This window comes from Rhipicephalus sanguineus, chromosome 3, assembly GCF_013339695.2.
Source record: "Rhipicephalus sanguineus isolate Rsan-2018 chromosome 3, BIME_Rsan_1.4, whole genome shotgun sequence".
In the NCBI taxonomy this organism is placed as follows: Eukaryota; Metazoa; Arthropoda; class Arachnida; order Ixodida; family Ixodidae; genus Rhipicephalus; species Rhipicephalus sanguineus.
This window is the reverse complement of record NC_051178.1, coordinates 90,300,284-90,372,372: the sequence shown is the minus strand read 5'-3', so window position 1 is coordinate 90,372,372 and position 72,089 is coordinate 90,300,284. Positions and strand designations below refer to the sequence as shown.

Genomic DNA, 72,089 nt, shown 5'->3' with positions numbered 1-72,089 from the left:
TCGCTTACCAACGCCTATGTCTTAACGCTTTCGTGACGGCTCATCATCATCCTCTGCGATCATAATCAACGCTTTATCATCAGCAAAATCTGCTTATCACCAGTATCAACATCATCTCAACCATTCGCGGGGACTCTACTTGCTAATAGCTCTGCTTTAACACGTTCACCATCATCGTTTATTGCCGCCACCACAAACGCGTTTATCCTCACCATAAAAGTGCACACGTTTATCCTCACGTTCATGTTTATCCTCACGTTAAAAAATGCCAGAGTAATATGAAAGCTAGAATTCTTGCTTGTTTATAGCAGATCTGAGACATTTATTAGGATTTATATACAGTTCTGTGAAACGGAAATAGCAGCTATGCAATAAAAAATGAACTGCCAAGGAACGGCCATGTATGCTACGAAATGTCGATATAGAGAGTATTGCAGTAATCTCAGTTCTGCTTTCTTACTGACTACATTTACAGTTTTTTTGTACTTTGAGTGCTGAGACATAATGTTTTCATTTCTAGCGTACATGCCATGACATCTTACCCCAGAAACACCCAAACCGGGAAAATATGCGAAGGCAATCGTATGTCCTGGTGCTTCTCCAATTTCGCATGAATAGAAGCCATCACGCAAAGTACAAAAGCAAAGCAAGTTACATGGTTAGCGCAGTTGGCAGTTCTTGGGATGGTCATATCTGTTGTTTGGCCGTGAAGTTATGTTTCATCGTTATAGAGGCTGGAAGGCGTGAGAATGTAAATGAAAATGTTTTTGCAGACACATGAAGTGCCCGTATATACATGTTCTAAAGGTGTGTAGGCCCATCGAGAAAGCTATTTCCTGAATTCGTGCTATGCTTTGAAACTATATTCTGCAAACTCCCCGCCTCAGGCGTGCGACGTGAAGGCCCTCTACACAGTAAAAAATATTACACCCAAAAGGGTGTAAAAAGGGTGCTTTTACGTTTTAACACGCTTTGCAACACCCTTTACCACCATGTACCATGTGCGAGCGCCTCGTCTGGGACACTTGGCATGGAATGACCCATATTTACTCTGAGACCATCTGTACACTCTTTATGTTTATTGCGTGTAGACATTGCAATACAACAAAAGTGAAACAACATGAGAAATATCTGATATCAGTTTATACAAAGTATATACAACCTAAAGAAACGCCTTGTTCAAAAACGCCTTGTTCCAACGCCTTGTTCGAGGCAAAATATTTTGCCTCCTCTCAGCAGAAGAAGCAACAAATAAGCGATAAAAGTGAACAAATGTGTGAAAAATAGCAATGCAAAAAACCAGTTACATTGACAAATTACGTCAAGATAAAATACACACCTATACATGTAATGCATGAATACACAAATACATACATAGATGCATTCACGTAGATATACTTAAAAAATGGTAACATGCGTTGGTAGGTTAGGAGCACATGCTCTGAAAATAGGAGAGCTTCTGTAGTAAAGTGCAGGGATGCTGTGTTTAACGGGATTACAAGTGCTGCGCTACAAGCGTGTGATTGAAAATGACACTGAGTCAGAAAAGAAACATGCACGCCAATTGGCAACGAAGCAATCGACATTTGTAAACACTCGAATAAATATTTTAAAACAAGGCATGTCGAGTGCTTATAATGCTGCGTCCCATGTGTTTACGTATGTAAAGTGGCTCCATCACAAACTCTGAGAAGGATGTTAAGATTCTGTACTTGTCAGTCGTGCTAACAACAAACACATGGAAGTGTTCATCGAAGCAAACAGTTTCAAGTAGCTACAACACGATCAAAAGAACTTTGTTCACATAAAATAGTCCGCAAACATTCACAAACTCAGGCAAGCTGTCATCTGGAACGTTAAGGACGAGGCTGCATCCTACGCGGTATGACCTTCTGTCCATGGTGACACATTTCCCATTAAAGCAATTGTTGCATTCAAGGTCATCTTTGGAAATTAACTCTTTAACACAGCAAGGCAGATGCTCATATAAAACAGAGCGATAGCCACTTGTAACCGGCATGCTCTTGTCCTCACCAGAAATAAAATAAAAAGACTGACAGAACTGGTGTCTCATGGCAAGAGTGCGCGAAATGCGCTTCCAATTATGAACTTTACGCCAAATGTCTTTAAAGTACTGGTGCTTTGCCTCAAAACGGATTGCCCAGATGTCAACCAAAGGTCCAAATTTCTGAATACAAGATGGATAATGAATGAGGTAATGCATCTTGCAAGGAAATGAACATGACGGAAACAACGCCTTAAATTCTAGACAAAAAAGGTGTATCTTTCTTTGCAAGTACGCTATGTGCGAGACTGGGAATTTGTGGCTCATGATGATGTCCATGATTTTTCTAAGAAGTAAATAAAGCTGCCAGACTTGGTTGCCAACTGGAACACAGTTACCTACAAAAAGAGAAAGGTGGCGAAACAGTGCAAAAACTTGCGGTGCAGAACCCTTAATGGTAGCCTTTCCAGAAAGAAGGGATTAGAAACCTTCTCTGGCTTGTTCTTTGAATCTCATGGGTCATACTTCCATTCTACAATCAAGTTGTTGAGATGTTCGAGTGAGAAGAAACCTTCTGAATATGAAGATGAAATAATATACTTCAGTGTGAATGGTATGATGCCTTCGTGCAAGTCGTGCAATAAATCTGGAGGCAAGTGTTGGGTTGGATCAAATCCTTGAAGTGCAAGAAGTGGGCAAACCTCCTTGACGCCATACAGTGATTCAGTTGGCAGCCCTGCATTCAGCATGTTGAAATGATGCTGATGCCCTTCCGGCGTTCGCTGCACAGTCACTCACCAGATGTTTGTAGTTCACCTCGTGGCGCTGTGCCATACAGAATCTTCATATTCTTCCTTGATTGAATGAAGCCTTAAAATCCCGAATTCTGTGGCTTGAACGGTTGTCCCCAGTAAGTATGAAAACGGACCCTTTCATAACTTTTCGATTTGCAACTATGCCATCGTGTACTAATATGGTCACGTGTTCAAGCAAGGGTGCAAAAATCTTCTGAAAACCGTATGTGGCGGCATATTTGTCTTTCACTAGAATGAGCAAGTTGATGCCTGAAAGCGCCGAGCGATATTTACTGTTGAAGTTGAGCACAGAAAAGTAGACCGCCGTCAACTTGTGCTTTCCCCTTTTGCTCCCGAAAGGGTTGCACACCTCGAATTCATCTGTGTACAACTGCAAGCAAATCTTGCACTTGTCCCCAGCAAATAAAGAGTGATTCTTAAAAGCACTACCATCAAAAACTGAGCACATATGATCATGCATGTCAAGAAAACTATTGAAGTCCCCTGAGAGGGCAGGATGTTCCAAAATGCACTTGAGCACATCACGCAGTGGCACGTACTCCATAGTTTCACACTTTCCATTCACCTTTCCAAGCAATATAATTTTGGGCTCAAAAAGCGTGAAGTTACTCTTCCAGTGCGCCTTTCGGCCGCTTTCTGTCAAGAGCTTGCTCATCTGCGTTTTGTACGCCCTTTTTAGCTCTGCAGAATTTTCTTCATTCGACAGAAGTTTGTCATTGTCTAAGATAGAAGCAACGAATGGGATGTTATCATTTGCTATTTCATTCATCGTTGACTCTGGAAGGCGTCTTTCTCCCTTCCATTAAAAAACATGACGGACAGATGTCTTACGTAGTCACTTGGAACATCAGAGAACTCCCATCGGGACTCTTCTATGGGAATTGCTTCTTAATCCTCCTGACTACTGCCAGCACCAGGTTGTGTTTCTGTGCTGCTTGGTGTTCTTTCCGCCACAACATTTTGTTGAGGACGCCGGTTCACTCCTAATGCCTCATCATGATTGCGATACACATGTTTTCTGTATGAAGCGAAGACTCTGAATATCTGCATACATCCTTCAACGCCACAGATGCAGCTTGTCTCGTGGCCATGGGCTAGGTTCAAATGCCTGAAGAGCGACTTGAGTGAAAATCTATGGCTGCCGCACCGTGAGCAACGATAGTAACGAATCACTGGCATCTGTAAAAAGGACAAGACATGATTTACACAAAATGTCACTTTTTCATGGCGTATAAGGAAGGAAACAAAAGCATTTGTGTTTGTCACCTATCAGAAAGAGTGAGCTGCGATGAAATTGTTTATTAGAGGAAATTATTCTACAACAAGGCTCACGAAATAACAAGAACAGCAAATATGTAGCACTCAGTATACTTAGCGTACTCTTACCTTTCTAAGAGGACATACTGGGGACGACAAGATTCAGGACAGAGCTACATTCCGAGTCGAGATGGGAGCCTACCTGTTTGGTAAAAACGTACTCAAACAAAAAAGAACGCCATCTCTCAACTGAAGGTAGGTAAAAGGACCACACAACATCTTTCCAGATCCATATGAATGTTGACTAAAGAAAGCAGGACTGATATTACGCGTACCTAAGCAGTAAACTAAATCATGCAAGTGATTGTTGTTAACTTCCCGGACCATGTGCACACAATTTATTACCTTTTTCTGAAACCATGCATGCCTATGTTTAATTTAAGCGCGTACAAATGATACCACCGCGGACACGAGAAAGGCAACAGAGTCTCCGTAGCCAACGTTCATGGCGAACTCTCACTTGAGAAGCAAAGAGAAAGCGAAAACGCCAGAGCCTCTGGAAAACCACGTTCGCTAGCGTCGAAAATAGGGAGCCTTCGAATAGCGTACGCAAAGTTTAAGTTGGCTTATCGCGCAACTGCGCATGCGTCGTACGCTAACCGCTTGCGGGCTCCCGTTAAGGGACGGAAATAGCGGTCCGCACACGCTAACGTAGCGTACGCTATTCGAACACTGCCTAATGTTCACATTTCTTCTGCCCCTCTTGCATGCCGCCGCCGCCATCACCACTTCGAGAATTCATTCCATTTTGTTCGTTTTCTAAAAATTTAATTTCGTACCAAAATAAGTTATGCAACGAAAACACCGAAAAGAAATAGTTTTCATCTTTTCGAACCGTTGCTTCGGGAGATACCCGAGCCAAAACCACTAAAGCGGACGCTGCAGTACGGCGGCAGATTCGTCCGGCTGTCCGAGGTAGTACGTACCTCGCGGCACGCCTACGGTCCCTAGGCACGCCGACTCGCTGCTGCTTTAAATTCTTCTACTTCCGATGCTTCCAGACTTTTCAGCGATTTAATCCAGCTCTTGAGGAACGCGTCCTTGCAGAAGCCGCGCGGGCTGTCGTGCTACACGGGTACTGTCGAAAACTACGCCGATGCGAAGTACCACTGGTACCACCGCTGCCTGCTGCTGCCACCGCCTGCCTGCGCAAGCTCGCTCCCTACGAGGGCTGAGACGCATGCTGCGCCGCTATTGGCTGGGTGCGGTCACGTGATCTACGCACGTTTTTTGTATTTTTTGTTCGTTCTAAATTCCTACCGATAGCTGTGACGCACGCTGCGCCGCTATTGGCTGGAGGTAAACACGTGATCTACGCGCGCTTCGAAATTTGTTTGTTGTGGGAGACAGTCACGTGATCTATGCGCTTTTAGTTTTTTTAATGCAAGTAGGCGCTGCGCCCGCGCAACGTTGTGCTCTTCTCTCCGTTGCTCTTCCTTTGCGGGCTTCATTTTTAAAACTCTCGCCACTCCAGCGAAAAAGGCGGGACAACGGGAAGCCATTACAGCAATCACAGTTGCAGCCCTGCTAGAAGGCCTTTTGTTGTGCGAACGACTGTTTATTCTATACCGACGCTGGATTACGTGTCTACAGCAATCACAGTTGCAGCCCTGCTTGAAGGCGTTTTGTTGTGTGAACGACTGTTTCTTCTATCCGCGGTGCGCAGCACCTATAGGGGCGCCACTGAAAGCCGCGTAGCGGCGGCCGTTGGAACCGCTCGCGGGTCGCGTAGCAGACGCCTCATTTGCGCGCGTGCGATTCGCCGGTTGTGCGCGTCCCAGATAATTACTTTTGCGGCAACAGTGTGCGCAAAGGAGCCGCACTTTATAATAGTGGACATGTGTCCGATGTCACAGATGTGTGGGACGACAATGTCCCCATACGCGACAAGTGTTTGTCACAGACAATCGACAACAAGCTTCTCCTACGAAGGGGAGGTCATCGTAAGTACACCGCTTTCTTTATAACGTCCCGATCACTAACGCCTGCATGCGTTGACGCGTGAACCAATGTTTTTTCTCGACACAGTAGCTTCGTTTACGTGCCATGTGCTGATATAGTAGATTTTGAAGGAGCGCTGTCGCACCGGCGTATAGATTTCACAGGGTCGGCCACGTGAAGGGTCAGCGTTGGTAAAACTTTGAAACCAGCACGATAAACTTGTGAAAACATAAACGATAAGCTCGTCATCATCGGTGCAGAAGCGCACAGCGAACATTCTGCACCGATGATCACATTCCAGTGCCATCAATAGGTAGAATGCAGCCGATCTCGTACAGCACACGTGTGATTCCACGGCGCTTTTTTAAAGGAGCCGTCACCTGCCCTACATTCTCTCGCATTGCGGTTCGCGCCATTCGTTTTTCAAGTGAGCCAATGCATCGCGTCTTATCAGTAATAACAACCTCATGTGAATTGTAGTGTCTACAATGCAGGCGAGGCGACCAAGTGTAAACGTAGTAGCGTTCGCTGAAAACGTAGCGACAAAAAAGAAGAAATAAAAACACGGTAATCGTTCTAACACTGCCGTAAACAAAGCGCGATTGCTTAGCTTCTACGTCGTACAGCCGCAATCCACCGCCGCCGTCGCTTTCGCTCATGAAATAGCACCGGAAACCTGTAGATGTGCATTCCTGGCGATTTTTTGTGTGTGTTTGAGCAGCCGACAACGCAGCAGGTATTTTTCGACATCGCTGAGGCCCGCCAGAATCGTTAAATCACGATGAAAAACACATCCATCCGTGCACTCGCGTATAGACGCTCGCGGGAACACTGCTCGCCGGGCCCCGCGAGCGCTTCCGAGCCATGGCGGCAGATGGCGTCGTCGGCGCTTTGCGCATCGCGAATACCGACTCTGGATTACGTGTCTGCCACATTCGTCGACGGATTGCGTGCTCCGCTGTAGCGCAGTGATGTCGGCGCGGTGCCTTGTGAGCGTACCAGCAATACATGCGAAGCGCACGTACAATTTAGAAGAAGGCACCCTGAATGCATTGAAGGCCGCCACTTCCTCGCGCCCCATTTTCGGCGACAAGGTGGACCTTTCCACACAGGACATTCAAGGCAAGTGCCTGTTAATGTTGCCCTTTTATTTGCTTTTCATGCAAGGAAAATATCGCAATAGCACGTAACTTGGCATTATAGTAGCAAATAGACACGCACGTTTCTTTGCTTCCTTTTCCTTTTGTTTTTTACTTAACAGTGACAGCACACTGTCGGTGGCGACGTTTATTATTCCGCCATTATTTTTCATTCATGTACTCCTCTCAGTGGTTCAATAATTATATCGCATGGAGGCTGGCTCGTCTAGCGGCGTGCTGGTCGATTGCTAACCGGCCAAATTAAGTCATAAGCCGTCAGGAAGGCTCGCGCTTTCATCGGAGGTGAATGTATGAGCTCGCTGTCGGCAACGCTCTATATCTGCGTGAAGCGCCGCCAGCCGTGCGCTCCGAGTATCGTTCTGTGTTCACTGAGAACCATACACTGCTCTACACACAGAATCAGTGTTTTTACATTCAGCGAACCTTTTGTTTACATAAAAACACTGAAATAACCCAGTGTAAACAACATTTATGTGATAATAACCTTGAGAACGTCAGTCAGCAGATTGACTTTTTGGCTAGTGCCTGAGTGAGTTGCATAGTTTTGCTCGTTCTTTGCGCAGGTTAGAGCAACTCTAATTCGAACCTTTGTCAATGTTTAAGTGCGTACAAAGAAAGTTGTAATATTAAAATTTGTGGCTCAATATTTAGGCGTTACGCGTGTCATTTACAGATTTTTTAACCCAACTTTGACGAATATGTGGATCTTGCACCAAATGACGGCGTATTCGACTTAGCACGAGTAATGGTGCTCTCCGAAGACAGAATGATGCCAGCAGAAGCAAATCTCGTTTCATCTCAAGAGGTAAATAACTGCAATCCATGTTAGGCAAGCTTCGTTAGCGTTGGTTATGATCTGTGTGTTTGCTATGCATATATATATATATAATGTGCGCGTGTGTGCGTGGTACTGCTTCATAGCGTTTAACGTCCCACAGCTGTTCAGGCACTGAGACTACATGAGAGGCGGCTTAAGGAAGGGGCGGTGGATAATTTGGAACATTTGGGAATCGTTTACATGTATGTACTGACAACGCACAGTGCGCGGCCTATTCATTAGATGGAAAACAGCTGCACATACTCGTACCTCATCTTTGCATACAAACTCGCCGTTCTAGCTGATGAGGTACGCTATGGTGCTGCTACGCTCAAGGGCATTGGTTGTAACCGTGTCACACGGACAGCTTTAACTGCGGTTATGCTTAACGAGGGATTATAGTATTAACCGTAGTTAACAACAACGTGTGTTGCCGTTGATACATGTGCTTAGTTAGCTCAGTTGACCAACCAGGTGAAATCGCTTGCTGATCATGTGGTGAGCAATAAGTTTGGGGAAATCCTCGGCAAGTTTCGTAGTACGTGATAGGTGTTCTACACCTCCGCGACAGTGCGTTCGTTTGTTCCACCTACGACTACGTATCCGGTGTTTGCGCCATACACGAACGATACGAAAAATATTTTCTCTCGAAAAACGTGTAGCGACGCTCTCTCGATGATCTCCCTGGGGAAGGAATAATCATTGTTTCTAGCCGTTCCAGGGCGAACTTGTTTTCCACGCGGTTTGCTTGACTATACATGGGTTGCACCTGACGTCACAGACATTTTCTCCGCGCTTGTTCACAAACATGGCGGCCACCGTGACTTTTTTATCTCAATGGAGTGTCATTTCAGCCGAGGACACCCAGTCGTTCCCTCCCCGCGCGTTCTTTTGTGCTCTCCCCGCTTTCTCCTGTTCGCCAGCTGCGTCAAGGGGGAACACAAAGGATTGGAGGGGGCAGCAGAACTAATCTGATGGCACCGTTTCTTGCTCCGCGCGTTCGAACAAGCGTTCACCCTGCGTCTCAACCAGTTTGTTCACAAAGATGGCGGCCACGGTGACGTCATTGCAAGCTATGTATTGTTCGCCGACTGGAGTAGCAGTCCGTGAAAATCCTCAAACAACGCGAGGCTGCGAATTAACCTGCGCCGCTTCGCTGCTGGTGAGAAGCTTGTCGGCCATCTTGTCAGCTTCTCGGTTTGTGAGAGTCATACGTCACATACCGCGTCATCTTATGTTCCTAGATAATTTTTATTGGTATTCTCCTTGGAAACGGGTCGGCGATTCACACCTAATCAGGTTTTCCTACGTCGTCGCAAAGTAACATGTCTTGCCTGTCTCGCCTAGATATCTCGTTCTTCAATAAGACTGCAACTCCGGTTTCATCGGTCTCGCCGCAGATTTTTTTTTGCTATCGTTAGTTAGTACATCTATCGCCTATCTCAACTGCTGGCAACAGAAAGAAGCCACCAACGTTTTTAGAAGGCGGGCGGTAGTTTTTTACGTGTTCTGTATTTTTTAAAGGCGTTCAGCGGTCTTGCTTGATGGAAAAATGAATAAACGTGATACAGGTAGCGACATCTAGTGCCACTATTTGCTCCCACGAAGAAATGGCGACGTTTCCTCTCACAGAATTCATTTTAACGGCATGAATATTTCCAGCAGTACGATCACGTGGTCAAGAACCACCAATAACGATGACAGCTGGGAAGCTAGCCGTGCACGTTTCGCAAAAGCATCATCATTTTCAACTGGCTCAGTGTGTTTCGCCGGCGCTCGCATTTAACTGAACTGCTGCTTTCATGCCAAATGTGTTGTGCGCGTAAGCACGCTCTTGCAAGGCGCCATTGGGATAACCGTGCTTTTAATAGCGACGCAGGTTCGTATACGCCCTTTACATCAGCCCAAAACAATTTGCAGCGCCGTGCCGCAGGGATATTTCAGTCATTGTTTCTATGATTATCCCTACGCGCTCTTGTAGACCACCCCTTTGAAGAAAAAAAAAAGATTAGCAGAACCAACTTGAGACTTTAGTGAGGCTTCATGCGACGCAATAGGGAGCCGTATTTTCATTTTGTACTACATGCCCATAGCAGAAACCGACCAAGTGGCGATAAGTTATCGCAGAGCGAGCGCGAATGCAACCGCGTACGCGCGTCCATGCAAAACTTCCGCTGATTCTGGCCACACTGGTCCGGTAACTCATCTCTTGTGGTTCATCGACAGGTGTCGCTGGTGTGGGTGCCGGCGCTAGAAATGCTTGTGCATGTGGGGAAGATTTCTACAACCGCCTTACTGGAACCCCTAAATGTTAATATATCCAAAATCACTCCATAGATAAATCCATATTCAATGTAAAAATAGAATTCGACGACATATTTCCAGCAAGTGCCACACTCTTTCCTTCCAAGTATTTAATTGGCGTATTAGAAGATCACCTTTTACAATTACGAATTAATAATATTAATGCAACGGATGCATCCATGAATGATAAGAGAGCAGGTGTGGCCATCTTCTCCCAAACATTATCCTGGTCATATTCTTTACGCCTTCCAAATTGTACTCCTATATTTGAAGCGGAGTTAACGGCAGTTATTTTAGCCCTTCAAAAACTTCCAGCAAATCATTCGACAGCTGTTATATTGACTGATTCATTATTTGTCTGTTCATCCCTCACTTCAACTTCGGAGTCAGTTATTCTAAACACATTCAGATCATTAATCCCCCTAAACATTCGCCTAGTGAGGTTGATATGGGTTCCAGGTCATCGTGGTATATTTGTAAACGAGATGGCTGACTCACTCGCGAGAGTATCCCTTGAAGGCCCAGTTTTGTCAGTTATGCCTCTTGCAGCTTATATTACAGCGGCGAGGTTCAGAAAATTTTCACTTTTTGAAGATTCAGCAAAGATTACGATACCGAATTCCTAATATTCGCACTTGCAATTTGCGTGGTATTGGAAGTATCCATCACTGGTAATGAAAATTGGAAGTATCCATCACTAAAGTAAGATGTCGTATTCCACCGCTTAATTTCCACTTAAAGAGGTCTGGTCTGGTCGCATCCCCTTTGTGTCCCAACTGTAACGAACCCGAAAATATCGACCATTATTTACTAAGATGCCACCGTTTTAAAAATCAAAGGAAGAAATGCTTTGAAATTTTATTCAATAAATTAGGAATACCACTAATTACTCTAAATATCCTCTTCTTTGGGGCTGCTTCATTGGAATACAGTAAAAGGAACGTCTGCGGGGCCCTCTGCGAATTCCTGATTGACACAATAAAATTACCTTGCTAATCCGTTGTTTATCAATTTGTTTCTCATCCCCCCTTCCCCAAAACAAAGTCTTATTTATTTCTTTATTCTACTTGAAAAAAAAGCCACTTTTCCCTTTCCCTAATTTTTTTTTTAACCCAATGTCCCAATTGACTGTAACCGCCGGCTTCTTGGCCAATCCCCCGTTGTGGGTATGAGCCAAATGCAAGGAAAAAGCAAGCAAGCAAACCGCCTTTCCGCGAGGTGCAACATCGAGATTGGGGTACAATTCACGAACGATGGCTTTCTCAACAGTCGAGAGAGGTTCGCCAAACACCATGGACTACAGGATGTATTTTCGTAAGTCATTAGTTGCATGCAATTGCATCGTTTTATCCTTGGTGGGTATTTTGCCCGATTCGATAACGCTAGCGTCTGGCATGGCCGTGGACGATTACTTCGCTGTTGAATGGAGAAGTCCGAACTCCGCGAACTACAGCATGTATTTCCGTAAGTTATAACATTTGCATGTAGGCATTGTTCTTCCTCGTTCGTGGTGTCTGATGCGGGATTCCCGTGGTTGTGGCTTTTGGAGATGTTTCTGGAGCTTCTCCGGCTTGGTTTCTCGTCCTGCATGATTTGCGGCTTGTTGCGCTGCTGCTTAGCAAGAGAGAAGCAAGTGGAAAGGAGAATTTTCATTGTGTATATGTGTCACATTTGAACGTGCGGTCAAGAGGTGTCTCTGTGTGTGTGTGTGTGTGTGTGTGTGTGTGTGTGTGTGTGTGTGTGTGTGTGTGTGTGTGTGTGTGTGTGTGTGTGTGGCCGCGAGGGGAAGAAGACATTAATAATGAGATGAGCCATTTTAACCCGGTGAACGCGTATTCACTTGTGACTGGAGTTGCCCTATATATGACAACAGGTACCAGCGATACCGGTTTGCTCTAAACTGAATCGCGTTATGGCACATTTTTGCCCGCACTTGATTGCCTCGCAATAGCTTTCATCTCGCCTCCAGCATTGTTTTATCTTTTGGCTGGTGTAGTTATTGCATTCATCGCGTTTTGTGGCATGTTCATGTTATGTAGACTTGTTCTGTCGTTGCGTTATAATAATAATAATAATAATAATAATAATAATAATAATAATAATAATAATAATAATAATAATAATAATAATAATAATAATTATTATTATTATTATTATTATTATTATTATTATTATTATTATTTTCGTTAACTGTCTAGTTCCGGGAGGCGCTTGGGTTCAAGCTGTGCAAGAAATCTGCAATGTGTAGCACCTTATCGCATACATCTTGGTACTGTGTCTCTTTATCTGACAAGCCTCGAGTGTCTCGCGTTGTTTCAGATCAACCGGCAGGACAGTCATTCTGTCCCATAAAAGTGGCATGACGTAAGGCGTCATGCGGCGAAGCGCGATATTACATCGATGCTACCTAGCACCTCCAAAGCTTGAGCGTGCAACAAAAATAATAACACAGTTCTATTCTGGGGCTAACACCGTTCCACGAAGAATCAATGGTGCAGGGTCGAAAGATTTATTTCGGGATCTGTGGCGTAGCAACTGCTTTGCGTTGTGGGCAGCGATATAAGTCAGAGGGAAGTTGAGTTTATCAAGTATTTTTTATCACTTTAAAAATAGCTCTAAAGCAATGCTTGAGAACTTTGCTCATTTAACTGTATCCTGTTGTGCACTGAATCCTGCTAATTTTTTTTTCTTCGTTCAGCGAACTGGGAGCGCGGAAAAAAACACAAAGGACGAAGTTAGGAACCACATAAGACGCTTCGTCCTTCGCTGAACGAAGAAAATGGATTACCAACTGGCCCACCTTTCGATCCTCCTGCTAATTTTTCCTTTCGGATGACTTAGCAGATACAAACTTTTTATTTATTTGGTTGAGCTTACTGATATGTGCCCAGCGTGTGATGTACATCGTGCACATTGTACAGGTAATAGGTTACACAGCTCAGTTCAGTTTATTCCATCGAGTCATGTTTTTTTCTTTCTTTTTGTCCTATTTTGGTGTGTTTCAACATTCTGTATCTCGTTCTGCGGTTTGATCACAACATACAGGTGCTGTCTGCCATGTATTTCCTCAATGTACGGGTGCTGTCTGATCTGTGCACATGTTGCTCCTCCATTAAAAACAGTGAAATTAGCATCCTCTCTTTTGATTAGCGTCCGGTGTCTGGTGATAAGAACAACGAGTCCATGCTAAAAAAAAATCTTCAATTAAGAACTATATCCGTAGAGCAGCCCTGTAGCTTAATGAGTAATTAGTACCCTGGGAGAGCATAAGTGAGGCTTACAATGGAAAAACACGGTTTAGTTGAATTAACTAAACAATTTTAGTTCATTTTGCTGAACAGTGGTAGGGACCCTCAAAACTGCCATCATAGAATATGAACTTTGAGACTTCACAAGAAGAAATCATGTTTATAGAAGACCACATCTGTGAAATAACTGGTGTACTGGAAACAAGCCATACATGAGTGGTTAAAGTTGACCTTACCTTTGTGTATCACCTATGGCCTGCTTTTTTTACACATGCTACATATTTAATGAGAGGTTTAAAGACCTTCAAATTATTAGTCGTAGCATATTTGTTCTCCTGACCATGATATACCATTGGAAATCATCTGTTGTACTCGCCATGCCTCATTGCTTTTCGGTGTGCATAACTATAAAAGTATGCTAAATATGTGTGTGTGTGTCTCCGTTCAGTTACTTGCATTTGCACTATACTATATGCAAAAATCAAGTTATATTTGGTGTGAATCTTAAGCATAAGACCACAAGATGTGTGCGAAAATTGAGATATACGTGATGGGGACGAGGAGGTCTTTAAATTTTATTGAAGAAAGCAGTCCGAAATATTATCACTGAAAAACATTTTTTCCTTATAACTTCTAAAAAATAAAGGGTTCTTATATTGAAATAGTAGAGCACCAAGTTGTGCAAGTTGGAGGCAGTTCAGCCTGAAAAAGCTTATATTGACTGTATATATGTCATCTTTCACCCAATAAAATTCAGTTGCGAGTCTGTGTATGTCCTGTGTTCTTGTATTCTGTTGTCCATGTTTTTTAGCAAAGAAGATACCTTTTTGTATTCAAATAACAAGAATTTATTTTGATTCAATATGCCAAGGAAGCATAAGTCACCTAATAGTAGCTAGTTGTGTTACTGGAAATTTGGGAAATATTTCAATGAAATTTAAGAATACTGCATGTCCTCCAAGTGGGAGGCTGTAGCGATCTTTTTTTCCTTCTTTTTTTGTGGTATTTGTTTCTTGTTTTGCCTGTGATAGTTGCCATTATTACTATTTTAGTGCTTTTTTGGACAAACACCACAGTTTTAACAGTACTACTAGTGGCTAATACTTGTGTAACACTTTGTCGACAAATTTGTGTTATATCTTCTCTGTAGGAAAGGGAGACAAGTACATCTCACCCTTCCATGATATCCCCATGTTTGCGGATGAGGCCAACCGTGTTTACAACATGGTCGTGGAAGTGCCTCGCTGGACAAATGCAAAGATGGAGGTGTGTGTTTGACTGTAGTCTGTTTGCGTGGCCTCTGTGCTGGAAATTTCTGCACTCTGTTGTAGCATACTACATTAAAAACACCATATTCATGGTGGTAGCACCTTGATGCTCCTCATAACTCGTTTAATTGAAATTACTACCAAGTTAAACACGTGCAACATGAATGCTAGCGCAGGAGCCATATATCACTGCTGCATACTTTCGTAGTGTAAGCAAAGGTATGGTGACATTTTCACACTGTACCGACTGCATTAGTGTGAAAAATTTCCTTATGTATGACTAGTTACTGCCCAGTTAAACAGCACTAAGGCCAATATTTAAATTGCTTACAGGCACGAACATGCTTTATATCAATGTATATCATGATTTGATGTCATGTCAAACCAGACAAAATGTACTTGCTTTAATTCTAAATTCAGAACCATCCAGACACTAATGTAGCCAGCATTTTTTTTTCGGGGGAGGGGGGGGGGTCGATGTGGTGTTTGAACCCCTCAGACACCCACCAGGCTATGCCACTGCTTCCAGATAATACTTTGCTGGCTGGATGTTATTATTTAAGGTGGTATGGTAGGGTAGATCGACCAGAAAAGCGATTTTTTTATTTCATTACTAAAAAACAATCCACACTCTGAGGAGCAAAACCGTGCATTGGCGAGCGCGTAGGTGTGCTCCAAGCCGTTGAAAAATGGCACAAAAGACCGCGCTTCCTGACGGATGCATGGGCTCTTTTTCATCGTTGGTTCTGTGTGTATGCGCATTTTTATAATAACAATGACTAGATCGATTGAATATATTCACCTTCTACCATTTTCATACATTTTGATTGCAAATTTTCCCACCAAAATGCTTTTGTAGAGCAGTCGTTGCTGTACGTTGTGAGCACATTTCGCGCGTGTTTTGAAACATAAAAGCGTGTTTTTCTCACGAGCAGTTTCTTGAAAATTTTTCAAATTTGATGTGTTCAAACTTGAATTTGAAGTATAATTTGAAAAAATTTCAGCGCGATCTGTCAGATCGCGCTGAAATTTTTTCAGATTATACTTCAATCCCTTCCAAATAATCGGAACTCACAACTTTGAAAAACTGTTCAAGTTATGATTAAGAAAAAAAAAAGACTAGTTTGAAAGTCTCTCTCATGGCACGTGACAAGTGAGGACAAAAATTTTTTTTTGGTGATATAAGTGTAGGAGCCTGTTCTTATACATAGCGATTAATACCAATATTATGTGAAATAAGCATGCCAAATTTCACGGTCATACTGTTTTTCCTTTCTGAGAAAAGGTACATTTAATTTTGTACACCAGTCTAAAATTTGGTACTCAACCAGAAATAAGTAATAAACGCTACAGGGTCAAAATTGCAGACTAAAGACCACAAGCTCTCTTATCGAGCACGCGAAGTTTCACAACAAAATATGGAACAGTTCCTGAGAAATAAATCTGAAACCAGGACAACCCGTATACCCTACCATACCCCCCTTAAGAGCACATTTGGGGAGCACATAGGTGTACCATCTAAATGTAGCATCATTGGGGGCTTTGAATGAATGAAAGCGAATTTCAAGGGCTCATTTCTTTGTTGATACAACGGCGGCGCTAACACTCCCGTGTTTCCATGCACATGGATACCCAATAAAGTGGACGAGAGGACGACCGCCGCTGTAGCGCAATTGGTAGAGCATCAGGCGCGTTATCCAAAGGTTGCAGGTTCAGTCCCTGCTGGCGGCAAGTTGTCTTTTTGTCCACTTTCTTTTCTTCACATTTATATAATACAGTAGATTCTCAGTAAACGGAAAACGGAATTGATGCTTAAATAGAACAGCTGCCTCTAATCGGAATGACTTCGTTTTAGGGGCGAAGCTCCTTAAGGCGGCACCCGTTCGTCCCTCGTAGTCGTAGTCGTAGTGCGTAACCAGTCTTACGCTTTGACCTCCAAGGTGGTGCCGGTGGGAGATTTTTCCTGTGCGTTGTTGAACAATAAAAAATTCACAGCGGTAGCTAAAAGCCGACTTCTTCTGTCTCTCATTCCCATTAGCAGCCATTCTTTACCTCCAAGGTAGTGCCTGGTGAGATTTCTCCTGTGCGTGATTAAACAATAAAAATTTTGTTCAAAACGCCGTTGATTGATGAAATAAACCAACGAAAGACGCCAGATGATTTGTAAAAGCAAAACGGAAGAACGCCAGATGTTTCTGAAGCAAAACGAAAAGACGCCAGCTGCTTGACGAAAGACGCCAGATGTTTTCTAAAGGAATGGTTTTCTAAACAATGAAAATTGACAGCGTACATGTAAAATTAAAGTGAGCTGCAAGTCGTCATAACTCATCGAACCTTTAGTGTAAACGCGCCCGATCTCACGTCGGTGATGATGTACTGGGCAGAATTCACGGAAGATTCACGGTTTACCGATGAACCTCCGCAGCTTCGCCCACTCATCATCATTCACTCCGTGGATATGCTGTGATTTTTTTTTGAATTTTGCACCCCTGTTCATCTCTCAGTAAATGGAACTCCTGTTAAATGGACCATATTTTTCTGTTCCCTTCAGGTTCCGTTTAACGAGACTCTACTGTAGTTACTACAATGCCGTTAAAACAGTATGACTAACGTCCCCTGTACCTTCCTTGGCATCATCTGCCATTTCAAAACTAATACAGTGCGTTATTTCACGTGTAGCTTATTGAAACTCCAAAGCATAAACTCTGGAGCGTTCCATGCTCAGAAACCGAGTCACTCAGTAAAGTGATTACATGTTGCACTTTCATGGGTTGTCACTACACGCAACTGGCGTTCATTGCTGTTAAGATTGCAATTTATTGTGAGAGTACATTATTTAGATAACCTGCATCTACTGTGTTTTCTGAGTGTCGAGGGTGTACTAGTGTTCTTTTTTCAATCTTTTCTGCTCATGCCTCTTCTAGCTGCCTTCGGCAACTGGCAGCAGTTAGGTCGTCCATTGTGAGACCGGCCATGTATGCCTTGCTTTAATTCCGTTTTTCACGCACCATTTTCTTCTCTCAGATAAACACTAAGGAGCCCCTGAACCCCATCAAGCAGGATATAAAGAAGGGGAAGCTACGCTATGTCCACAACTGCTTCCCCTTTCATGGATATATCTGGAACTATGGCGCCATCCCACAGGTATTGGGTAGTACAATTAGCTAGCCTATGATAGAAGTTGCACGGTTTCTTTTTGAGGAGGCCTTTGAAAAGGAGGCTATGGATGAAACTTGTTTTGAACACACGACACTGTTTTAAATGAGCAAGTGTGGTGTGGAGAAATACGCAGTTATGTTAACTTGTGCGAGATATTTTGAAACTCTACATGGCATAATGTGTTGAGCTCCCTACCAAAGGGACCACGTGTTCTTTTAAGTGCGGAGCACTTTAAGGGCCCAGCTTGTCATCCATACATCTCATGTGGCATGATCACGCTCACAGTAAAGCACTCGATAAAAGCCGTAACAAGGCCAGCAGTACTCAAAACCCTGCTAAAATGAATGAATAAGGTCTAAAATAAAATAGTTAACAGAATTATCCAAGACGTAATTGCAACAATTTGCTGAAAATCCTGAAACATGCGACTGACTTCGGCGCGGCTCAAGAGCCACCACCTCACCGAAGGAGCAAATGCCGCTTTCCCTGCGCTTTGTCAGCGCTGTGTATATCTGATGGGGGAAACAACCTGACGGAACTCGCTGCAGACGATGCGTATCTCAACTTCTGTAACAAGCAAGAAGTCGATAAAGCTCAGCAAAAAGTAGTGCACATGTCGCACACCGAGTTTGCGAATCTCCCCAGCAAGATTCTGCTCGTTCCGGGGAAACCCTACATGCTTATCTCAAACATTGGCGTCGTCGACGCTTTGGTAAGCAGAACAGTGGGAACTCTATGAACGGGAATCGCTGGATGGGCGTGCTACGCACTTCCTCAGGTTTCACAGTAGTGGAGCTGCCAGACGTCTTGTTATGCTGAGGTGACCTCGGCTGCATTTTTGCGATGCACCAATAGTATTTTATATAGCTGTCTGTTCAATTATCTCGCCATGTAGGTTGAATTAGCACAATGTAATGTATTAATTTCATACTTTTCTCCTGGCAATTGCAGCATACAGTGCAAAAATAAGACACACATTTGGTAAAACAGAATTAATTTTAATGTTTTTCATGCCTGGCTTAAGTTCCACTGGCTACGATTACCAGGCATTCGTGGTGTCAGCTTTCATTCTGCTTTTGCCTTTGCTTACATTAAAGGGACTGACAACCAACTTTTATGGTACCCATTGCAATGAAAAGCTTACCGTTCATAGTGTATTCATGGAGTGATAACGCAGAAAATGCCATGAAACATATTTAATCAGAATTTTACGACCTGCAGCACTGATCAGGTTTTACATGCAACACATTGTGCATGTAGTGGTAGGTGTCCGATAGTTGAAGTTATAAGGCGCGAATAAGACACGGACGAAGAATAGGAACACACACACACACGCGCTCCGTGTGTGTGTGTTCCTATTCTTCGTCCGTGTCCTATTCGCGCCTTATAACTTCAAATATGATAAACCAACAAGCCCAGTCTGCCATTCTTACGTGTCCGATAGCGATTATATGGCGACAAACCAGTGAGGCCCTACATAGTTGGCCATATCAGGCCTGTGCTGCTACGGCTCATGTCCGTGCACTGTGGTGAGCCGTGCATGCGTGTGCACTGTGTGCCAGCACGGCAGCTCGACACAGGCTTTCAGTTCCCCTTGTTGCCAGGAAGGCAGCTGCGATTCTCAGCGTTGACTTCTTTTACCTTGTAACAAGCATAGAATAAAGCGGAGATGTCTAATAATATACAGACTGCAATTTTAAGCATGAATTATGGTGCGCCTACACAATAGTAGGCTACGTACAGCAATCCGAAGGACTCATTTGCGTAGCATGAACGCTTGTCCACCAGGCTGTACGGCATACTGATTTTTGTGACTTGCAGATGCAATTCAAGACTGCGAATCCTATTCAGATCACGGAAAGAATGCCCAATTCTGTCACTGTAATTTATGGTCTTTACATTTCTGCTGTGGTCCAATCATATGTTCTGGCCGGTTGTCAGTTCTTTTAATAATTTTTTTTTCACTCCTTGAATGATTATGCATGTCATGTAGTTGCTACCACCATCAAGTTTGTGGGCAATGAGAAGCGGCAGTGCGCATTATGGGAACTTGTCATTGTCTGGCAGTCGAGAATTCTCGCACGTGAAAAAATAAAACAAGAAACAAGCAGGAGAGAGTCAACACGAATGGCATGACACTTTATTAGGCCAGCATCTATCTTGTATTATTGCCTTCATTGGTAGTCTATTAGGTAAACCTACATCTAGCATTGAAGAATGCACTTATATATACTCGACCACTTGAGGGGGGAATATTCACCTTATTAGCGCGGAAGTGAAACTATGGGGACAGGACAGGGAGCAAGACGCACACAAGCATTTGCGTGTGTGTTACTCTCTGTCCCGTCCCCATCGTTTCAGTTCTACACTTAACAAGATGTGTATGCCGCACCAACAAGGCCAGAACTCCGCCCTTGCTAAGGGGGGCAGCTTCTTTTTGGGACCAACAGTTGTAAAAAAAGATTTTTCAGAAATTTTATTTTCGATTCTGCCATTACTGATGCATAGCTTTACTACTTTTCATACATTCTCGATCATTACTTCAGCCATAACAGCCTTTTACATCACATCAGCAACCGATGGTGTTTTGTTCAATGCTATTTTCCTTGTTTCATTTTTTTCATTACCTTACAATCTTCTGAGAAGCTTTTCTCAGCTTTGCCACACTCAATTTTGATCATTTTGGTCTTCTGAAAAGCTGAATGTTTAATGAGTGTAATAGGGTGCCAAATGTTCCTGTGGGAAGTTCTAAATTTTTAGAAAGGGTGAAAAAATTAAGGCAGCTTCGTACTAGTGGTGCTAAGCCTGAAGGAAGTATGGAGCTGGGTGGCCTTCTTTGTTTCTCTTTATTTTTATCTATCTTTACTTTTCTCTATTCTCTCTATTTTGTTCTGTGTCTTGTTTGTCTCTGTCTATTTTACTTTCTATATATATCTTTCTCTTTCTTGCTCATTCTATCTTTCTCTTTTTTTCTTCTTTTTCTCTCTCTCTATTTCTTGCTTTCTTTTTCTTTTTTTCTCTTTCTCTCTCTATATTTCTCTCTTTCTTAGATTCTCCCTTTCTGTCTTTCTCTTTTTGTTTTTCTTCCCTTCTTTCTCTTTCTCTTTCTATGCTGTGTTTTACTCTCTCCCCTCCTCCTTTCCCTCCTCCTCACACTCTCTTCCCTTTCCACCGTCTTGCTCTACTATATACTATACAAGGCTATGTTTTGCTCTGCTAGCGTGTCTGAATAGCTGAGTATTACGATGCTCGCTTTCGGATCGTGGGTGCATGGGTTCGAACCTCACCTCGTCAAAAAGATTCTTTTCGCCAAGAATTTCCCTCGTTCTATCTCTTTCTCACTTTCTCTCTGTACTCGTTCTTTCGCCTATCCGAGTTATTGCGTCCTGCACTGAAAAAAATCGGCGCAGCGGGAGTGTGCGTGCCGGGCGAACATGTTCGGGGAGCGAAGCAGAAGGTGAAGGAGACGACGAAGACAGCGTGTGCTAGTCAAGTTATTGCGTTGCACGCGCTAGAAAGGTAGCGGCAATTCATGATGATGATAGTTTATGCGAACACATAACGGCATAACGAAAAGCATAAAAGCTCCGTTATAATAAGAAATGTGCTGTTGCTTACTAATTCAGATCAGAACTTTGAAGATTCATAACTATTGTTCTCGAAGATCTAGAGCCATAATTTTACCTTTGTTGCACTCTTTGATATCTGTAGAAACCAATGACATTTTATTCAGCAGGGTCTACACAGCTAGTTTATTAAAAATTTGATCAAATGAAGGTAAATATAATGAATATACATAATAATATCTGGCGTTTACCGTCCCAAAACCACGATATGATTTTAAGGGACGCCGTAGTGGAGGGCTCCGGAAATTTTGACCGCCCGGGGTTCTGTAACGTGCACCTAAATCTAAGTACACGGGCCTCAAACGTTTTCGCCTCCATCAAAAATGCAGCCGCCGCGGTCGGGATTCGATCCCGCAACCTTCGGCTCGGCAGCAGAGCGCCATAACCACTAGACCGCCGTGGCGGGGTACATATAATAAATAGTTAAATTACAAATTAACAGTATGGTGTGCATAAAAAGTGAGCTTATATTTGATATGAGCACATGGAAATACATAGTCACAGACACTTTCATCATCCTAACTTAAATAACGCACCTGATGTCCGAAAATTTCTTCCTCCCTTAACATTGGCTGAAACGCTGCTAGTACCTTCTCCAGCTAAAAGAATTTGTGAGAAGAGTCTCATGTAAAAAAGTCTGCGGCAAAGACCACTGCTATACAACATGATTTCACAAATGATAAAGAAGTTCAGGGAAGATTGCAGTTTGAAGCGATGCTAAATCACTCAGTAGGGTATGTTGCTGGAGCCAATGTTTTAGAAAGGTAGACTTGTCTTCATCAGGGTAGTTGCTGCCCTGACGATGGCGAAATGTTGGCTGCAGCAACATTTTCTTCTGAACAGTTGTCAACAATTTTCCACAGATCTGTTAACGAGTACATCTGTAGCCGTATACTATTGGTAGCTATACATCTAAGTCGATTTATCAAATGCATATAGTTTTTTTAAAGAGCATAAATGGGACACAAGAAAGAACTACACTTGTTGAGCGCGGCCCTTCATGCGTCTATACACCATCCATCTAATTACTTGACAAGGAAATTGCATGTCTGAAAGATTAGCAACTCATCAATGCCTGTAACCTCTCGTCATTCGGTTTCTCTTGCTTATCGTGTGTATTCTTTCTCATCTCTGGCTATATATTTCATGTTCACGCAATAAAACATCTGTTCGAAGTTGGCACCTACATAGTGCAGTGCTTTCCTGTGTCCCGTTCGTGAGCTGTTTTAAAAAACTACTATGTGTACCAGCAAGCCTGCATAACCACCATTTTGAAGATCAAATGCATCTTATCTCCAGTTGTGCGAGGGCTGTTGTGGAAGGCATCTTGTGTGTGCTAACTTTTTAATTACACTAAGGCGAAAAAGGTAAAGCTCTCTCTTATGTCAGGGAAGTGGTAGCACAAAATTGTTTAGATGACTTTCCACTTGATAATAGACTTGCCATGAAATCCAGTTTAGGTACCATATATTCTTGCATACCTCAACACATACAACCAGAAAATTTGATCAACTTGAGCTATGCATAGTACATAGTTGATAGCTAATGCCTGTGTATGATATTTTTATGTTAGTGTTCTGGGGTCGACATTATGTAAACGAACAGAGCCATAAGGCTGACCATTTTTTGCTTTCTAAGGTGCTGCATCCTGTTCCTTCGTATCTAATGCTAATGACATTACCAATATTTAAGGACCATAGGACAAGCTTTGTCATGGAGAAAAAACATACAAGGCCTTATGTTGCCTGTGCCATTGGCATAATAGTATATGGAATCTTCATTCCATGCAGAAACATTTTATATGTCAGTACTCACAGATTGAAACATGAAAATTTAGAGCTAATTCATATACTTACTTTCGTTTCAAATTTCTACAGTCTGTGTCATATTGGTGTAATTTTGACTTGAACACTTATATCAGTGCCAACGTTACCTTTAGGGGCCAGATTTGCAGTGATGTGACGCGTTTATTGTGAGCAATTGCTCATAGCAGTCGTTATACAAGAAACAACGATGTCCCATTTCAATCCGTGAGTATTCTGCATGCATATGTATTAGCCAAAGAGCCTGATGGACCAGTCACCCATCATGTGACTCATTCTCATGCTCAGAGATTGCTATTTTGTCAACATGGACCACAAATTTGATAAGAAAAATATGACTTTGTCATATTTGTATTGTCAGTTCTGCATTTGTGAATTTGCTCCCTGGAACATGGTTTCTGGGCAGAAGCTGCGACTCACTTGTGTACAAACCACTGGAAAATGTTAGCATAGATGACGGCAAAACAAGTCTCCCACTCACTCTTGCATATGGAAGACATTGTCTCTGACTTGTGTGCACAAGTCCGTGGATGTCTTGCATCTTACATGGCGTCATCGTTGCATTGCCGTGAAAGAAGAATTTTGAGGAAAAAAGGTGGTGATTAGACCATATTGATAAGCAACTTCAAATAATATTGCTTTCTGTTATTCATTGCACTCTCCTCTGTCTTTAAATGTTTGATGCTTGAAATAAAATCCAGCTGCTGGCTAGCACCTGTCTTGAGTCTTAGTTTCAGCAGCATGTGTGCCCTTTTATGCATTGTGCTCCAGCTTTTACAACTTTGTACTGTAGCTGAGTGTCTGCAGTTTGATCAGCGTACTGCGCAAGAAAAATGTGGCAGCATCAGAAACAGCCAAAAGGGAACTCCATGTAGAAAGGACAAAAATGCATGCAGTAAAAGATAAGCAAGGCATGTTGTTAGCAACTTCAATGACAATAGTCAATGTAGCCGAAAACTTCTAAACCGATTTGTACAGTTCGCAAACAAGTCATCCAACCTTGAGTGAAATGAAAGTGAAACAGGACAACAGAGTTCTGTCTGTAACTATCGATAAGGTTAGAGAGGCCATACAGGATATGCCTCTACAAAGCGTTGTCAAAGAAGATGGTATAACAGTCGATCTGATTAACCCTTTGAGACGCTATGTACACAATTGTGTACACCACTTGTTTTTGCTATTTGTATAGACTAAGGGCCAAGAAATAGCAAGATACATTGAGCTTTGGATGAATTGAACTTCCTGCATAGTAAATTTGTTTTCATTTACCTTCATTTTCTAGCGTACTATTGCACATTATACCTTTGCTGAAGGCGCTACCATATTCGATGAGTCGTTTGACGTGCCAGTTCTCATGACCCACGTCGAAAGTATACATTTTCTTTGCTCAATATGGACATCACCGAAAACGAGTTTGCACCATATTTCTAGCCTGAGGTTTAATTCTATTTATGCAGAAACTGGGCATGAATGGCTTCAGAATATATATTTAATTACGTAACAATTAGGAATCAATACTATAACACACATAAATTAGCGTATTACGACATTATGTTTGTTGCAAATATTATCGACTGCCTCGAAATGCCATTCTATCGATTTGACGCATTTACAGACACTCCTTCATAGGTGGCATCTGAAAGGGTTAAAGATGGAGAGGATAGTATTTGAAAAAGTTGTGGCAGTCTACACACAATGTTTCAAGATCGCAAGTGTAACAATGAGCTGGATAAACGCCAATGTTAAATTAATATGCAGGAAGGGAGACATAAAACATGTCAAGAATTATAGACTCGTCAGCTTACTTTCAGTATTATACAAAACATTCACAAGGGCAACTTCGAATAGGATAAGTGACACTCTCGACTTTAGCCAACCAAGTGAGCAAGCAGGCTTCAGGAAGGGGCACTCTACAATGGGTCGCAGCCATGTTCTCAATTAAAAAATTGAGAAATCTCTTTAAGTACAGCGAACACCTTTATATAATTTTCATAATCTCTGTAAAGGCATTCAACACAGTAGAGATGCCAGCAGTCTTTGAAGCACTGCGTTGCCAAAAAGGACTTGACGTATGTAAATACCATAGCTAACTTGTACAGACTCCACAGCCTCCTTAGTTCTCCACCGGTTAAAAAAAGGGTCAGGCAAGGAGATGCGATCTCTAATGTTGTTCCCTGCATGCTTAGAAGTATTCATACTACTAGATTGGGAAGAAATACGAATAAAGATTAATGGAGAACATCTCAGCAACCTACAGTTCGCAGATGACATTGTGCTTTTTAGCAATGATGGTGACGAATTGCAAAAAATAATTGAAGGCCTAAACTGAGAAAAATAACTGAAGGCCTACACTGAGAAAGCATTAATGTGGGGCTAATAATGAATATGCTAAATTAAAGTTAATGCTTAATAGCTTGGCAAACGAACAAGAGCTTGTGATTAGCAACTAGTTTTCAGAATTTGTGCGAGAGTAAGAAGACGTACAAGGATCACTCAGCATGTAATGGAACGGAATATGATTGGTGCAACATGAAGAGAGTGGTAGGCAGCAGAATCGGTCAGAGAACAAACGGGGGTAGCCAATAATTCAGTTTACATTAACTCTTTCAAGCACAGAAGTTGGCTTTGCTTTACATTTTGAATTTTAATGCGAAAATTATGATAAAATGTCACAAATAACACATTTCACGCACGAAAAAAAATTACGACCTGTAACAATGTTCCCAGGAGGTGGTCACCGCTGATGACCACCGTGCCGGAAGGGTCTACGCTCCGCACATATGTAACAACTGGTCGTTTTCAACGCAGCAGCATACTTTGCGCTTAGCACAGAGGGAGTCACTTCTTGTGGAATGCTGAACTGTTTTTTTTCCTTTCCGAAGGCAGAGTGGCACCGTTGCATGTTTGACACATCCAAATTGCTCGAGATGGGTGTGCCTTAATTTGTGCTAGAGTTCGCGCACCTTCGTAGTGAACGTTGGCTGATGGTTGGACGCTGTTGTACGAATGACGAAGTCCACAAAGGGTTTGAATCTCTTTAGTTCGGCCCCTGCGCCAACAGATGGTTTACGTTTATCTGTAGGATCTATAAGAGTTTCGGCAGTCATCTGCCGGACTACATTTCTTCTAAAGTCTTTCAAGGTCATCTTTTCGGAACCAGCATGTTCCCGAAAAATGGTCTTGATATACTGAACGAAACATTTTGAGCAAAAAATATTCTATTTTGAATGTTCTTCATTCAGTCAGAGACCCCCCCCCCCCCCTCTCGCGTAGCCCTTTCATGCAAGGTGGTCAGCGTAGGTAACCACTCTGAATAAAGTCGCTGTACGGAACAAAACTGATTCGCAGCGCATTTTTACTAGCACAGCCAGTAAGAAATACTCTTCCGCTGCGTGTTACACCAAAAAACGTTCGCGTGCAAGCTCACATACCTTTGCGCCCGTAGAATCTTTCAGGGTCCAGCGCGGGAAACTGCATGCTTGATGCAAAACTTTTGTTTGACGGAATAAAAGTACCCTGTATAACAAGCGCCATCTGGCGCATCTTCAGAAAAGACTAAAATGGAAAAGCAAACATTTGTTTGCTCGCTCAACCTCTAGATGTTGCTGCTACGGTGACCACTGTGCCGGAAAGAGTTAAAGGGACTGACAACTGATTTCTCTTGACCCATCTTTTACGGCGCGACTGAAAGATCACCCTTCGCAGTGTTTGTAGCTGCAGTAGTTAATCACAAAAGCACGTAGTTGTTTTACAAACGGTATTTTTCGATCAGAAAGGCTCTAAACACGGACGCACCTTTCCTCCAGCAACACTGAGAATTGATAGCGACGCCGCCAGCCCTTCTCGCGATTTGTGAAAACTGTCGCTGTTCTGCTTTCGCAGGATTTCCTGTAACTATGCTAACCACCTTTATTTTTAGATTTTCAACTATTTTTGAAAATAAGAAGCTGTTACAATGCGATGATGTGGCATTATACAACTTCCCTGTATTTGTACCGCGTTGTGCGCATGCGTCCAAGGTTGTCTGCGCCTGTCTCATGGGTGGCTTGTCCCGGCGTCGTTACTCTCTCGATGCAAGAGCGAAGTCAAGTCATCGAAAACGTCACTACGCATATGCGCAGCCGCGCCGAGTAGCAGTGCGCGTCATTTCTGAGACTAAGTGTGGGTAACAAAACTATGTCGCTCCGAAATCTTAGCAACCTGGAAATTGCGTGCACGGCTGTACGAGCACGCTGAAAAGTTGCTCAAGACGCGCTGACGAGCATGGGATCAATACGTCCCGCGAAGGCAGCGCCACTTTAATGCATACTACTAACGCAGGCCTATATGTACATTTTTATGCAGTAATACATTTTAATATAATGAAACTAACAATATTTCAGTACTAACAAAAAATCGTCGACCGCGTACAGCAATCAACGGTCACGTGGTCGGGTTCCTCGAATCGTTCATGATTTCGCTGCCAGAGGCGCCACAGGTAATTTTTCGCGACTTTCAATTAAGAAATAAAGTAGAGCTGTGCGAATAGCAAAATTTTGGTTGCGAAGCGAATTCGAATAATAAAGATGGAGTGCAAATGGGATAATTTTCGTATACTTCGAAGTGAAATTACAGAAAAAAGGTGCAGAGAATTCCTAAGTATGTTCTTATGAGATAGCAACATGAAAGTGTTTCTTTTTGCTAGGTTGATGAAGCGATGGCGGGGTGGTGTTTCATAGTTGTCTTATCAAGAATGAGGCGATGTAGAGATCGAATTGTATTTATGTACATGATTTGGTGCAACCAAAGTGTTGCCGACAACACTTTACACGTGATAGGCAAAGATGCAATTTTCTCAGCTTCTCCTCTTTTGTCAACTTCTGTGGAAGCCCAGCTGATGTGGCAGACAAGTGTGTGTTCCCTTCAAGTCCGGAGTTCCAAAACTGTCTCGTAGACGTCGATATATAAGAACATCTGAAATTTTGGATGCTAAGATGCTTCGGCGTCCGATTATTCCGGCTTGCTGCCTAAATTACAGGTCCAAAACAGCATTAATTGAGCCCCCACCTCTGCCACATCTTTCATCTCTATGTTGGAACCAGCGTTTTCTTGAGTTAATAAATTTGCGACCGTAGCGGAGCTTGAAAGGGAGCTTTGACGCAATAGGGGGTGTGATAAGGTGAAGCATATTGAAAGTCTAGGGACCACTTTTAGTCAGACGTTGACTGTGTCGTGGCTAAGTTCGACCGTAACGGAGCTTGAAAGACAGCTTTGCCGCAATACGAACGTCTATTGAGGTGAAGCATATTAAAAATAAGTAGGGGTCATTTTCAATCGGACGTTGACTGTATTTGTCTTTGGGAAGTTCGAATAGTAAAATTCTAGTGCGAATCGAATCGAATAGCAAACACTATTCGAAAAATATTCGAAATTTCAAATATTCGCACACCTTTACAAAAAAGATATAAATCCACCTCTCGCGAAAAAATACAAGGTTGGTTTGAATCAATGCGATGGACAATCTTTCCATCAGTCGAGTCATCTCATTTCATGTTCTGGGCAGTTGTCGGTCCCTTTAAGAAAAAAATGTGGACCTGGGCTGGCCACATAATGTACAGGAGAGACTACCAGTGATCATTGAGAGCGACGGAATGGATACCAACGGTTGGAAAATGCGGCCAAGGTCAGCAGAAAGTTAGGTGGGCTGATGAAATCAAGAAGTTGGCAGGCATAAAATGAATTGGCTCGCACAGGACAGGGTGAAATTGAGATCATTTAGAGAAACCTTTGTCCTGTAGTGGACATAGAATAGGCTGAGGATGATGATGATGATGATTGTGTTTTCACTTATCTGTAATGTTACTGCTACATAAGTATGGTATCCTACCTTTGCACAACGTTTGTGTCACTGTTCCGTTTTCTCAGCATCACATTAGCATGACTTCCTGTGTCCACTATCTGTGCACTTGTATTTTATCATCTGCACATTCATTACAGACTTGGGAGGACCCAAACCACGTAGATAACAGGACCAACTGCAAGGGAGACCATGATCCCATTGATATCTGCGAGATTGGTTATCGGGTGAGCTTGTGAAGCTATTGTCTTTTCCTCGCTGATTGTTGCACGTGCATACCTGGGCACTTGGCAACAGTCATGTGGTAGTGCATTTCAAAGGAGTGTGCAGCTTTCACTAACTACAGAATTTTTTTGAAAACGAGCTAAAACTGGAGTATGACGCTGAATAAATGTTACTTCAGCATTACGCTCGCAAATTTAAGTGGAATTCATGTGTTGAAATAATACATTTGTAAAAAGTTACCTATCAAACATTGTAATATAGTAATGTTTTAAATTGTATATGTAATTTAACCTTGAATATTGCATACTGTTGTCTTATCTATATAACATCAGTACAACAAAAATTCAGAATTATAATACTGCAGCTTTATAACATGCTCTACTTAGGCATATGACTGCTATATATACTGCGGACGTTTCCATCGGGGCTAATTCAGTTTTAATGAACTACCTTAACTTATTTAGTACTTACTTAATTTCACTGCAGCAATGTCACCCGAGCTGCTTTCTAGACTTAGCAAAACTACGTTATTCCTGTGCTGGGCTGCTTTCTGTACCGCATGTATCCATACGTTTGCCATGGGAACATGCTGCGAGTTTTCCGTGTGCCCATGTCACTACTGACTCTGGATGCATGTGCCATGTATTTTGGTGGTTTAGCACAGCGACAGGCAATGCTGCTTTCGCTTCTGCAGGCGATGCACACTTGAAGTGGTCTCTTACAAGGTGGTGGCCGGCATGGCATGTTTGGGGTGTAGCCTCTTCAAGGCATGCAGTATGCATCACAATTCTTATCATGAAAGGATTGCCTGCGACACTTGTTTGTTGGTGACCACCATCACATCTTGGTGCATTTCCACAGGCATTACTCCGAAGTCATAATTGAAACAAAATGGCAAAGCACAGCGTTGGCCATACTGCAAGTAGACGAATGTAGTTTACTTTTACACACGAAAATATAATGGAACACTGGCGCATTCCATTTAATCCGCTCTATAGCAATTTTTGCCGTCAGCCAGCGACATTCACACATATGTCGCCTGCAAAAGCTTGATTCTCTCAACTGATGTTTACCAACCCTTATTTTATTTGCCATAGAGGGACCATATGCATACAGTATTACCTCGTTGTGCATACAGTAATACCTACTAAAATCCGGGAAAAATATCTAGTTAGGTGAAATTCCGGAAATTTGTGGCCAAGTAGAAGTAGAAATTGTGGCACTGATAGAAGAACCAGTGTTGCTACCAAAAGTTCCACTGCACAGGGGAGCTTTCATAATAAAGGTAAACAAACTCGCAGGAAAAACTGATTTTTTATTAAATTGGAAGAAAGAACTGCATGATGCTTACCTGTGACATGGTGGATAGGAAACTGCTGCATCCATGGGAATTTCAAATTCACCCTTCATGACCACGTTTGGCACGTGATAGGAGTTAAACTTTGACGCAGAGCCCTTAGCACCTGTAAGCAGTGGACTTTGCCATCTGCCCTCCCGGTCGAGATTTCGATATATTCGTTTTTCCCCCAAAAAAGATGTTTAAAAACAAGTGGTGTGCAAATACATAGTACTTGTGGGATGTGAATGCACGGCGAGAAAATTTTTTTACTTAACCGATACGTCGAGATATGCCGGTTTGATTTAACGAGGCTTTACTGTATATGACATGTGTGAGGATTTTGTTAGATTGAAATGGCGGCACGAAGTTGCTCAACTTCATCGCCAAAAAAAACCCCTCAGAAAACATGGGGTTCAATTCATTTGGCGCGTGATCAGCTCCACTGATGCATGTGCTTCAATTCCAGGTGGCAAAGCGAGGCGAGGTGATACAAGTAAAGGTCCTCGGCATTGTGGCACTGATAGACCAGGGGGAAACTGACTGGAAGCTGCTTGCTATTGATGTCAATGATCCTATGACAAAGGACCTAAATGGTGCGTGAAAACTATTTTACATTTCCCTGCAGTGGGATGGAGCTGCTTATGTCTCTTAGCGGCCAAGCGACAAGGGAATGACGCTAAAATAACTTTGTGCAAGAAAATGCCTTACAAGTTTCTCTTGCTGAGGATTTGACTGCTCGCATTCAAATACGTATTCGCTTCTCCATTAGTGATATTGCATTATATTATCTTGCACCCCCATGGTCGCTTAACAGCGATGGTTTTCTGCTGCCAAGCACAGGGGCGTGAGTTCACTTCCCAATCATCGTAGACACTAGGTTTGTGCGAATAGCAAATTTTAGCTTCGAAGTAAATTCGAAGCGAACAGTGACTTGGTCGAACAATTTCGAACCGAATTCGAATAGTATATATCACATATTATAAAGAAAAATGAGCGTATTTGTCATGACCCAACTAACCTGCGCAATATTTTTTTTTAACTTGAACAAGGCATGTGCAAATAAATATCATTCTTTTTGGTTCAAAGGAAGTGGAAGCAACTTTGAATAGCAGCAGGATTTGACTTTCGGTAGAATGCAAGCGATAACCTGTAAAATATGTTACGTTTTAAAATTTACTATACTTAGAGTATAAAATTCAATATCCCAAGCTTTTAAACTTAAAAAAAAATGATGAAGCGATGTGAAAGTAATATGTTCATTTAAAGGGACACTAAAGAGAAACTAAGAATTGGTTTAGATGGATAAAGTGTGCTCGGAGAACTCTTGTGTAGTTTATTTCGCCACCATAGGTTTATTATTAGAGGAGAAAACCAAGTTCAAAGTTTCATTTTTAAATTTCGCGCCGAACTTTGTAATTCGTGACGTAAAAGACTTCAAAGAGCATTTAACGTATTTTGGCACCACTGGCTCGGCGAAATTTCGACAGACTCGTTATGTCAAGTATCTGGTCCCACAGAGGACAATGTACTTCGATTTAACACATTAGGAACTACGTAGGCCCAAAACGGCGCCGTCAAAAATATCTGACGTCAGGGCAAATGGTGCGGGAATTCAAAGGTGCCATCGCCACCTGTATTTTCTTTTTGCGCGTTTTCTCGCTTATTAAGCGTCTTGACGCAGAAAGAGTGGTGTTTTTGGTATCGTGGAAGACTGCTTTACTAATGCGAGAAAAATCGTTTTGTTCTTTAGTGTTCCTTTAACCTTGGAGTGGGGCTTCGCAGCAGTGCGAATTCTTCCTGGAAAGGTGTATTAACGGTACAATACCTCTTTGCTGCAGTGAAACCACCTTTACAGTGGGTTACATGCGGACTAATATACACCTATTCCTTCATTTCGAATACTTCGAAATTTCCAAAAATTTAAATTCGAATCAAAGAAAATTCGAAAACTGTAATATTCGTTCGAATTTTCGAAGTGCTCGAATACTCGCACAAGCCTAGTAGCCACGTTTTGGTGGGTGCAAAATGCATAAACACCCATGTACTTCTTAAATTTTGGTGCACAATAAAGAACCCAAGATGGCCATTATTGACATGAAGTCTCTCAGTACCATGTGCCTTGGAATCTAATTAATTTTAAATTACTCATATCTCGCACATCAGGTTTCAGTAAAGCAGTGGAAGACCCGTTAATATGAAGTCTGGCCCGCCAAGTTGTACTGTTACTTCATTGCAGCTGATATTTTGTTATTGTGAGGTTCAACTCTACCAATGGGAGGTTACTTTGATAAGTATGCACTGTTAAACCTTCGTTATAACGAACTCAGTGTAATACACAGTCCACTTTGTTTTCTAATTTGGTCTTTTATGGGAAGGATGGTCATCGATGGCTATATTTTTCATGTGGAAGATGCTACAAGAGTCCGAGTGACATGACATACCCACCGTCCCCTTCCCAAAGCAAAAAAACTAGCTTTAGTAACAAATAAAATCAATTTTGTTGAACCTGAGGGCTGTTGAAAGCAATTTATGACTTGATGCTGCACCAACAAAGTTCTTGACGCAGTAACTGTATGGCACGCAGAACGCGCAGTCGTAACACTAGAGACAGGATTTTAGGAGAATGCCTATTTTGTTTCTTGCGTTCGTATCGCCCTACTTTGATATATGAGCATGAATTGGAGGTTAAGAAGCACTTTTGTAGTGTTTTTATAGTGCCTATCAATGCCTATGTTTGGCGTTTGTGCCTAAATTCGTGTAAGTGCCTATTATTGCCTATTTTCATAATCGGCGCTTATATGAACACTAACCTGAAATTTCGATTTCGAGTGCAGTTTGAGATCATTTTTCAAGTTACCGGGCAACAATGACTGTTCAGAACTCTATGGGGTTCCACCGAGTCATCTAGTTCAACCTAAGCCTCCTCTATTTTTGAAAGGTAGCGACAACTACATGAGCGCAGTCTCTCAGGAGTCCAAGAAGCAGTGGTAGCAGACAATGCGCTGCTTGCTCCCGGGAGTGCATCATGCAAACGCCTAAAACCAAATTGAGTGCGCACTTGAACCGCTTAATTATTAACATCTGCGGCCTAAGATGCTTATCACATATGAGACTACAGCGACAATAACTTGAACGTGCCCGGAGAACGTTAAAAAGTGAAATAAAATGCGTGCGTTTCTGAAGCAGCTCCTAAGCAGTTTTCCACTGCAGCTGTCATGCAGAGCATTTATTTTTCCGTTCTTTGCATATTTTGAAATTCAGCTTAACTTGAAGCAGATGTGATGTTTTGGTGAGCTAATAGTGCTTGTTTTTTGTAAAACACGGGCAACACGGACAACAGACACGGACAACAGCGGTACGCACAAATACCGGAAGGCACCTAGACTTTCATTGCAGGCGTTGCGGGTGCATGCCAAGTTTCGAAGACACGGTTTTTTTGTCTAAATCAAGGAACAAGTTGCAAAGGGAAGTTGTTGAGGCCTATTTTATTAACAAGAAATCTGACCATTGCGTTAGCATGCCTTCTTTGACATTGCTCCAAAAAGAGCTGCAATTTTTAGACGGCTTTGTATGAATGACACACACTGTCCTGGTTTTTTACTTTCAATTTTTAGTTTTATCGGCCTTTGCTTTGCTCAATTCTTTGCTTGTTAATTGTTTGACCATATCATGACCATGCTTTAAAGAAAGATAGCCCCAGGGGGGTGTGTTGCTAATCAGTCGCGAAGGGGCGTAAAAGAGAGCACGTGATGAGATTTGTGTATATATAGGTTTACTTTGGCGTTCAGTAATAAAGTTGGTAGTTTGCGCCCGTCCTGTGTACGTCTCTTCTGTTGTCCGTGTTTTTAGCGCAGCCATGAATCAAGTTACAAGTTTGCACCAACTGGCCCAAATGAAAGCATTACTGCATCAAATTGTTTTTTGTAGTTTGAAAAAAAAATAGGCATGTTGTGAGCTTACTCCTACTTTCGGAAAAATCATTGGGTACCTAGCGCTCTTGCAGTGCGCAGTGCAAAATATGCGCTATTATTGGTTTCATTGCATTTGCCACCGTTCGGAAGTATTTCTACAGTTACGCGGTATTTTTAACTAGGCTTATTGTGTTTTTAAAGTATTCTAATAGGTTTACTGATGAGGAAGAGTCACACTGCATGTGTGGAACATCGGCAACCAGAGTACATTTCAAGATATAGGATATATAGCATGTCCACTAGTGTCTCGCTCATTTTAATGTTTATCTGTTTTTAAAGAAATGCATTTATTCGAAGCCGTCCCCCTTTTACTACCCCCGCCGCTTCCATGTCCCGCACATATAAATGTGTGTTGCAATGTTATACCCAACGCAATTTCAAATAAATTTGGGGTATCTATACACCTACAGGCCCTAAGACCAGACTATGACCAGAAAAGCTGAGTTAGGTGTCTTTTTGTAAATATGCAAGAGACTCAATGAGCACTTCTTTAAAAATGGGTTCCATTGTAGTAATTCATAGCAAACTTTTTCTTTAGAACACTTGTTGTGAGCACTGATCCCCCCTCATTCACTTGCAGAATGGCTTCCATTCCTTTTGCTTTGGCCAATGAGCAAAGATTGTCGGTGCGGCACATGGTTTCAGTTTGTTGCCGCCCGGTGTTTTGCAGTATTATTTATTCGAACCCGTCTAAAGCATTGAAGACATCATGCAGAATGCTTCAGCGAAGGAGCCTTGATCGAGCTCGCGCGTAGCAGTGTGGCAAAACACGGCAAGGTGTGGCAAAAAGTAGTCCAAAATGGTCCTTTGCTTGTGGGCTTTTAGTGTTGAAGCCGTCCGGATGAGATAAACAAACGCAGCTGTATTGAGGTCCCGAGCTATTTATTGGGAGATATTGCTGTCACCAGATATTGCTGTCACCAGATATTGCTGTCACCGCGTGGAAAGGAAAAAAAGCTTTTTTCCGTCCTCCGCTCAGTGAGGCAACCAAAGCCCGGCATACTAGCACGTCACGCTCCAATATTCAATTCAAACACAAAATTCCTGCATCCACTAAAGCATCAGGTACATAGGCACTTCCGGTTTGCAACAACAATGCGAGAGGCACGCGAAGCACTCCCCGCTTTCTAAAATGGTACGATTCCACGCTTGAAAACACAGACATCTGTACCTAACACTGTCACAGCGCTGCCGCCGCTGGACCCTTAGGGCGGGGCACAAAGGTGGAACGGTCACGTATCGCCAATTGGCCTATCGCAAGGTGCGGCGGCTGCATCAAAACTTTCCCTACTTTTGAAAGATAGAGGGGCTTTAGTTCAACCAACTTCCTGAAAACAACCGCTAGCAGCGGCGGTGAAATGGGACGTGCCGGCCACCATACGCCGCCGCGCTGACGTGGCGCGAGCCATTGGGGAATGCGAAACCGTGGAGAGCCGTCAAGGGAAAGGAGACTGAAGACCAACAGAAAGAAGAATGTGACATGCACAAGGCTTTTGTTTATAATTTACTTCTTAAGGTGCTCACCGACATGGAAGAAATTGACCCCACGCGATTAGAACCGGCCACTACGAGGCATCTCTCCCTTCTAGTCTTTTAGCGGTCTGGCTATCTGCTCCTGTGCTGTCCTTCTCAGGCACGCCGAAAAGAAAGAGATCCAGTAGTGTGTTTACTCAACAGTGTACACAAGACTCATCATGCTAGAGAACAAAAGGCGAGACCGTTTTCTGCGAACCGTGCAGGACAAAGGACAATTGCATGGCTATGTTCAAAGTTTGGCGCCTTTGTGACATCATAAAATACCATTTTTTTTATTATTGCATTCTTGTAGATACAGCTCGCACATGTCTTTGTTTTGAAATTCTTTGTATTTATGTAAAAGTTTATTGTGCCTAAATTTATGACGTTAGAGGCCTAAAACGCGTTTTCCTGTCTATTTTTGGCACCTAAAGTGCCTAAAAGTCCGGCCTCTAGCAGCCACTGTGCATTCTACACACCGTACACTGTGCTGATTACCACCATGTAATCGATACACAGTGGTAGTCATTGTAAATGAAACTGTTGCGTACATTTCTGTCGCTGCAGTTTGCCATTGACACTTCATGAATTGCCCAGAGTAGTATGACACAGCTCTCCAATCAGACTGATGAATGCATAATGTCGAAAGCTTTTGCTCGCTCGCCACAAAAGCAAAAGAGTTTCTGTTTAAAGTAACATGAAAGCTGGGCGACAACCTGAATTGCAGCACCCTTGTTGACGGCATTTGCTATTCGGTGACCAAGTTTTTCATTTTGTGACATCATGCATGCGTATTATGTCTAAAGAATTAACCAAGATACAGTATCGCTATCCCAATTTCAGTCTCAGCTGTACATTGAATCAACAGAAGTCTTCTAAGTTTATGGTGCTGGTAGGTGCACGCAAAACTTTATGGTGCTGGTAGTGGTTGGTGGGTAACTCCAAGCAGCCAAAATTAAATTCACTCAGCTACTTAGAAGCATACTGCAGAACTGTAATCACCGAAAAAAAAAACGTTTACAGTAAAACCTTGCTAATTCGATCCTCGTTGATTCGGAAAATCGCATAATTCGGACATGTCTTCCAGTCCTGGCCAGCATATCGTTTAATTGCGTGAAATACTTGGTAATTCGGTCACATTTGGCAGTAACCCGGTTAATTCAGACGATCATGGGAGCGCGCCGAGCGGAAAGTGCCACAAGAGGGCGAAGATGACGTTTGCGATCAACCGAAACGAGACAGCGCAGTCCGCATTGCCATTATCATCATTCTGAACGGTACGGTAACGACAGGAAAGCCTGTATTATAAGGTGTGAATCTGTATTCAGTGTGCTGCTTCATGCTTTGAAAGCACCTTAGCTGTCAATCCACATTAGGATGCGCATAAGTTTTTGTGTATAATTGAGGCCTATATTTTGTTTGCTTTCTAGATGTTGGAGATATTGAAAAGCTCATGCCCGGTCTTCTAAAGGCAAGTAGTTTGCATCAGTTGCATGTGAACTGGTCAGGAACAGATTGTCACAATGTAGCCAGCAGGTTTGAAGTAAGAATCCACTTCATGGTAGAATCACTCTTCATTCCTGGATAGCTTCTTCCATTTTTGTGACGTACATTCATTGCACCAAGTCATATCAAAAGTACTGTTTGCCAGAATAGCTATAGATTAAAGGGGCCCTGCAAGTCTTCTCCAAGTAGCCATGGAATGGCTTGACTAAAGGAGTTTATTGCCTCATGAATCGACCGCCACAAATTTTTTTTTTTTAATTCGTCCAGAACGAGCGGTGTTACAAAGATTTGTCTCGTCTCTCGTCCCGACGAAGGCGCTGGAAGCTAAGCAGGGAGGAATGGCACGGGGGAAAGAAGTTACGTCATGCGCGCCTCGTGACTTAGAGCGCCTTTTTATTTCCGAACGCGCGATCTCACTGAAGGTACGTCGACGTGCTTTCAGTGCGATCGCGCACGCGGGGAGGTGGCGGCCTCTTGCGGCGGCCGCAGTAACTTCCGAGCGCGCAATGTTCAAATCGGCCAATGGCGTGGAAGTTGAGTCAATGACTCAGTGATTTTGAGTAAATATCATCATTTGTTGAGAGAAGAGGAAGCGATTTTTAGCGGACTGAGAATTTATTTTAAATTCCAGGCTGCGTACTACGCTATTATTATAGTTTTGCTCGCATGTTCTCGGGAGCCTCGACTACCGATGGACAGCGTTTACTGACCATGCTGAAAAAGTTTTGCAGGGCCCCTTTAAACTTGGCTTGCTAACAAAGTAATCATGGATGGTTGCCATACGTTCCGAAGGCACACAACAAAAATGAAACTGTACTGTTTGCCACAGCTGCTGCGGACAAAGCCACAGTCACTACTGACTAGGTAATAAAGTTGCGAATTACATGCATGTGTGGCTTTACGCGCTATCTTATCAAACACTGTTTATCAGTCGCTGGCCCATGACTGTTTGTAAATGCACTTGTGCACCAATGAAAAATTCTTGCACGCTGGCTTGTGCGAGCTGATTCCATTTTATAACAGCGAATTTCTTGATTTCATCCTCCCACCTTTCCTTCTGCTCCCTTGGCTGCATTTCTCAACTATTTGTATCTGCCCCGTCGTTACAACGGACCATCACTTTCCTGTCCTCCATAAAACTGCCCAGGCGCATATTTTTCTCTTAATGTCTCCTTGAATATCGGCTACCCCTGTTTGTTCTCTGATCCATTCTGTTCTCTTCCCATTTCTTAATGTTGTGCCAATCATTTTTCGTTCCATTGCATGCTGCGTTGTCCTTAACCTCTCAAATTATCCTCCTTATTCTCCAAGTTTCTTGCCGAAAGTTAGAACTGATAAATTGCAATGGTTGCATACTTTCCACTTTAGGGCAAGCGCTAGGTTGCCAGTCATGATTTGGTAACGTCTGCCGTACGCGTTCCAGCCTAACCTTATTCTTTGGTGAATTTCCCTTGCATGAGTTGCCATTCGTGAGCTCTCATTTTCTTGCGGGGCCACCAACCACTATCCGTGTCTTCTGTATATATATCTTCAGACCTACTATAAGGGGCTTTCTTTTAACGCTTACTGAGTTTGGGTCTTCAATCGCCTTTTGCAATTTGCCAGCATCAATGCTGAAGAACGCGATGTCATCTGCAAACTCTCTGTTGTTGAGATATTCACCATCAATCTTTATTCCTATTTCTTCCAGATCTACTTGTTTAAATGCTTCTTTTAAACATGCCATGAAAAACATTGGATAGATTGTATCACCTTGCCCAACTCCTTTCTTAATTGCAATTTTTTTCTTTCATGATAGCTGTGAAATGTTTATAAATGTTGGCTGTGGTGTTAACACATGTCTAGGCTCCTAAGTACTCGCTCCTTGGCGATGCAGTGCCTCCGAAAATGCGGGTATCTCTAATGAGTCTCTGCTGAGTCTCTAATGAGACGGCTCTCGTGGCAAACAGCTATGCTACTCTGCTCTCTTTTTCGGCTGTCTTGCTTCTCTGTACGTGTTAATAAGATGCAGGACTATATGTAGATACCTGTGAGGTTATTTTACTGTTTCTTGAAATATAGAAACCTTTACTTTGTGAAAATCATGACATAAATAAGTTCTGTGCCACAACTACGACTCAATTATGTTGATGTTTCACTGTACTATATGCATTCTCGGGAGCTCAAATGAGCAGGCACATCCTGTTGCTTTTCACTTGCATCTAGTGGAACGTCCACAGAGCCTATCCCTCCTTTTCCTTTTCATTGATGCCGGGGTTAATGAGGCATTCCTATGTATAACCCGTCCTTTCTCCATTACAGGCAACTACTCAATGGTTTCGCATCTATAAGATTCCCGATGGCAAGCCAGAGAACCAGTTTGCATTTAACGGTGAAGCTAAGAACAAGGTATAGAGCTTCTTTTCTGCTGCCATTTAAATGCCCATGCCTGACACATTAACTGCGATCCGTTTGTAGCAATACTAAACTATGGAGCTTGTTGTGCAATAGCGCTAGTACTTGCATACATAGCTATCTAATTTTACATGACTTGTAGTATCACTTACCTAATGCTTCTATCAGAGGCTACCAGTAAGGCTCCTCTGAGCACCATGTGATAAGTATTACGTGACTGTGTGCGCACTCTTTTTTTTTTTGCTTCAAAATAACGTTCACTTGCAGTAACGATTTCACACTTTTGATTTGCCTGCTGTTGCTGCCTTGCTGCCTCGGCCCATGCACCAAACATACCGTGACAACGCACTAGCCTTCACTGTAGTAGAAGCAGTGCCCTTCATTATATTTACTGGTCATGAAGCTTCCGCGAAAATTTGATATAGGCACAGGAGCAGCCGCTAGGGGCGCCCTCGCCTGTGTGAGGGTAGAGTCACTGTATATGCTACCTTTAGGTAGCAGAGTAGCGCATAGGTCCGGCTAGCAACCAGAGCTATGCGGTGAAGTCGCACTCCATTTTTGCAGGCGACATGCCTACGGCGGCGCCGATAAACATGTCTGGCGTGTCGAAGGCCGGCGATAAACATTGGCTGTCGATGACTAGTGTTACTTGAGTGAGCTGCAGCGACGGCGTCGAGAAAAACAAAAATTGGCCCGAGCGTCAGCTTCTCCGCAATGCATGGTTGCTAGCGGCGTTTGGAAAACAGATGCGCAACTCTGCTACCTAAAGGTAGCATATACAGTAACTCTATGTGAGGGCATCGAAGTGGCACCAGTGCTGCAGTTCGACGGCATGTGTCGGAACTGAAAAACGTGATTAAATGTACCCTTGAACGTTGAATATATCTTCAGAGTGATATTACCTTCAAGAAAATTCGGGAAAGCTCTAATACAGTGACATTTAGCGTCGAATAAGCCCTTGGAGCTAGAAATTCGACGCGAATGAACGCATGGTGCGTCTGCTGTGCGATATACCACCGCTATAAAAGCATGTTTCTTCCATTTTCCTACAGTGTCTAGTGGAAATACAGTAAAAGCTCGTTAATTCGCACTCGGTTATTTCGAAATCCCGCGTAGTTTGAAGGATTTATGCGGTCCCATATTTAGAAACGTACGTCTCAGTGGGTAATTTGAAGCGGCGGTCAGTACCAGCCCGGATATTTCGAAAACTTCGGGTGCCATCTGCCAATTCTCTGTCCCGGTTTCACCGCTGATCCGCAGAAACGACGGCCCTTGCGAGCCACAAGGCAATGCACTCTAGCGATACTAACGAGTGACAGATGAAGCACCTCAGCCTCAGCCCAGTGCAAAACAAAAAAAACACAAAAACCGGTCTCATGGTCAATTGAAATGGGCCCCTTCGGAAATGAAGACATGCTTCACTGAAACGCAGCGGTGGCACGTGGGCAGCATGTCGCATGTTTCTCGCAACGTCAGTGCATCATGATTTACCTATTCTTTCTGGGGAAATAAAGGAATAATTAAAGGACGGTCTGACGGAATTCGCAACGTATGCGAACCTCCGATTGGCAGTTCCTCCGGCAATTAGCAGCTGTCACCTCACCTGCTCGCTGCTGACGCTGCGAGGAGCAGGTGATATGCTGCCCGAGTGTCACAACTGTGCTGCACTGAAGCACGTCTTCTTTTCCACAGGCGCGCATTTCAGTTGATCACAAGATTTTTTTTTTTTTTTGCGCTGGAAGCCGAGAGGCTTGCTCTTTCGCCGGTTTAGCGGAAAAATTGGGACCGGGGATTGCGGGAAAACATAACCCTTGGAGCCGCAAACTAGCAGGGACAGCAAACGACCACCTCTGATTACTTGCAGTATTTGTATGTATGTTTTTTGTATGTTTGGTTAATTGGAGAACATGCTTAATTCGAAGATTTTTCACAATCCCCGTGACTTTGAATTAACGAGGTTTTACTGTATGTGGATGATCCAGAGTCATTCAAGGACTCTGGCAGATCTTAATGCATTGTGGAAGTGCAGTGGTTGCAACTCTTGGCCATGCATATCAAATCTTTCAGTCTATACACTTGGTCTCGTATTTATTGAACCAGCAGTCAGTTTGAATGAATCAGCGCTTTGAATTTAGTAATTAACGAGGACCAAGCGATACTTCATACGGTTTTCCCTGGTTTTTGTGTTTTATTTTGCGTTGATTTATCACTGTTGCACCATGCCACACTTAAAGTTCGGTCGCTCAAGCAATAATATGTAGTGTTCACAGCCCTTAACTGTTTTTAAGGTGAAAGCCTTAGATGCCTTATCAAACGCGAAAATTGACCATCAGCACTGGAGGCGTCCTGCGTCGGGGCGTCAACACGAGGGATGCAAAACATCATCATCACGTGATGACGTCATCGTGACGCCACAGATTGCCAAAATTTGTGACTTCATCATGATGTCACATAATGTGATGTCATCACATGACACCGTCGCTTTGCATTGGCTCCGTGATCGTTGGACTGATCACGTAGGCAGTGCGAAAACAGGCGAGGTGCAGAAAGTTGCAATGTCTCCAATCCTGGAGGCTGTGCCAAATCACCTTAGGCGCAGACAGTTTTCGGAGGGGGCGGGGGCGGGAGAGGATCAATACATCAACTGAAGAAAAACAAAAAGATGACCTTCACCTTAGAATCGTCATGGACGAATGCATAATGGATCCTGTTATTCCGCTCTTCAGTTGCGACTTCCACTACATTATTTCTCGTTGTTTCCGGCATGCGTAAGCGTCTCGGCTCTTTATCAGATGTTGATTACATCTACAGTTACCGTGTCAGAACCAGGCTTGTTTTGCATGACGGTTAGGAATTGTTTATTGCTCCACCGAATTCAAACCCTATGAGACGAGCACTCGCAACCAAACATTTTTATTTAGTTGTTTGCTCTAACACACATGCACAGCACATACCTTGAGTGTATATTTTAAGATTTTGCTGTGTAGGCGAGCAAGCTCTGGACTTCATTGCTCTATACAAATATGCCGGGAGGCAGTCGATATCCTAGGCACAGCTTCTGGCAAAAGTTTCGGAACATCGCGCTGCGACATCACAACACCACCTCCGAATAGACTCTGGTCCATGTGAGCAATGTGAAACCGCCAGTTTGTTGTCGTCATATGGCGCACTTCCAATTTTCCTGCCGTTCACTTCTCTAGACAGCCAGAGCTTCGACACTTTTTCGTCATATCCCTTGTATTCTGATCGTCACCCAGGTACACAGCAGGTACGCGGCATCCTTTCCGACATTCAGGCACAATACAAGACATAAATTCAAAACTGCGCACTGACTCGCCAGGATATTTTGCACTGACACCGGCAGCCGCCTTCGCTTCCGTCTGCCCGATGCCAACAAACTGGATGCAGTGCCGCCTCGCGGCCGCTGCTTGCAGTACACAAAGCTACCCCATAGAGTTATGGCGAAGCTTCATGACCAGTAAAAGTAGTGAAGGACTCTGGTGGCGCAATCAGACGCTTAAGCTGCTTATGCGAGTCTAGGGTCTGCCAATTACATCTTTGCATGGTGTTTCTTGGACTTGCCAAGAGCTTTAACTCAGTATATGGTCATAATGCTAGTCATGTGTGATTATAATACGTTGTGAGTTGTCACTGAGCATTAGCACAGTTTCCATTGCACTGGTTACAAGGAGAATGTTAGCATTCAAACAAAGCATTGCAACTTGGCAAATGCTTTGTATACTTTGAAAGTGGTGCTGCAATGAACAATAATTTTGGCTCACAAATGATGGTCAGGTACATATCTTCTTAACCTAAAATCGGTCAATTGTGTAGGAGTTTGCAGAGGAAGTCATTGCGGAAACGCATGATTTCTGGAAGGCACTGGTGCAACGCTCTGATACTTCTCCAATAAACTGGTAAGTATGCGCTTGGTCTTGGCAAACACGCTTTGCAGTTGCATTTTAAGTAATCCCTGTAAAAAGACATTTGGCTAAAGAAAGAAAACAGTTACTTTGATATAATAATTTCTCATTATGTATAGCTTCCGAGTTGGTGCTGTCTTAAAATTTGAGGTGTTTTCTTTCAAACATCCCTCCAACCAGTAGGCCTCCCCTTTGTCAAGTTTCCTTTATTAAAACACTAATTTTTTGTGGTTTTAACAAAATGCTGTGTCGGTATTCTGCAACAGTCTACAGGGCTGGCAGTACTTGAATCGGATCAGTGCAAGTATGCTTGTCAATCAACAATTTTTTCGTGCTGCGCTGATTGATGCTATGACTAACTCTTATAATGATTGGACCAGGTTTATGTTTTGTCGTGTGTCTGTGCAGTTTCGTACCTGTATAATGCACGCTGAATGTCTTACACTTGTTTTGTACAATAAAAATATGTATATTGGTAATTAATGCAGCATGCTATTTTTTTTAGGCATAAGTTAGTGGTACTAAATGTACATTGTTATGACATAAAGATATCTAAATACTTGACACACTGGATGATTGCTCACATCTGCCGCCAGTTTCAAAGGGAAAGGAAGCTCATATCATCATGATTATGGTGAACTGCTGTCCAAATTTTGTGCAGAGGCTAGGATATAATCTGACAAAATAGTTTTAGTCTTTAAAAATAGCACAACTTCAAGCAACATCCTGATCCAAACAGAGACTTCGTATAATGGCGACCAAGTGACCATGGCTTTCTTCTTTAGTGCCTGCTTTTTCTCTTCAAATTATATAACAGAGTGTCCGAGTGGGTATCTTGCAGTAACTGGATGAGCGCTTGCAAAGTGCAGTTGAAGTGCTCACATTTGCAGCGATATGCATTGCTGTAACAGATGCTGTACTTCTGCACCATGCAATGCCTTGTGTGAACCTGTAAGCTTATTATAACAGCAAGGCATATCACAACACATGCTGAGAAATTTCTCTCAACTTGTAAGAGTATAAAGTGCTTTGTCAAAGGGTGTCTATGCTGCGTGCGCCGGTTGAATTTTCCACAGTTTCAACATTCCATCTAACATCTATAGTTTAAAAAGTAAACACAGTCAAACCCGCATATATCAAACTCCCAAGAAAATAAAATTAGTTCCATATATTGTATAATTTGAGATAAATCTTATAAAGTTTATAAAGCTATATAAACCTATATATAAGTGGCATCTTTTCTATTTTTCTATTACTTTGTTATTCTGTCTACACGTTAACACTGTGCCCTAACATTTAAAAAGGAGAACTTACGCCTCCCAATCGCTTTTTGTCTCTTTACGCGATGCTTCGCCGGTTGCACATGGTTGTTCCTGAGTCATACTTCTTGCACACTCCTGTTCCCATTTTTTTTCCTTTTCTTTTCGATGCTTCGCTGATCGTAATAGTTTAATGGCTATGGTAATCTTTAGTCGTCGTTGGCGGCTGGTGCACATGCAAGGCCGGCGTCGACGGTGATTGCAGACGGGAACCTGTGCAACTGGATGTACTCAGCTTTATCTGTGTTTGCATAGCTGTTTGTGCAGCCTACAGCGCAACGTGCCTGCTCGGACTTGGTTCCCTGAGGCATTTCTGCAGCACATGACACAAGCGTTGAGAGCACAACGAAGCGCAGCCAACATCCAGCCTCGCGTCCCCGCAGCAAGCGCTGCCCCTTTCCGGCACCGACATGCAATTAGTGTCGCGCTTCCATCAAAAGAGGCGCCACCAGTCCAAACTCGCCCCGAGCCCGGTGCCTGTTCACGTTAAAAAAATATTCTGCAGTTTGTAGTGGGAAGCGTGAATTATGTGCAGTGGCGGGTTATATGTGAGGAAATACACTGTCGACGTAAACAGCGCCTTAGCATCTTCATGAGTAGCTCCATGTACTCGTCAGGTGCTCGAAGCCTCTAGTTCACCTTGGCCTTAATGTTGGCCTTGTTGTTCAGTATCATACTCTGCATACTTCGTGCGATACTGTACACAGTGGCGACGTCATACTTCTCCCCACGTTCAGTTGCGTTGATTATTGCCAGCTTTGAGGAGAGCAGCAGATTCTTCTGTTTCATGGCAGCCACCACGTTAACAAGGGGAGCAGAGAGTCTCCGAAATTCATGCGGGAAAGTCCCCTTGTGAGGGAAAGCCAACTTCTTGGGGCGTTTGGCACTGCCCAATGTTTGATGTATGATGTGTTCCAGCTATTTTTATTCGATGTAACCGTAGGTTTTCCTATGCATTGACAATTAAAGCATTGTTGTGCTCGAAAGTAGTTCCGTAGGTTTTCCTATGCATTGATATTAAAGGATTGTCGTGCTTGAAAGCAGTTCGATATTAAGGATAATTCAATTTGCCCTAGTTTGATATAGCCGGGTTTGACTGTATATAATTTTAGTAACTACTATTATCATGATTTCCACACAAGCTCTGCTTTTTTCAGTTCTGTTTGGTTATTAGAAAAATTAGCATGGCTGTCTGGCCTCATAAATTAAACTTTGACCAAAGCTTGTTGGCACAGTCTAAGTTAATTGCTTCATGGGCATATCTCATATCGTAAGATGCATCTCCTGCACAACATGTCACGCTACAGATAAGGTACACATGCTGTATTCAATACTGTCCAGCCCTGATGACTACAGCTTTAAAGCCAGTTGTCAAAGCTGCTACAGTTGCCAACATGTGACAGATAATGCAAGAAATCATGCAGGATGTAGTGTGTTACTCCTGATTACTATTTTCTTTTTTTTTTCATGCTGTCTCAACAGCTCTAATACTGTCCACACTGGGTCTCCACACCATATTAGTAATGACGAAGCTACTGCCATAGTCAATTCTACACCAGAGCTTGGTCCTGATGCTGGCAGGGATGATATTGGTATGTAGCACTTTGTGTTTAGCAGGATGAAAGTAAGCTATTCAAGGTCTAAGTTTTCGAATAATAAACTGGAAAAGTCAAGTATATTGCAAAAATCAGACTGCTAGTGGACATGGTTTCTGTGTGCCCATTTATTGTAGTTGTCCCATGTAGCTGAACGCTACTATGCAATGAAGCTTGCAGAACATATAAATTATTTTTATAGCAGAAATTTTTAAGTGCAAAATGAGTAAAAAAATGGCAGATTGAACCATAAAACTATTGCCAGCTATCGTAATTGATTTTTTTTCTTGCCATATTTGTACAACAGCCTACTTGTACTTTGTGAACTGCAATTCAACCTCAGTGTGACAATGTCACTATAATCTGCACTTTATTTGTTGTACTGAAATTCAACTTTTTATGCCAACTATAAATACTCACTGACCAATACAAAGGTGGTGCAACAAAGTTCCAGATAACAGTGCAGTTTGTAAAACTAATTTCAATCTTAAAAAAGATAGGTCTAAGAGCAAGCAGCCACATCTACGTACTGTTTTATGCCGCACTGATGAAGCCCTCTGTACAGTGGCAGTACGGCGCACATAAGGGAACGTACCGGCCTATTCCATTTTGAAGCTTGCAAACGTAACTTTCTTTGTTTATGTCAACTCATTCCTATGAATGTAGCATCAAAACCTCCCAGACACTGAAAAAACAGGAAAAAGCTTTTCCTTAAGATCACATGGAGGAGAGGTGAATACCTGAATTACAGCAACCTTGTTCATAGCTGCCACATTTTTAATTTTGTTACATCATGCAAGTACCTTGTCCAAAGAATCAAGAAAGATTGTTATGGTGTTAGAAACTTCAGTCACTCTCACATATGGGTGATTTCCACGCCAAACGACCCGGCCATTTTGGCGACCATTTCAAATGTTCTAGAAAAAAATTGTGCTGCATTCTTGCATTGAAAACGGCGATTTGCTAGAATATTTCGGAGAAAACAAATTTTTTGGACACATGGGAGACTTCCGAATTTCGCAAATGTTACAGCATCATTTCTTGTTTCCGTGCCAAATTTCCTTCAGTTATAGCAAAGGCGTTTGTCTAAGGTGTTTGAAGATCAATAATATTACTGCAATTTTTCAGTCTTATACGCTGCCAGAAAATTTGCGAAAATGTTCTGTTTGCATTTTCCCCTTGTAATATTGCGCTAGGTATGAATATCTGAGTAATGAATACTCACTTACAAAGGTATATTTTCTGTTAAAAATATTTTCAGACCACTGACATTTTAAATTTTACAAGAAAAAATCATAAATTTGAGGAAATCATCATTTCGGTCCACATTGAGATGCAATTTACACCACGTGGTGCTCCAATTAAAAATCATCTTTATACCTCAATCCTCACGTTTTCTTGACCGCTCCCAGATGTCACCTACATGTTCGCTTGATGGCTGTGCCAAAATGTAGTGTTCCTTTAAGGTAATTTACTCCAACATTGAGCCAGAGAGAGACAGATGTCGTCCACCATCACCCTATTCCTCACTTTCTCCCTAACCTTGCTCTCTTCGCGTTTCAGAAACAGCCCACTACAAGTAGTTTATTGTTACTTATGTAAAAATATGAATCGCTGTTGACACTCCACCAACAGGCCGATTTCTTCCACCTACGGACAAAACTTGCCGATTCGTGGCACAACATAATTGAAAGCAAAAAGGAAATTAAAAATTAAATGAAAAAATTGCAAAACACAAGCCGTAATGCACGTAAGAGCACATTCACTTGAGAAGTGCTGCCTGGAGTGTTTCAGCTTAGAGCACTTAAGTCAACAGCACTGTGCTATGTGCAGATGATAATGTTTAGTGTGCCAAACTGGTTTGTGAACTGGTTCACAAACCTTTACAGACTCAGTATATTTCTCTGGAGTGAAATAAGTGTGATGGACCTGAACCAAACCCGTATCTACAAACCCGCATCACACATTTGCTATTTAACAGGAAAGATTAATTTTGCTTTACAGAAATGTAGCTAAAGTGAACTGAAAAACTAATATTACTTTTTTTACATGGGCCTGTTGACTGTGTGATAGTTGGTACTGTTACTGTTGAAATATATTACACATGGAAGTTTGAGTTTAAATGAGACTGGCAATTAATTTCACTCTCGGCAAACCAATTCTTCAGATGGCCACTCCCAGCTATGTGATGGTGGCGTGAGAGGCTAACACCTGTCTATACGTAGTATTAAAGGCTATGCGAACATTATTTGTTACGAGCAAAATGATGCAAACATTTTTTAACATGCAGTGTTGAACCCAATTTTTTGTTTCATAAATCATGTAAGGGCCACTGGAATTCGGTCACATAAATGGCTGTTCGAACTCTCGATTGTCCTTGGGCTCTGTGAAAAATGTTTGCGTAGCAGAGGGATAAAATTTGCCTCTGGGCTTTTCCTGCTGACTTTCTTCACTAGTGGCTTAGGTAACTGAGGGGAAATGAAATCCCTTTGTTGTAGTAGGATTTCAACTGCATACTAAAAAAAAGGTGCAGCTGTAATTTTTCTGTGGTAGCAGGGCCTTGAAGCTTCCTTAACTTTTCGCTCTGCTTAATTTGGCTAATTGTACCACGTGGCTTGGTATTAAACAGTGCCATGGTGACCTAGGTTCTTGGATTAGTGCGATATTTTTTTCAAGTTGCCTATGCTGGCGTCTCTCTCTCTCTCTGCTACCATCTGCAATACCATCTAGCTTGTGACATGCGCTATGCTCTCTCTCTAAAACCATGTTTATTTTCTTGCAACAGTGGACAAGTGGCACTTTGTCTGCCTCAAGTGAATGCCCTTTGGTCCCATCAATGGACACTTTGAAGACACCTGCGTGCAATAAATCTGCCTCATGGAAAATTAGTAATGGTGCATCATTCCTTGCAGTCAGATCTAACAAAAATTTAATTGATAATTTTGAAGCAGTGCAACAGCATTGGTATCTGTGCATTCAACGAAGCATCCACTCAGTTTCGAGTTTTTTTTTCATTTATTTTCTTCAAAAAAATCTGCTGTACAATGCATCCTCAACCACAAGAGTCTGACTACTACGGCAATGTTTTTAATAAACTTGTAGAGACTAAGGTAAGTTCAGTGGCAGCACCACTCGGCAATTGTTGTGGTGGTGCCAGTAATGAAAAATATGCATGCTAAATTCAGCACAATGGTGGCTGTAATACACAGCATCCTCGTCATTGAGTACCCTTGCAGGAATCGATTTTCAGTAAGTAAAAAAGTCTCAATTTCCAAATGCAGCAAAATCTTGTACATGCAATAAGCCTGGTACAAAACAACAAATACACCCCCACACAGATAATCTTTTTTTTTCCGGCAATGTATAAAAAAACTTCTGCATCCTCTTACCTAAAAAATAAAAAAGGCGTGCCCGTTTCTTTGTACTATGCTGTGCTGCCCTGCTCTTCCCGCATTTACATGTAAAGGAGATTAAAATTGAGATCAACTTGCATTTAATTCCTCAATCCTATTACCTTGGTATCACGCGGGTTATAATGGTAATGAAATCCATGTGGCTTTTGGTGGACACCGTGCCTCTATGACAACAAAAAGAATATTTGCACTGCTCATCATTTCTGATCTGCTGTCTTCGTCCAAGCCTTGCATTCAGAAGCCTTGCATTCAGATTCCTGAGATACGAGCGAACCATCAAAATGCTCCAACGTTGACAGCGAGCTATTTCGGCAAACACGTCCTTCAGATCTCCCGATGAAAATGTGCATTAGTGGTGTTGAAACGCAAACCAAGCACACAATATGCCGTTTCAATTGACGGGCGGATGATGTCTCATGTCCAAACCCACAAATCTTTGTATAATCCCTAATGAGACCTCTATGGGCGCTCACATGTGACCCACGTGAAACAGCGCAAATCCGAGCTGTTAAATTTTCTTGGTAGGAAAACCTAGGGGATGTTGGTAGAAGCTACGCCGGAACTCTAAAGAGCACTGACTGTTTCTCAATTTTCTGAAACCTAGTGTGCCCTAGTGACCAAAACTTGTAAGGGAAATATTCGCGCTCGGTAGGCTGTAGAAGTTCCGGCACTCAGACTTTACCTTGGTTGATATGCGTCAAATTAGGCCATTATTCTATCGCTCGGGAACAACCAATGCAACAGCAGATTGCGGTGGAATCCTCGGGAGCTCATAGAGCCATTTTTGCCGGGCTCATTGACACCATGTTGCAACCTTGCCTAGAAGAACACCAGTAGCATTGTATTGTGAAACGATCTAAATATGTACTGCCCACTTTCCGTCAGGCTTCAGCTCTGCATGTAAGTCAACACTTCATCTTTGGTGCTTCATTCGTCCTGAAGTGCCTCTCAGTGCACCGAGAATCAACAAAAACCAGCTCTCACCACTTCTACTCAAACAGCTATACCTGTTTCTTTTTCTCGTAGCATGTCGATTACGTACACATTTATAGTTACGAAAGAACAATTTTCCAGTATTCGTCCGGGACAGTGTTTGTCCCAGTGAAAGATATTGCGCTCACTTTCAAGACAGACTGCCCCATGAAATCGGCGGCTGCGGAACTTAGGGCTGGTCGCATTGCACATTACTTAGTCAATCACGAGGAACCTGAATGATAGCCACCATTCAGGGATTCCAAAGCAGCCCTACAATCTTTGCTATCAGCCCTGAGGCACGGACAATGCTAACAATAGCTTTTTGAGATTAGGTATGTCCTCTATACTTCATTCGAGAAGGAACTCCACGTGCGATTTCCGTGGCCGCCAGGTCAGTGCAATTTGATATGGCGATGAACACGCTGACAATGCTGCTCGATCAGCTCTTGAAGGCGATAGGAAAGAGAAAACACTACAAAAACTAATGCTGGTAGCCTACTTCGAGCGGTCATACAAGAAATTGCTTACTCCACTTGCCATGCAGCTAGTAGTTTTGAAGTTTATTGCCACGTATGTACACAACATGGCTAAATAGCAAGGACGTTGGGATAGAAACTGCTGAAAGGCAGCTTTATTGGTCCCACCTCCCCGTACAATACCAGCAGCAACATGACAAGAATACGCAATAAATACACGTCTTGCAACATTAAAATAGAAATACACAGAGCAAAACAACACAAAAATTGGAATTTAGCAATTTATATTAAAAAACAGCCGGGAACACATTTAAAGAGACACAAAACATTCATATTAAGAGTTGAAGTAATGCTCTTTTAGGAATGTAGTGTATGCTTTCATCGCATAGTTTATATTTATTTGATGTTCAGGGAAGACAGTAGGAAAGTGTTTCAAGACCATAGTTTGTGCGTGGTCGCAGAACTGCCCAATCTTCGGCGAATCGGTTTGGGCGAGGTAATTGGTTGGTTAGAAAGATCGCAAAGTTCCTGATACCTGTAGTACCTTTAATCGCTTCACGTTTAAAAGAACACATAAGTCAGGATGCTCATATAGGTGATCAACTCGAATAATTTTGAGTTTTAGAAACAGATCACGCGTATGCTCATTGTAGGGTACATCTAGCAATAGCCCGTAAGGCTTGCTACTTCATTGTCACTATGTGTCCTAATGATTTTTAATGCGAAGCATTTCTTGACAGAACCTTTGGCACTTTGAGCGTTTCTGTCTACGTAAATATCTATCTATATACCTAGCCGCCTACGTCTGGGTGCTCTCATATACAGCACTGCACAGGCTAGGGTTATCCAAGACCCCAGGCCCTGCCCGACCCGTGGGCCGGGCCGGGTAGAGCAGTATTCACGGCGGGCCCGGGACCGGGCTCGGGTATGAAGCTCGTGCTTAGGGTCGGGCCGCGTTTGAAGTGGACTTTGCTCAATTCTTAGGAGTTATAGACAGACGTTACGCATACATACATGTTACACATATTTTATCCCGAAAAAACTTTTTTTACGTGGGGCAAGCTATTTCGAGAAGTTTTATGGTAGCCCGAAACAGGAATTCTTTAGCTTCTTGCACATGGGGCTACTTTACTTATCTGAAATTGGACTGAGCTAAAAGTAAATACAGCACGCATCTTATATAGCTAACATCTCGCTATTCTGAGCTTATTTGTATTCCTTATTACTTTGATATCCGAAATGTAGTTTTGTAGTCGCCTGTAATAAATAAAAGATAAGAAATCTATATCTATAACTATGATCGCAAGAGCGAATACAGAGCTCCAAAGTGGCGAAATGTTCTTGAAAGTTCCAGCCGTGCACTGAAGTGAAAGGTCTCCGCGGAGTTTCGTTACATAGAATCTCTATACACAAATTATTTTTCCATGCCTCGGTAACGGCTGCCAGTGGTCAAGTCATACGAGTAGAACATGCACAACCTGCTTTTAGCGTCTGAGCTTTCCTCTTGTTCCGCTATATGGCGCGGGATCTACATAGTACTTCGGCAACAGCGTTGCAATGTGGAGGAATAGCATAAGTCTATTAAGCAATATCCTGGGGCAAAGTATATTCGCGTGACGGAATATCTGGCTTGATAATAGTAAATTCCGAATTCCGTGCCAGGTGATGTCCACTTATCGCGAACCATATGCATCCAAAGAGTAATCATCGAGAAGGCTTATTCGCGCCTTATACAGAGCTGAAACGAACCCTAAAAATAGATCGAAATCACTTCGCCCGCCTGTCCAATCGGTTCCTTCATAGTAGCAAAAGAGAGAGTTGGGCTACTTGGTTTGAGTTCGTTTTCAAACCGCACAGAAGACGAAATACACAAAAGAAGACTTAACAGCGCTCGTGTTGTTAATTCTTCTCGGCCATTCAACTTTTGCGCCTTTTCAAAATGCTTCCTTCGCCGTCCAGCTGTCGCTTCGGCCGTAGTCCTAATGGCCACGTTCTACCGGTACAAAAACGTTAGCACGGCACACACCATCGTAATTATAGAAAAAAAGAGCGCGGTACAGACCGTGCATAACATACACTGTTGAAACCTGCATGGAGGAGCTTTCAAAGAGGAGATGTAGAGATGATATTGCTGCATAACCTATAGAAATAGAGCAGCCGAGGTAATACATACCTCAGCCTATCCACATCAATGCAGTTAAAATAGAAAACTTGTATTGGAGAGTGGCACGACGTTAGAGAACGAGAAAAATGAACGGGTGAGCTCGACAATTATGTTCATTCTGCATAGGTCCACAAAGACATACGAAATTTCCTCCATTTGGGGAAGTTTACGAACAAAGATTGCCGACGCCTTCACAGTTCGCAAGGCAGATGCTGTGCGCCCCTGCGGCTGGCGCAAACAGTGCACTAAACTTTACCGTGGCAGGATATGTGATGCAACAGCGCATGGCGTGCTTAAAGCTGTAGTCTCTTTATAATTACATTTTAGCACAATAATATTTCAAGAAACAGACTGTAAACTATGCCGCAAAAAACTCAAGAATGACTGTATGTATATACAAGAAGTGGTGTGGTATATGAAACGAATGTTATGTCATATAGTTCCTTTTTTGTTCCTTTCGGCTGTTCTTACGCTTTTACAAAAGCACACGTGGTGCACGCGGTTCTCTGTCCTACTGAGACCCCAGTAAATTTGTGGCCTAACAGGTGAAATCAAAAGACATTTTTGGAATGCGCACGCATACTTAATTGCACAAGAAAAAAATTGCGTCTGTACGGCAAACAGTTTTGCCACACCAGTGTGTGCATTATAATGCACAAGAAACGAAAAACACCCGCCAATGACAAAATTTTACATATGCTCGCGAAAAGCACTCTTATTTATTGTGAAACTGCTTGTAGCAGTTTCGCGTATATTTTGTGCAAAGAAAGACGTGACACGTGATGCACCGGAACTTTGTTCGCGGAGGACATCCTGGGTTTCGGCACCTCGAGGAGGATCCCTAGTCCACAAGCTCTGGTATGTGGCTTGCTTGCGCAGTGCTTCTTGGCTCTGGACGCAGGGGCCTTGGCTTTCACCAGCTTCCGTGTTGACTCATTGTTCAATTCTGCACCACACCTGTCTTTTGACAATAGGTAATGACAACGCTAGCTCCGAGGAATCGTTGCTAGTTATTGCCACAAGAACGCGCTTCTTTATCACTGATTCCGAGGTGAAACAAACGCTGAAGCTTAATGCCAAAGAGTACCCAACCGCATCAGATTGACAAGCATACGGAGAAAAAAGCACCTATTCAGACAAATTGTGCATTTTAATGCACATTTGCAATCAACTGTAGTATGCTTCCTGACCAGCTGGCGCCACGTGATAGAGAATGCGATTGTATCTAGAATATTGGCTCCAATAGTGGCGCGAATTTCGAAAACTGGGAAAGAACAAATGTGCATTTTAATGCACGCGGGTTCTGAAGAGCTTATGCTGTTTTCTAGGTTAGTGTATTTACAACAAAGGTAACAAATTTGGCTTTTTTTCTTTATTTCTATTGGTGTAGCAAGCTACTGCTATGCTGAAGACGAGTGCCACATATCTAGATAGGTGCACGATGGGCTTTGTTGGTAGAACATACATTAAATTTCAATACAGAGCGCAACAAAGGGAGTGGTCAGAGCGTTCTGTTTTCTGTCTAATCTGTTGTTATTGCATTCCTCAATGAAACTGAACTCATGCTGCAAATGACGTTCCTTGCAACAATATCGGCTTGCAACCGTTCTTGATATTTCCCATTGCATTAGCAGTAAAAAATATGTACATACATCGCTGACGAACAAACCTTCATCGTACCTAGCATGTCCGCTCAACTTCTGCCATGAAGCCATTTTGTGGGAATTACTGTAGGTAAGAGTATATTTGTTAGCGAATAATGTGAGAACAAAGCTTAGATATTTGCGACTTAAAACGTCTTGCTGTCGAGTCGAAGTTCGGGTAGCACCACCTAGATTGGCTCGGGCCTCTGTGGGGCCCGATCTCCGGTCGGGGCGGGCCGGGCCGGGCCGGGCCGCGCCGGGTAGGTGAAATGTTTTCTCGGGTTCGGGCCAGGCCAGGGTCTCGCTGTGAGTCATTGGGCCGGGTTCGGGCAGGTAAATATAAACGAACGCCGGGCCCGCGCCGGGCCCGGACTGAGAATCACGGCCCGTGCAGAGCTCCAGTGGGCACCGCGGTGCGACAACCAGGCCAGCGTCGGAGAGCTATTAGTGATATGGAGGGATGCTATGAGGCTTGTGCTAAAGTCACCGCCTCACGGTGTGTTAAAACTTTGACGAAATTGCACTTCTCTAATTGGAAACGCGCCGAATGGGACGGTCATAGCAACGGTGCGTTGCCAGAGCTAATTGATCAACAATTCTTGCGCAAAATTTCCTCAGACAACGGACGAAATAGACACGGATGGGCGGAGCTAATTGCGCAGGAAAGGAAGTTTTCTTATTTTTTTCGAGCGTGGTGGCGCACATGTCACCGCCCCGTTATAAAGGGGACACTCATAGAATCCATTCATACATCCAAGAGCTCTGTGAGAGAAAAGTGCGAAATATAAAAGGCGTGTTCATGTCAATGTGTTATGTGTTTCGCGGTAGCTCGTTGGGCTAAATGCCCACCAGCCATCGTCGCGGACCGAGAGGTCGCGGTTTCAACTCCTGTCAACGGAACTTGTTCTTAATTTTTTCACGTCATGAAAGTCTTGGTGGAACCCGGTTTAAAGCACTTTCGTGTGAAAATAGAAGCACTGCAGTGGGCCCTGCAATATATGTTTTGAAAAATCACACCATCTCCGCTAAAGCGTTTCGGCATGTCGAGCCCGCGTTTCAGAGGGGGAGAGGAGAGGGGGAGGGTAAGTGGAGAGGGAAAAAGTGGGAGGGGATGGGGAGATGGGGAGAGAGAGGAGGTGAGGGAAAGTGAGAGAGGGGTATGGGCAGGGGAGAGGAGGAAAGTGGGAGAGGGGCGAAGTGGGAGAGGAGGTGTGCGGAGAGGGTCTGCGCATGCGCGGTAAGGGGCTCACGCCGCACACCACCACCACCACCGGTGTGACCTCCCTCATAAGATGCTTCGCATCTAATAGTTGTTCTGTGTTCACTGTGTGCCCCTTGTCTCGCTTCGAAGCTGTAATTTCCAGTATTCCGCGAAATAGTTTGCCCTCTGCATTGTAGCAACGAAGGCGGAAAGAACCACAAAGTACTAGCACTGATCTTAGTCTCTTTTATGAACTACCGTTTCCTTTAAGCATCCCACCTCAAACAAGACAAAACTCAGGAGGCTTCAATGCGTTTTTATAGCATCGTCGCTCCCGGAAGAGTCAGAAGTAAGGATCCCGCGCACATAGGCGTGCTCAGGGTTCAAAAGAAAACATAGTTCACAATGAATGGATTAGACATTAGACTAGGATTAGACAAATAAAAGTAACAAAATCTTATTGGCTTTTGTTTAGAGACCTTCAATAGACTAAGCTTACGCAAATAAATGAGAAAACTTATCGAATTTTTGATAATCTTTACTCGTGGATTAGATAAAGATAAGTTATACCAAGCACTCTTTTTACTACAGATTGTATATAGACTGAAAATAGAAAAAATAAACAGGCGCTTTTTAACAGCCAACTCTGTAGCAAATCGTTTCCTGTCCGTCGAACCAAAAAAACTATCATAATTATAACGGGTATGTGTCAGAAATTTGGTAAGTTTGGTTCGCTAAAAATGAAGAAGGCAACAGTTAGCCCTACAAATGGCTGCGAAGCGACGGTGGCGGGCCGAAGACCCCGAGTACGTACAACGATAGAATTTCGGGGAACGGGAATAGAAATCGTGGCTGCGAGAAGACCCGAAGCGATGGAAGGCCTACGCCGACGACGACGTGCCCGTAGATCTCTGAGAGGTGCGAACGCTTGGTTTCAGAGCGTTGTTCTGTCTCTGCAGTTTGGACATCTCTGTCGTGTCTGTGACTGTCTGTGGTTTAACTCGAACCTCTCTACGCTGAGAATGAACCAAGAAGAAACCTAGCCAAAGCTTAGGCAACGACCTAGAAGCAACCTAGAAACAACCTCCATCACCTACCTAAGGCCTAGAAACAGCCTAGAACGAACGAGATTAGTTTTCAGAATGTATAGATTGCTAGGTTTCAGAAGGAACAGAAAGTTCGGCGAGTTTTTACGGCTACATGAAGGTACTTAGAAGCGCAAAACGCACAAAATACACAAGAAGAACTAGACAAGACCAGCGCTCACTTCAAGCTAAAGTTTATAACAGAAAGAGGCCAGGTTTTATCGTACAACAAACAACAACAGCAAAAGGGAAACGCATGCAGTGAAACAAACTGATCACAAACAAACGATCAAACAAATAATAACATACACTTCTTTATTTCTTGTTTAGAGACAATCTATAGGATACCATTAGACAAAAAGTAACATGCAATTTGTCGACTTTTATCTATACATTGTCAATAGATTTTGTTTAGAAAAAACACTAAGTCTACTATAAAGGCAAACTTGTCAACAAGAAGTCCACAGACAGTCAGAAGACTTTCTAAATCCATTTTTGTAAGGGTTGATACAACCTTAATGAAAACCAGCAGATAATTAGGCCAATGAGGGTATAGGGAACGCTACATGTACTGCTTCAAGTATATTCTAATAATTGTGGCGTTGATGTGAAGGAAGTAAAATGGACGAAAAGGCATCTTGACGCTGGCAGGTCTGCACTTGCAGCCTTAACTATATTTTGTTGTCGCAGTGTCATCGCGGTTGCCGTTCATGCTGTCAATTCCTCCGACATTGCTTGCCACAGACGATCTCATTCTTTGCGCATCATCTACTGTATGTAGTACATTGTTTTAACATCATCATGAGCCCTGCGGTGCATCCCCTCCTTGCGCCATTTAACTGTTTTCGCGAGGATGAAAACAGAGATTTAGTCCTCCAGATGTGTTGTTTGCTGGACTCGTAGGTATTGCATCTCGAAGAAGCATCACAAGATAACACGACAAAGAACCACACACATACCACAAAAAATGAATCCTTGGGACTGTGTGGTTTTTCTAAATTTGTATCTATTATTTAGCCGCTGCCTTCTTTACGATAATAATTTCTACGGCAACAACACTGTTTAAAAAACAGGGATTGGCTACTCACCCAATCTGCATGCACGGTGATGTTTGTTCGGACCTCCGAAATTCATGCGCTGCAGCCACTGTTCCTAGATTCTTATGAATTCAAATAAGTGCACTATAGAGTTGCGCACTCTTGAAAACCACGTACTAACGGCCAAATGCCGTTGTCGATACCTGCTAGTGTTGAGATATATTACCGTCGTTACTGAAATACTTCTTATTGAAAGATCGCTACACTCACGGGACTGCGCTCCACTCACGGGACTGTGGCCAGACACCGACAATATAGATTATCGGATATTAGGGCTAATTTATGTTAAAGTGTATAGGTACTTGATCCAGTGGACGCAAAATACTGCGCAAGGATGTACATGCGAGGATCACATATCTTATTAACATTCAATTAGTAATCAGAGTAATTCCTGTACCGCGCTCATGCTGCCATTTCTATAGAGTATCTGAAAATCTGGCCTGCGTGTTCACAAAGCCAAATATTTCGTCAAGTCCCACGCATTGTTGAAATCAATTTGATGAAACGCAATGAGCAAGCAGCTGTTTGCGCCGCAGTTTTTAAAAACATTTGGCCAAGAGCTACGACCTGGATCGACGATGCGTGTAAATGGAGTAGTTTTTGCGCATCCTGGGCTTACAAGACACGTGCTGGCTAAAGGGTGGCTTATTGTGTGAGGTAACATCAGCACTTACGTTGCAGCACAGACGTCTGCATTATTTAAACTAAGTGCATCATGCGGTGGGGCCGTGTAGAATTCATTGGCGTATAGCTGCGGAGACGAGCAACGCTTTACTATAACTTCCTGTGTGATAGGATTACACATGCAGTATTTATTACCTTGCTATAAAAGAGGATAGCCAGTACTGCGAGCACGAATGACGTTAGACAGGCACCACTACCAAAATTGACATTACGTGACCGTCAACACTAATACATTTATTTGAGATGTCTACACTGAGTGGTTACAAGCTAAGGGTCGTTGCAGCTCGTTTGTCAGGGTCGCATGCTACGTGCAAACGCCAACTACAGCAAACGGTATATCTTTCTCTTGTTGAGCCAGCGCAAAATCCGTTATAAAACTTTCAATGTATATTCTCACCATTCCAGGATTGACATAGACTGATAGTAAAGTTCAGGTTCTTTTGATGATGGGAAACCACACTCCACACTCGGCGCCCGAGACGCACCACCCGAGGTGATATAAACGAAGTGGGAGGCGGAATTAACGTTTGAAGGTAAAAAAAACAACAATGCTCCACACTCGGCGCCCGAGACGCACCACCCGAGGTGGTATAAACGAAGTGGGAGGAATTAACGTTGGATTCGCTGGTCGCTTGAAGAATGAGATACGCTGGAGAAGTTTACAGGAAAATCAAGACAACTTATATTTACAGACTTACAAAAGAGTTACAAGCATAAATGTTACAAAGAAATAAAGAAAAACAAGTACTGGAACTGAACCGTCTGTAGGGCGACCCTACGAATTCGGCGGAGCCGACGGTGCCTAACACCTTAAGCCCGGTTCAGAACGTCCGACGAAACACCAGGGCCGCTTTTTATTACCCTGATGCTCCGCCTTTACATTACTGCCGGCGAATAGCCGCCTGTTTGCCCTGTAATTGGGCAGTGCATGCAGCAAATCAACAAACTCGCGACAAGGTCACCGCCTCCTTACATCGGTGCGGGCTCATGCTTCTCGCCCCATGCAACACACAAACAAGAGGCAAATAAAAACAAAGTAAACTAGAGTTGTTGTGGCCAGGGCAGGCTCAGCTGACGCTACACGTGTCTAGAGCTAAGTGTACGCGTGCGGTGACGAGCAAAGAAAAGAAAGACGGGCCTGAGAAAAACGACCCTGGTGGTATGTCAAATACCTTTGCCGAAGAGACACTCCACTTCGACCACCCTCGGGCCACTTAGCTTCTCCCCCCCCCCGCGCACAACGTCGCACGTGGCACCACTTACAAGCTCGTTACCTCAGCTCCCGCTCCAGCTAGTCTGCCGAACCAGACTGTAAGCAAAGTGCGGAAATGGATGCCACGCCGAAGGGCGGGCCAGCGTACAAACAATTGTCAAAGGTGCCGACCGAACGCTCGATGCCCCACGACGTGGGCCCGCTCCTCGTCGATCACGTATTCGAGCGTCAAGGGCCTGTACGTCGTCTGCTCCACCTGATGCACGCCACACATGACGAATGCCTCCGGCGACCGCGTGGTGCCCAAAAAGCAGGCCACTTTCTCTTGTATCTCCCTGGGAGGCGCCCGCGATGCGCGTGAAGGGCAAACGACGCGGCCCGGAGGCGGCCCATTCATGCACCGCCGAAAGGCATCGCTGAGCAAACGGGGAGGTCATTACGACAACGTTTCCAACCCTTCCTGCCGCCGCCCGGGAGCGGGGCCGGGCACCTTTGTCCCGGCAGCGACATGGGCTCACCCATCTGCGGAGCCTAAGTGCTCTTCGGGGCGATGCACAGGCACCTCGAAGCACCCCCACCGGCGTGACCGCCCAAGTTGGCCGCACCAAGTAAACAAAAGAAAGAACCGTGCGTCCAGTTTTGACGGCGGTCCTACACCCCCCACCCAAGACTTCGCAACAACTTGCAGACAGTGTTGCCGAAGTAAACACAGCAAAGGGTGGACCGCGCTCGACCTGAGGGCGCACGGTAGGTTAATAGCCGTAGCTAAACTGTACCCTCGAAGGGGGCCGTAACTGTTCTCTACGTGGCGGTCGCGCAGCTTCCGACATGCAACAACGAGTGCATATGCCAACTCGAAAGAGAAGCGCGGAAAAATGTCCTAGTTATTTACGGCAATAAAAAAAAGAAATACAACACGAACAAAAGAATGATCTAAACTAGCTTATAGCGCCAGCCTACATACTGAGCTGCCCTGCTCACTAGATACAGCACATGCATGCGAAACGCTGTGCAGAATAAACGCGATACCTAGTAAATAAGCAACAACACGTCAAACAACTCACTCAGCATGCTTGCTCGACAAACGCTTAATGCGTAATACATGTGACACCTTACACAAATGGGGACTCATAATAATAAATAAAACAAATGCATGCTGCGGACAGTTATTCGGAAGCAAAGCTAGCGCTTCCCTGAACAATATACACGATCCCCAGCGCTTGTTTATAATGGACTGCATTTCCCAGCCAAAACAGAACCAACGCGCACACAAAGTACAATGGCAGGTAAAAACAAAACATGCACAAGTCACAGTTTACAATGACACGCTTGCAAAAGTCACACACCATGGCGTAATGTTCGGTACTAAAATTAACCACTGCGACTGTTCATTCATGGATGTCCGCTGAATAGTCATTTTAGTCACGGCACACACGGCACATAACGCACACGGTGTAGCCACTCCGGCCTCACCACTTCCCCCTGGTCGCGGTCGAGCCGTAACATGCAAACTGCACACTAAAGCCTTAAAAACCAACTTGGGTGAATTGTGACGACATAGCTTTCTCGCCATCACCCCAACGGCCGCTGTACAAGTGGCCACCTAGGTTCAATACTTTCATTGGCCCCCAGGATCAAAAGTGCGCACGCAAAGTTCAGCGCAAATAGCGTGACCGTGGGACACGCTCTGGCAAGCGCCTGTCACCCTCATGGGGCAATCTCCCGGTGCGCTGACAATTCTACCACCGAGTCTATCTACAATAGGGCCGCAGGTGCCTCTATGGAATAACGGCACTGGTAGATTGCAACACTCCTCAAATGTTAGTATTACTGTGGCAACCCTGCTCCGCGAGCATCCCTTGTCTTCCGCGAACTCCTCATACTCAAGATTCAAAGCCATTCGGTGCCTCCGAAACGCCTGAATATTGCTCAGAGGGTTATCTTCCCGGCAGCGCGCCGGCGATTCGGTACGCGCGAACGCGACCGTAACGCCTCGTGTGACATCAGTCGCCACTGTGAAAGATTCCTTTATAGAACCGCACGGTCGCACTTCCTCCCCGCGCATTTGCTCTTCGCCTGAGTTAGACCAGCCATCCGCAACGGATTCCGGCGGCGCGACATCTGTGGTAACCGACCGTATGGGTTCAACCGCACTATACTGCCTGGGCACGCGCATAGTGTCATGACTCGCGACACACGACTGCGCCGCAAGGCTTACTCAAACTACCTCTGAGCTCGGCGATGACGCGGTCGTCGCCCGATCGCCGCCGCAAAGGATATTCTGTAGCGGAAGGATGTCTGGGTCCACGCCCTGAAATTTTGTTCCTGCATCTGCGTCCTGCGGTTGCCTGTGAGCGTCAGTATCACTCTTAAAACTCTTCTCTGATCCGAGATCGGTATCAGAGAAATCTTTAAGCTCGACATGCCGTGTTGCCGCCACCGCATCCTTCACCTCTGCCTCGAGTTCGAACTCGGCGGTACCCTCACACTCCGTCGGGAGAATGCTAAGCGACTCGGCGCGTTCTTCTACCGGAAGCACATCAATGTTATTAGAGGCATCCGCATGCGGTTGAACGTCAGCCACCTCCTCGATAGTGCCCACTCGCGACGAGAGCTCATCGCTCACCGATTCGGGTACTAACCTTTTGGGTTCGGAGAGACTTGCTGTTTCCGAAACAAGTGGCACATAGCCTCTTCCTAGTGCCTCCCCATCAGCATGGTGTCTCGTACGCAAAGGTCTGGCCCGCCGTAACTTTGCCAACTCTAGCTCCGCCTCAAGCAGCCGGCGGCGCTCTACTGCCAACTCGAGATTAAGCTCTGTTTTCTCTCTCGACCAGCCGCGCATTAACGCTGTGTCGTAGACCGCAGGCGTTGAATACGCCCATGCGGCATACCGATCCAATGCTGCTTCCGACACATGCAGCTCAAAATCTGTTCCTAGTGCCTTCCCCTCAGCACTCTGACTTTCCCGCAAAGCTCTGGCCCGCTCAAACTTTGCCAACTCTAGCACCGCTTCGAGCAGCTTGCGGCGCTCATCTGCCAAACGGAAATTCAGGTCTACTCTATCTGTCGACCAACCGCGCGTTAACGCTGTGTCGTAGACCACAGGCATTGAATACGCCCATGTGGTATACTCCTCTAATTCTGCCGTACCCAGCGACATTTCCCTCGGCTCGAACACGAACACAGGAGCGAAAGAAAATGAGGCCGAAGCAACTCACCCTGTTTTGTTGCCGGCTCCAGTCTGCGATGAAAGTGGTTCGACCATGTCCGATGATGGATGGGGCCTGGGTCGCTGGTGGTGACTCGTTGAGGACTGCCTTGAACCAGCCGCTCCTCGTTGTCTTCCGAGAAGACAAGGCTATCTGCAGCGTCCAGCTGCTACAGCTACCAGCTGCAGGGTCCGTTGATACGGTGCCGATCAGAAATCGGTATCTTCCTCTGTAACTTCTTCGTCCGTAGTGATGTCTTGCCCCACTTCTCCTTCAATCTTCTTTAACTCAGCGATACCAATACTGTCCGACTGCGCCAGTAAAGTTCAGGTTCTTTTGATGATGGGAAACCACACTCCACACTCGGCGTCCGAGACGCACCACCCGAGGTGATATAAACGAAGTGGGAGGCGGAATTAACGTTTGAAGGTAAAAAAAACAACAACGCTCCACACTCGGCGCCCGAGACGCACCACCCGAGGTGGTATAAACGAAGTGGGAGGAATTAACGTTGGATTCGCTGGTCGCTTGAAGAATGAGATACGCTGGAGAAGTTTACAGGAAAATCAAGACAACTTATATTTACAGACTTACAAAAGAGTTACAAGCATAAATGTTACAAAGAAATAAAGAAAAACAAGTACTGGAACTGAACCGTCTGTAGGGCGACCCTACGAATTCGGCGGAGCCGACGGTGCCTAACACCTTAAGCCCGGTTCAGAACGTCCGACGAAACACCAGGGCCGCTTTTTATTACCCTGATGCTCCGCCTTTACATTACTGCCGGCGAATAGCCGCCTGTTTGCCCTGTAATTGGGCAGTGCATGCAGCAAATCAACAAACTCGCGATAAGGTCACCGCCTCCTTACATCGGTGCGGGCTCATGCTTCTCGCCCCAAGCAACACACAAACAAGAGGCAAATAAAAACAAAGTAAACTAGAGTTGTTGTGGCCAGGGCAGGCTCAGCTGACGCTACACGTGTCTAGAGCTAAGTGTACGCGTGCGGTGACGAGCAAAGAAAAGAAAGACGGGCCTGAGAAAAACGACCCTGGTGGTATGTCAAATACCTTTGCCGAAGAGACACTCCACTTCGACCACCCTCGGGCCACTGAGCTTCTCCCCCCTCCGCGCACAACGTCGCACGTGGCACCACTTACAAGCTCGTTACCTCAGCTCCCGCTCCAGCTAGTCTGCCGAACCAGACTGTAAGCAAAGTGCGGAAATGGATGCCACGCCGAAGGGCGGGCCAGCGTACAAACAATTGTCAAAGGTGCCGACCGAACGCTCGATGCCCCACGACGTGGGCCCGCTCCTCGTCGATCACGTATTCGAGCGTCAAGGGCCTGTACGTCATCTGCTCCACCTGATGCACGCCACACATGACGAATGCCTCCGGCGACCACGTGGTGCCCAAAAAGCAGGCCGCTTTCTCTTGTATCTCCCTGGGAGGCGCCCGCGATGCGCGTGAAGGGCAAACGACGCGGCCCGGAGGCGGCCCATTCATGCACCGCCGAAAGGCATCGCTGAGCAAACGGGGAGGTCATTACGACAACGTTTCCAACCCTTCCTGCCGCCGCCCGGGAGCGGGGCCGGGCACCTTTGTCCCGGCAGCGACATGGGCTCACCCATCTGCGGAGTCTAAGTGCTCTTCGGGGCGATGCACAGGCACCTCGAAGCACCCCCACCAGCGTGACCGCCCAAGTTGGCCGCACCAAGTAAACAAAGGAAAGAACCGTGCGTCCAGTTTTGACGGCGGTCCTACACTGATAAATAGTTAGCAAGCATAGCTGCATACCAAGGGCCGTCGTATGCCAGCATGCGACAGACAGACAGACAGACAGACAGACAGACAGACAGATAGATAGATAGATAGATAGATAGATAGATAGATAGATAGATAGATAGATAGATAGATAGATAGATAGATAGATAGATAGATAGATAGATAGATAGATAGATAGATAGATAGATAGATAGATAGATAGATAGATAGATAGGTTTTTCTTGCTTTGGGAAATGGTGAGACCACTCATTACCAGAGATTTAACTTTATTGCATGTCTTGATTTAGGCAAGGACTACTGGAAGTCTACACTCTTCGCCTACACGCTGCGACAAGTAGTCAGCGTGCTTCACAGCAAGACAACACGCAGGCGCTGCTTGGCGCTGCCGAATCTCTATTTGCGAGAGCGCACTGACCTTAGCAGTAATAACATAATATTTGTTGGGGTTTAGCATCCCGAACCGAATAAAAGGCCAAGTAAAAACCAAGTTTGTATGCATTACCTTGCAACCATGACTAAGCCTGTTTAAAGAAACGGTTGCCGACGAATAACCTATAAAACATATAGCGATAAAAATACTGAAGTTCTCGCTTTCGCGTGGAAGTTCTGCCTGAAAATGTGGAGGCTTACTCTCTGCGGAAAAGCATTTCTACGTTAACGTCGGCGCAATACGTCTGTACATTTTTGCTGAATCCTTTCCTAGCTTTTCTTTGCGGCAGGTTTCATTTATAATCCGAGCTGGAGTTCACAGGGGAATGCCGTGACAGCAATGTGTAATATTGCCGGATCATACATTGAATGATTAACAGGTATTTGCAGTGCCAGGAAAGAAGGCGTAATCACTTACGAAGTTAAGATCATGAACCAACAAGCCCAACTGACAGCAATTCTGGCGCAAAACTTACGAAGCCACACTTTACCGCAGTCTCTACAGTTCAAAGAAAACACACGGATTCATGCCATTCATTAGCAGTGGACTGGAGGATTGTGGAACGAGATAATTTTCACAATACTGTTTCGCATTTGCAGGATATTTGAGAGAGAAAACATACCACATGGCATGGCATGGCAAGAACTTTATTATAGTCCAGAGAAACTACGGTCCGAGGGCAAAGCCGAGAGGCTAAGTCGCAATTTTTTTTACATGAGACAAAATTTGCTGCTGCTTTGTTTGCGTCAGTGCTCAATGTGTTCCAAAGCTTTGCCGACATTAAACAAACGCTGGGCTGCTGCCTTGATGAGATCGAGCACGATCTGCATAACGTCCGTGGGACTAATAGAGTCCTCAACGGCATACTGGCTCGTAATCTTGGTCAATATCTTGGACATGATCTCGGCTGCCTTTTCTTTCAGTCTTCGCTGTGCTTCCGTTGCAGCTTTTTGGATGTGACCCTTAGCTTCATCGTAAGCTCCTTTTACGGATGACGCTGCCTTCTGTGTTGCGTTTTTCAGGGCTTCCTTCGCTTTGGCCCAAAGATCACGGATGAAGTACTCCTCACTCTGGAAGTAGGAAAGCAACTTAAAGAGACTGCTACAGAAATAAAGGACGTTTGAAAACAAGTACATGTTTTATAGAATTTTCGTACAAAATATTTGGATAAATATGTCAGCCATAATCGGTACCTGATATATTTCTAATATTATTTTTCATGGGAACCGCACGTGGACATTGATTCTAATGTACTGTTCCAGAAATCATTAACGAGTACAAGGCGCTGCTTTAGGAAATTGCCATTCAGGGCACAATGTTAACGGTGTTCGCACAATTTTTTACTTTGTCAGCAATTGTCACCTTCTCAAATTTTACTAATTTATCACGCAGCAGCGAATAAGAAGGATATCCCATTGCAATTATATTACCGCCAAAGTTGGCATGAGTACGAATTACTCGGGTAGTACACGTTGCGAGCTTTCAAAAGGCAATCTTTCATATTTCATATGTCTTAACGTTATGTAAGTCATTCTGTAACGTTATCATATTTGTACAATGAATCAGTGAAGACATTATCTAACATCTCGTGTAGTCAGTTTTAAATCAGCGACGCGAGATCGAGTCAGATTTGAACCCAGGCTCTCTACGTGGGAGTATCCCACCGCAGAGCCACGCCGGCACTGTGTTTATTTTTCTTTCTTTCATGGCATTTATTACAAATGTGCCTAATGTATATGCATGGTGAACAAAATAATAAATGCCGCCTCTAAAAGCCTGCAACAAGCGTTGCGCAAAAAGTGGCTTGAAATGACTCTGTGTTCGCCGAATAAGAGCTAGGCGACGGCTTGGAACTCCTTCCTAAAAGGACCCTGCACAGGCGTCATGTCGGGCAAGAAGTCACTCTAACAGGTGTAACATAGAGGATTGAGTACAAGTGTAAAATGAACACCAGGCGTCATAAAATATGATTTGCATAACGAGTGGTGATGCAAGTCTTCCCATCTATTACGAAGGGTTCTGCCATAATTCTTCATCGTGATCAGCCACAGCATCAAGTGTGCAGAATGCCTTGGAGATGTGTAGCGTTTACCTCACGTCTCTACAAAACGAGGAGTATTGGCATACTGGGGTATTCTTTACTTAGCCATTATTACCATGATTTACGAGAAAGTGGGTACGTCGCAAGTGTACTTGTAGTAGGCTAGTAGGCGCCTCGAGATAGTTTACAACGTGGGTTCTAGTAATGCCGACCCTCCAGCTTTTGCTGATATAGTGCTGCGTATATATCTATGAATATATGTATATGGCCACGGTAAAGAGTGGTTCCGGTGCTCGGCTGCTAGCTCAGAAGTCGCTGGTTTGATCCCGGCCAATGTCATTGCACTGTCATTGCACGTTACGGAAAACCAGGTGATCAAAATATTTCTGGAGCACTCCGCTACAGCGCGCCGCATAATCGTAGCGTGATTTTGACACGTAAAAGCTCAGATGTTAATACGATTTTATATGGGGAACAATGTGGGAAAAGGCATTTGAAGTTCGCTCTGCTCTTATCCACTTACCGCAGCCTTCAGCTCTTCGTCCTCAGCTAGCGCGTCTCCCACGTCGTTAAGGATCTCACTCAAGTAAATAGCCTCTTGAGCCGCGCTCTCAAACGCTACCTCAACACTTGACTTTCGCTCGGGCAGAGCATGTGAATTTGCTGAAAAAAAAAGTATGAGACCCACTTTATGAAAATTCTCGCTTTTGAAAGACAGTATTATGCTGAATAGCGGATGATATCGCGTCAACTTGAGAATGGGATTGAGAGTTGTCTCGTTAAGCAATGCAATGGGCGATGTTGAGCAGCGCTGTCATATGTCCCACACAAATATAACATCCTATCAATATATCACTGACTTGCCCTATTAGTGGCCAATTGCAGAGACTCACCAAAAGAAGTGAGTTTCCACATTAACACAGGAGAAGGGAATTTTTTGAGATGGGTACATTTTAAGTCTGTATATATACGCCAACCGAATTCATGAATACACGGGAATTCTACTCTGTGATGTAAACCTGCAGTAAATTAGGCTATGAAAGAGAAAATTTACGACCTCTTTTTGTAGCACGACGCCCAAGGAAATCCATACGGATTTTACAGAAATAAAGCCTCTTAGTCGCCGAAATATTCGTCCTGGTCCGGGGTTCGAAACCGAGACCAACGTCTTTCCTGGACGGTGGCGGTGCCGAATGAGCCAACCAGGAAGCTAGTAATTGGCAGCGTGAAAGCGAATTCGTCGACAACTCGAAGAACATGGACACATATTGCAAATCAATTCTTGCGGGATTCCGCAAAATAGATTTGCAAGATAAGGCTATATTGGTGTTTAAATGACAGACAACATAAGACGTGCTTGGCGCCTTTCCGATGGCGCCGTAAGCTAGAGTTTACAATGCGTGTGCGTGTACCTATATGATAATTTAATATTCTAGAATAAAACCGCCGTTTTATGGATAACACAGCCCCGCTACATACAACATATGATTGCATTTACCAGAGCACCATTTTTCGTATTAGTAAATATACATAGAGACTAAGTAACGGATGATGTTCGACAATGTAATATTTCTTGTGCTTACCTGTAAAGACGACGAGGCCCAACAGACAAGTGGCGGCAAAAATCGACTTCATGATGACTGCGAGAAGTGTAAAACAGTTTGACTTTTTTGGGATGCAAAAACCTCTATATGCGAAAGGGTTTCAAATCTCAACTTCGATGCCGAAAGCTTCGCGAGCACCTCATCTTTACTACTATCATATTGATTAGCACACAAGTAACATTTCCGTGAGCACCATGGCTTGTGAAACCACGAAAACCTATTACATGATTACTAATCGCTCTTCCGAAGAAGTGTTGATTAATTTGCGGTGCTTTATTTTGTAGGAGGTTGATCCGTTGATATTCGTTATTATCGTCGACATTACTCTGATTTTAAGTTGCATCTCGGTCAAGCGAGCGCATGACTCGCATTCTTTATCAAGAGGTTACACCTTTAGAAGATCACAAGATCTATACAGGTAATACTGACATGGATATTTTGTTCACTACATACGTCAATAAATATGAACTATCATACGTAGGTAATGCTTTCACAGCTTCTTGTGTCTACCACGCAATATGCTACAGGAAAACTAGCGCGGTGAAGCTTATCACGTGAAATACGAGCCCACTTACCAATTTTAGAAGTGCACAGCAAAGCTTCCAAGGACGACTGGAGTTCGACTGCGTGGAGCATGCGAGATCCTTCTACATTTTATACCCTGCTATCTTGATGATCTTTTTTTTTATTTTTCAAAGATATACGTTGATCCCAGCAGGTTAATGTTCGATAAAGGTCACATGTACATTCCACATACATGAAATATCTCAAGAGAAGTCTTGAGTGCTATTGTTCATACAACTGATGTGAAAGTCCGCCCACTGGGGTGCAATCTTTGACCCGGCGCAGGGGTTTCTTTTCGCGATATGACGGCGTGAGTCTGGTGGAATCACACTCTATTTTATTGAGCAACAGCTTTCCGATTGACTTTTAGGAGTTCAGCTGCTTACAGGTATCGTGATCCCATTGTTTCCAATACGACCTTTAGTAACACGAGTTCCGACTATTGTGAAGCCTAAATCATTTAATGGAACGGATCCTGTAGTTGGCAACATTGCTGATTATGGTGGATCCCTGGCAGCCTAGCCCCGGGCGCAATAACAACCGTTGGGCAAATAAAGTTTATTCAACTCAACTCAACTCAACAGCAGAACTCGTATTACATTTGGAAGGCCACACTCTGAGAAAGAAACGGACCATAAGACAATGAGCGAATAGGCACGAGAGGAATATCGAGTCTTGCTCAATTTGCACAGTAAAGACCCTATACTTTCTGCCGTGTTTTTTGCAATTGTCTTTACATAAAAGTGTTGACGTCTCTTTGATTAGCACCGCTAACCACCAGCGGCTTCTCAAGGGCAACATGGTTGGTTGGTTTGTGAGTTTTAAGGCCTAAAAGCAAACCAGGCTGTGAAAGGCTCCGTAGTGGTGGTCTCCGAAATATTTCGTCCACCTGGGGTGTCTTAAAGGGTGACTAAAGTGAAACAATGAACACGTTTAGATATCTAAATTGTACTCTGCAAAATCTGATGTCGCTAATTTCATCATCATAGGTTCATTATTAGAGGAGAAAATCAAGGTGAATGTCTCATTTTTTAAATTTCGCGCCATAATCTCCGCGCGGGACGTCACAGATTTCAAAGTGCATTTTTCGTATTTTGGCGACATTGGCTCAATGAAATTTCCTGAATATTGTTATGGTAAGTTAAGTTCCCCCTCAGAGGACATTGTACTTCATTTTTACTTATTAGGGACTACGTAGGACCTAGTAGACGCCGTCAAAATCTGTGACATCACGGCATTTGGTGCGGGAATTTGAATGTGGCGTCGCCAGCCGCATTTTCTTTTTGCGCGTTTTCTCCTTTAGCAAGCGTTTTTTCGCGACAACCGTGGCGATTTCGGATCTGCGAAACAGTAACTTACTAGCATGAGAAAAGTCGTTTGTCTCTCTAGTGTCCCTC

At 43.7% G+C, this 72,089-nt stretch overlaps 2 protein-coding genes across 2 annotated transcripts; one reads left to right on the top strand and one right to left on the bottom strand.

Moving 5' to 3' along the window:
- The first annotated feature begins 11,566 nt into the window (after positions 1–11,566).
- LOC119386834 (inorganic pyrophosphatase) lies at positions 11,567–49,991 on the top strand. Its single transcript, XM_037654099.2, has 10 exons — positions 11,567–11,673; positions 14,758–14,873; positions 17,900–18,019; positions 29,460–29,546; positions 31,350–31,476; positions 37,800–37,840; positions 40,177–40,263; positions 44,104–44,186; positions 46,994–47,103; positions 49,892–49,991. Exons 1-10 carry the CDS (start codon positions 11,613–11,615, stop codon positions 49,921–49,923), a joined length of 864 nt encoding a protein of 287 aa, XP_037510027.1. The 5' UTR covers positions 11,567–11,612; the 3' UTR covers positions 49,924–49,991.
- A 17,130-nt stretch (positions 49,992–67,121) lies between these two features.
- Positions 67,122–70,159, bottom strand: LOC119386840 (uncharacterized). Its single transcript, XM_037654106.2, has 3 exons — positions 70,108–70,159; positions 69,048–69,187; positions 67,122–67,553 (listed from the first exon to the last, which is right to left on the bottom strand). The coding sequence occupies exons 1-3, from the start codon at positions 70,157–70,159 to the stop codon at positions 67,230–67,232; spliced, it is 516 nt and encodes a 171-aa protein (XP_037510034.1). The 3' UTR covers positions 67,122–67,229.
- Between the last annotated feature and the right edge of the window lie 1,930 nt (positions 70,160–72,089).

Excerpts from the sequence above, each read along its gene's own strand:
- LOC119386834 (XM_037654099.2), top strand. The coding sequence starts at position 11,613 with ATGGCTTTCTCAACAGTCGAGAGAGGTTCGCCAAACACCATGGACTAC. Across the intron at positions 18,020-29,459 it reads ACTATGGCGCCATCCCACAG|ACTTGGGAGGACCCAAACCA; the intron begins GTATTGGGTAGT and ends CATTCATTACAG. Across the intron at positions 37,841-40,176 it reads TCATGCCCGGTCTTCTAAAG|GCAACTACTCAATGGTTTCG; the intron begins GCAAGTAGTTTG and ends TCTCCATTACAG.
- LOC119386840 (XM_037654106.2), bottom strand. The coding sequence starts at position 70,159 with ATGAAGTCGATTTTTGCCGCCACTTGTCTGTTGGGCCTCGTCGTCTTT. Across the intron at positions 69,188-70,107 it reads GGGCCTCGTCGTCTTTACAG|CAAATTCACATGCTCTGCCC; the intron begins GTAAGCACAAGA and ends TTTTTTTTTCAG. Across the intron at positions 67,554-69,047 it reads ACGAAGAGCTGAAGGCTGCG|AGTGAGGAGTACTTCATCCG; the intron begins GTAAGTGGATAA and ends TCCTACTTCCAG.